Genomic DNA, 62,056 nt, shown 5'->3' with positions numbered 1-62,056 from the left:
GTGAAGACTGAATAACGCACTTCTGATGCCGCCTCTCAACAGGACTAATAAACAGGTCTTTTAGCTGTCGTAGTCTTTTAAAGCTCAAATCCCAGCCTGGCTGGCTCTGCACACATGCCACATGCACCCACACAGGACAGATGCAAACTCCATTTCTGCCTTCTTTTCCACTCTCCGTTCTCCTCTCGTACTGTTAGTGTGCTGCTCTCAGTTTCTCCTCCCAATCCAGTCGCACAGGCCTCGCATTGTCTGGACTTCCTGCTCAATCAGTGCACTCAATATGGAGAACAGTTCAGAAAAGAAAGGAAAGCTCTCCTTCCCCTTGCGTTTTCTTTTTGTTGTGCGTGCTGTCTTCCCTGGTTCTTTCTCTGTTCCGCTTCTTTGTCCTTGCCCAGTGCCACTGTAACGAGCCAGTGATGAATCTTCTCCTGTCTCTTTATTAACTTAAAACACATTCTGTTGCAGCTGATCCAACTCCCCCTCCTCCTCTCCTTCATCTGCTATGCTTTCCGTTCCCAGAGGAAGATGTTCATAATTGCACACAAAGGCTGACAGAAGAGTCAGTGTCGCTAAATCACTCTTGGGCTGATTCACTGACATCATTGCTGAAAGGCACATGTGCAAGCATTTGCCACTGGAACTGGAAATATCAACAGATGCTGTATATATTTTTTTTTGCTCTGGCTAGAATGATTGCAAAGAAAAAAAAAAAGTGGACCGCTGAATGCAGTAGTAAATATGAGGGATAAGACCTACCCGCTGTTTCTGTAGTGATACTGAAAGAGAACAGTGCTCTTACTGGTTATTGGTTCAATTCCCACAATAAACATCTAGATTCCCTATATTGTAGCTTACAAATATGTCATATATTCATATCCAGGGTTGGGAGGGTTACTTAAAAAAATTGCATATTTCATTACAGATTACTGATCTCCAAAAAAAAGGGAACTTTAGAGGGGAAAAAATCTTCTATTTTCTCAGTTAAATGTATATTCCAAGTAGTTATATTGCTGCATTGATCATGATATGTTCAATTATCCAGCTACCACATCCATTTTCCAGGAACACATCCATTTTCAACTAAAATAGTCTAGACGGAATTATGCTGGTCAAGAGCTGGCATATGCTGGTATTTCTAGAAGGGCAGCAATTTTCTTACCTTCACATATTTCATTAATATGAGAATATTTACTGCTGGAGGGTCTAATTTGGATTGGACAGTGATATTCTTTGGCTTTTTCGCTGCCCCAAAATATATTAAATATGATGATGCCCTACATTTGAATTTGTCATGCCAGAAAGGTGTCCTAAATATACCCAGTTAAATGTAACACACCCACACACACACACACACACACACACACACACACACATATATATATATATATATATATATATATATATATATATATATATATATATATATATATATATTAGATGAAGCTAATAGTGATTAATTTCAGAATTTTATATAGTTAATCACGATTAATTTTTAAAAATCTTAGTTTTTTGTAAGTCTATCTATGTATCTGTATATCTGTCTATCTTTACTAGGTAGGGGTCTCGTCGCTGCTATCACATACCTTGCTCTAAACATCTGTTTAGGGTTTAGGGTTCAGGGTGCTCGCTTTACTTTCGATGTCCCACTGCTTTGCCACATCCATAAAATGTTCGGCCCAGGTCGCAGCACGATGCCTCTCCTCTGTTTTCATGACCGTTAAAGCATGTGAATGAAGTCGCCACTTTATATAGTCGCCATCTATATAATGAGCTGTAACTCAGAGATAGCTGTCGTTACCCTACTGATTTCCAGTAATCACCCGTAAGAGCAACAGTGGCCATGTTCCAAATCCTGAGCTAGTTTTGCCCTCTCCGTTTCATATAGCTCGTGAATCCTGTTGACGATAGGTATTTCAGGCAGGACGCACTCCGGTGATAGCTAAACTCAGCCTGACAATAACTGCAGCATTTGTTTTGTCTAGTGAGCCGTCTGGCAAACAATTTAAATGAACCTTTCCATTTAACAGACCTTTCTCCATCACTCACTTACTCCTCAGTTTTCCACCTTCTTCTACCTTTTTTTTAAATAAGATTTATTTTTTTTTGGCCTTTAACCCATTACATTATTTCCACCAGGACAGAACGTCTAGGAGGAGTACACGGTTCACTGTATGAAATATGAATGCCATAGCTTGTAACACTCAAGATGGCAGCTGTAAGATGAAAAGTGTGGTCTCATTGCTAACGGGGTGAAAAATCAAATTGACTCAAAATCTTTCTATATTTTTTACTCATTCACTCAAAAACAATTTATTTTGGCTAGATAATGTAAAGACTGAAAAAAACTTAACATGGGATTAAAACATTTTCAAGCTTCTTCACATTCACATCTCCTTTTTAAATATGGCAGGGCAGTTTCTAAAGAATAGGAGAGGGCCTCAAAGTCAAAAACGGCCCTGTGCCTTTGTGCAAGTGTTGTTGTGGAGATATCCGTATGTGCTCTAGCTCCAACAACCTGAGAAGCCAGCTATGTTTCAGTATGTTTTCACCTCCAGAAGGCATGTTTTCTCTAACATTGCATAGCTTCTGTACCTGTGTTCTTCACAGGCTGCAGCTTCCAGCACACAGCGCATAGAACAGAACATTATATGTATTATACTACTAATACTAATATTATTTGGATCTCTATATACTAAATGTGGGTGTTTAAAGTGTTTTATATTACTCAGAAAGTACTGTCACTCAGTATCTACTGTTCATTAATTTGTTTTAGAGGCACCACCACTGTACATTTTATTACCTTTATATTCAGACTTGTCAGCAAATAGAGAGTAAAATTACTCTAGCTAACTAAAATAATCTACAGAACCCAGAGCGCTCTTACAGGACACTGTACTAGGCCAGTTCATTCATTATTCATTCAGTTCATTCAGTCTCTCTGGAGGCGTGGGTTCGAATCCCACCGCTGCCAGGTGTTTTTTGAGAATTTCCCCACTGCGGGACTAATAAAGGACTATCTTATCTTATAACCCAGTGTAAGGGCGCTACATGTCTAACAAGCAGCCATGTGGGGTCCTACTCTTGCATAATGATGTTTTGAATGCCTCTGTAGCTCTCACATGCTCCTATGCACCTCTCTCACGTATTCCCCCCATATTTTGGCCAGGCCTCATAGTACTTTGTTGCCAGTGTTCATAGTCAGTGCTTACAGCGCATGTATATTAAAGCCAAAGTTAATGGCAGGGCCTGTTTCGCTTTGCTGAGATGATGGCAGGTTTGTTGGTGTTGGTGATCTGGCAACTCAAGTATGTGTGATGTAAGTATGCGCGAGAGTGTGTAAGAGCGGTAGGGTAACAGATGTTGGCTCTCGTGTTGTGGTCCTGGTGTGAAATGGAGAGGATTCTCATGCTGTGTTTATGCAAGACAATGGCTGCCTGTGATGAAAGTGTGTGTGTGTGTGTGTGTGTTTTTTTCTTTGTCCATTTTCATTCTATCTCCAAAAATACCAGCTGTTCTCAGAACTCTGCGCCCGGACACGAGGAGCAGTGTGGCACCCATAGAGATTCCTGTGTTTAACGAGGACATGAAAGCCTTTCATCTGCCTGTGTTTTAGAGAGGGAGAGATAGATCACTCTGCACTGCCTGCTCTCCCTCCATCATTCCGGTTTAATTGTCCACTCTCTGGCACAGCGCTCACATGGGAGTGCACATGGGCATTTCGGTTCCCGCAGTATTTGGTGAAAATTATTTTCGTGATTTTTAGTGACATTTATTTGAAAAAATATATTATTAATATTGCAGTAACTGAAGTTACCCTGTTAATACACTAGTTAGCTCTTTAGTTCAGTTTTTTTTTCTTTCTAAAAGCCTCAAGGCGGTGGTTTGGGATTAGCAAGAAAATAGCCTCTAATCTAGCCTAGTTAGTTAGTTAGGCTTGGCTGAAGGCTGAAGCTTCAGTATTAGCTAGAAAACATTGACTAAGCTAGACTAGTTAGTTAACATTAGCTAGGCTCAAGGCTGAAGCTCTAGCAAAGGCCAGAAACAGTGGCTTGACTATTCTAGAGAGTTAGACTCGTAGCTAAAGGTTTAGCAATAACCAGAATACAATGGCACAGCTAGTCTAGTTGGTTAAGGGTCAAGGTTGAAGAAAAAGATTTCTAGTGAGAAGAACTGCCACTCTATGTTTCCAGTGTTAGTCAGATGGTAGAGGGAGTCCTGGAAGAGTCAGAAAACAGGTTGTAACCTGGGTACTTCTAAGGGTGTGTCCCAAATGCATACTAATGACTAATTCTCACTAATCTTTGAGTATGAAGTATGTAATATGGATAAAAGTGTCACCGTTGAGTATACTCAAATATCCAAGAGACACTCAGAACTGGTCGGTTTTTGAGTGTGGTTATGATGGACACTACAGCATCAGGAGAACTTTCAGTGCTTCATAACTTTCTGTTAGTACGAAGCTGTTAATATTATATTATTATTTATATTATTATAGTATGTTAATATTATTGTGTACTAACCTTATTACTATATCGCTGTCGTCCAATGAAAAACCATTTAGTCTTCGTTTCTGCTCTGTACACTGTGTAAATAATTCTGGATAAACTGGCCAATAGAAATGCTCTGAATTACTTGGAATAAACTCTTATTTTACACTGATTTCCCTTCAAAGTTAAAAATGTTTTTGCCCTCTCCTTTTTTTTTGGTATCTGACAAAATAATCAGTAAGGCTATCACTCCTAAACATGCTATGATAATAATGATCTCAGTAAGTGCCTTGGAAATACTTTTGGCAGACCATTATAAACTTTCCACATGTGATGTTAGCTATAAAATAAATGATAGACTAGTAAACCCATTATCATTTCATTATAAAAACTAGATGCTTTATTCACCAGACCAGGAGACGTCTGAGGTTGTGCCAGTTGTAAATATAGTGGTGCGAACCACTGGTTTAGACCAATGGTTTTGCTAAGGATCTTGCATGCTTACATAAGCAATTATCATGGCTTAGAAGGCCCTGACCTCAAAGCCTGACCTGAATGGTGTTACTTTGCAGTAAATGACATGGCCCTCAGGGACTACCCCTGGTGCTGCTAATGTGGGACCTTGTGTATGTGGAGGGACAAACCGGTGTCAGTTATGTTTGTTTGCACTGTGCTGTCCACATTAGAGGTGAGGTCAGTCAGAGGAAGTGACGACCTCTCCTAATGCTCTCACACCAGGAATGTCCGAGTCTCTTCTCTTCAAAAACGCAGCAGGATTTCAGCTCCTTATACAGTCATCCTGAAGAGGCCTGGGGCTTTGGTCTCTTCCACATGCAGAGAAGCACAGGACTGTGTGTAATTATTTGGCAAGGCGATTGAGGGGAGAAGGGGAAAAGGCTTTTAAGACAGACGGTGACAGGTCTATGCACTGCTGTCCAAGAGTGTGGAAACGTTGAATAGTTCGGAGTTTGGTTCTAGATAAATGAAATTATTCTAATATACTTGTCTTGTATTGCTTCATTAATGATTCTGTAATAACTGAGAAACCTGCACTGAGGAAATTGTATGTAAAAAGTGTCAGACTTACTGTAAACATACGTAAACATTACGGTTCTTTATTCATTAAAAAAAAGCTAAATAATAGCTAAAAAAAAAAAAAAATAGAACCTACATGGGTGGAACGTGAGCTAGGTGGGTTCCAGGTGGGCATGGGCTCTGAGTTGGTTTGTACATGCCTTGTTACTGCTGTTACAGCTCACCTACAGATCCATCTAGGCCCCATGTGCAATCTACAACCTAGGTGGGGTCCATGCTTAACCCCTGCTGTTCCCATCACTGATTGATGGGCACTGATGAGCATTCATATGTGGGGCCAACATGGAACCTAAGGACACAACTGTCTGATTCATAGTTGGGCTACTCATACAGACCCTACACGGACACGCTATCTGGGAAAGTAACTACATGTATAAACCCTTTAAACCGTGGCACGAAAAAAGTGCCAAAAAGTTGTTTTTTTTGTGTGTGTGTGTGTGTGTGTGTGATGCCTAATTATAATAAAAAGAATTTAAAAATATTTTTTTAATTTAAGGTACAACTATGGAGCTTTCCTCTGGGACAGTGAGTGTAATGTGCTTTTTTAGGGTCCCTGTCTTACAGTGTAAGATCTGTATAAACACTTAAAAGGTTCTTCACACACTTCACACAGCTCCTCTTTAAACATTTAAACAAAAAAAATCTCATCAGAAGACCCTCAAAGTCCCCTAGGTGGCACCTTTTCTGTCTTTTAGAGTGTAGTCTACAAAATTGCTCTGTCAGACCAGAGCCAAATCCAGCAGCCGACATCAGGCAGCCCCCTGTGTGCCGCAAACAGCTCATAAATACACTCGAATGTTTTCTAAGCCCTTGCAACAAGGACTAAGTTCACACGCCAAAATAAATTCAGAAAGAGGCAGAGGCATAGAGTGGAGACAGCTGCTGTAAAACCTCCACAGTCCGCTATGCTGTTCGTACCACACAGACAACAGCACTCATGACAGCTTTTCAGATGGAAGACTGATTCCACTGTGGCTCTAACTGTCAAACATGGAACAGGAAGCATTTCATTTGCCTTAAAGAGGCCCGTGTGTCAAACTGTGTTTACCATGGCATAGTTGAATAATGAGGGTTCAGTTGACATACTGTAAACCTCAAACAATCTTGTGGCTTTCTTCAAGAGGAAATCCAGCATAACCCAAACAGAGCTGTAAAACGGGCCAATTCCGAAACCCCCAAACACTATATTGTAACTGTCTTGCCTCATTTTATTTACGCCACCCAGAATTTACGTACACCCGGCCTACTAGCGGCAGCCTAGTCAAAGCTCATGAAGTGGTAAAATGCAACAGTGGTTTTAGGAGAATATGGTGTTTTTGATACTGGGGAGCGGCACATCACCATAACTAGGCTCTGCTAGTTATGGGGATCCAGGTTGTTGCAGGCCTGTGCCAGATTCCTTTCGAAAGGACACAACGAGAGGACAGCAAACCTTATCCACTAAGACTTCACAAAGTAATTACAGGGTTTGTGTTACAGTGTTGAAATGATGCTAAAAACATGCAGCTTCTGTGAGCCCCTGTAGAGCTCGCCAATAAAAAACACATACTTACAATTTATACAGCAAATAACTTCAATAAATGCACTTATTTCATAAATAAATGCATTCAAATATAAATAGATACATATTTTTAAAGATAAAGAAATTAAGACACCCTTGTAGGTATTTAGAAAAATAATAATTTATTACAACATCTAGTATAATGGCGATACCATACATTACATATATTAAAATCATTTGCGGAAAAATGGGGAAAAAAATCTGGCTCTGTGGTTATCTTGCAATCTGCTATATAGATGTTAAAAATATAATGAAAGCATTTGTATACTTACTGTATGTTTACAAAAGACATAGTGTCCCTATGAGTCACATAAAGATGTTAGGCACAACATTGACAGTGAAGTTAAAGCGAAAGTAGTTTTTCCTTAAAATCTATTGATGTCAAAGATGAATATATATATATATATTGATGAATCGTGAGGCACTTGAGAGGTACATTTCTGTCTGGTAAGATATAGCCTGTTGAATTACATCAGTATAATTGAAATCCTTCAACACAGTATTAAATTACATAATAATAACATTTAGAATATCCTTTGTACAAATAAGTTATAATATATCATCCAAGGTGAAATGGTCCCTGGTCTTCACTGGTAAAAACAGCTGAACTTTGTCATTGTGAGAACAGAATCACACAGGAGGTAGAGTTTAAACTGTGACATGGACTTTTACCTGTTTTAAAGCTGGTAATAGAATGTGTGTATATGTAGTACACACAGTGAAAACACGTGGGCATCATTTTCTTGGACACAGATGAAGCTTTCAGTGAAAAGGTAGATCCATCATTGCACAGAGTAAGACTAAACCAGAATTAAAGGAATAGTTAATAGTGAAAAATGAAATGAACATGAATTATCACTTACTCCATGTGCTCGTGGCGTGTTTGATATCTGAAGGTTTCTTCATTACTTCAGAACAGGAGATGTTAAGCTAACGTTGCTAACAAACACAGGACTTGGACGATCACCAATTTAATCTCAGTAAATACATGCCCAAAAAGTCTCTTTACCTGCTGAAAATACATGCAGAATACATCCAGATTTTCTTTTCAACACAACATATGGTTTCATTCCACATTTTGCTGTCCAGCTTGAAAGCAGAAGAACACTATAAACCTGGATGTTCCAGAGTTTTTCTCTTCTTGTATAGTTTTTAAAATACATTTGACATTTTTGGTCATATATTTACCAAGATGAGATTGGTGACAGTCTACGTCCAGTGTTTGTGCACAATGTTAGCTTAACATCTTCTCTTCTAAACAAACTTCAGATACCACATGTATTTGTATTCTTGGGTGGCTTTTCTCATCTTAAATATAAATATCTATTTGTAAAATATTACCCTTTGAAATTACACTAAAGAAATATATATATATATTCACATGGAATGTAGTTACCAGCACAAAGCACAAAGTTTATTTCTGCCCATTATTTGAATTGTAGCCAATTTTAGTGAGAACCGGGTGTTCACCTCTGCCTTGTGGCAATGCAGGTGCTTGACTGAGTGATGAGGACATAACTAATGAGGGCTGTGCCGCTCAAGGGCCTCTATCTACATTGCTAATTGCATTCTTGTATCGTGAATAGGTTTCCCAAAATGAAGATTGCTACCATTTCTGCAGTGTCTGCTTTTTTTAACCTGTAAATTCTCATTTTGACATACTGATGCCCAAATTGTGATTTTTACTAAAGGTTATATTTCTGTACCTTTAATCTTGTCAAATGTGTTCTTAAGCAGAAAAGGCACAGACAAAGGTTTGGACACCCCAGTTCAAACAATGTTTTGTTGATTTTGTATGTCAGAATAAGTTTTCAGCATATTTCAGAGACTAATTCCTATTGATCTATATAGGAAACATTTTTTGAACATGCCACATTTAATGCTATGTTCCTCTCAATATGCCAAATTCACCAAATGAACAGTAAGTGTGCATTATGTATTTTTAAAAAGTAGTTTTATTTAGAAAATCAACAAATTTATGTTTTTTGATCTGCAGTGCCCACATCTTTACATGTGACTGTAAGGCTTGTCTCCAGTGATCAGATCATGTGAAGAGTTACATTCCAAAATGCACTGGTTTAGTTTTTTACACATAAATGTACACATTTTCCTTTTTCTAGAAATAATGGATATGGCAAGTTAATTATCATATAGCATATATTTATTTGCTATATGATGAGAAATATAAATATAAATATGAGACCATTTGTGGTGGGTAAAGCCATCCTAACAACTTATTTCACTGGAAAACCAGCATAGATGAAAACAGATTTGAATGCGTTTTGGAAACAAAGCTCTTTAACTATTTGTAGAATATCAACTGGTGGGAGCATTTCTGGTGGAATTTTTGTGCCGTCAATGTCTTCTCCACTTTGACACAGTCTTCATCTCTGGCTCCAACAATGGCACAACAGTAGGGGAATATTTCAACCCAATGGTCTGTTTGTCCTTTCCCAGTTTTTCCAGCGCTTTTTTCAAAATAATACTCAAATAATCCAAAAAATGTGGATGAAACCATTTGGCCATTGCCCACATCTGGATTCTTAAGCATTCTCAATCTCTGTTTGATTGCAAACAGCGCCGTCTGCCTCCTGATGCGTGCCTTGTTCTCCCCCCTCAGTCTGGAGCTGTTCTTCTATTCAGCTGTTTGCCAGTATGTCACATTCTCACAGCTTACTCCTGAATGCCACCCAAAACACACACACATTCCTGTTTCCCCCATTTATGTTCACAGTACTTTGCTCCTGTCTTGTGATGGTTGCTATTTCCTGTACACCAGCCTAATGTATAGATATGTACAATCACATACACTCACCAAGGACCTTATTAGAAACGCTGCTAATACTAAGTAGAGGTTTAAAACAGCCTCAATTCTGAACTTTGGTGTTGCGAATCTCCCGTTCTACCACATCCCAAAAGTGTTTAACTGGATTTAGATCCAGTGACTGGGAAGGCCACTGAAGAACACTGTCAAAATGACTTTTGCTTTGCGACATTGTGTACTATCATGAATAGGCTGTTAGAAGATGGGTAAGTTGTGGTTATGAAGGGATACACATGGTCACCAACATCTCTCAAATAGGCTGGGGCACTCAATTGATGATAGACTGGTATTAAGGGGCACAAAGTAGGCCAAGTAAACATTCCTCACACCATTACACCACCTCCACCAGCCTAGACTGTTGACACAAGGCAGGTTGTGTCCATAGATTCATGCTGATGGCACCAAATTCCGACCCCAACGTCTGTGCGATTCATCAACGAGATTCATCAGACTAGGCAATGTTTTTCCAGACTAAAGCTGTCCAGTTTTGATGAGCCTGTGCCCACTGCAGCCTGAGCTTTCTGGCTTTTCTTGGATGACAGAAGTTCAACCCTTATCTTAGTTTCATTAGCCTTTCTGTCATCTCAAACCAGTCTGGCCATTCTCAGTTGACCTCTCTCATCAGCAAGGCATTTCTGCCCACAGAACTGACGCTCAGTGGACGTTTTTTCTTTATTGCACCATTATGAGTAAACTCTAGAGACCACTGTGCTAAAATTCCCAGAAGATCATCAGTTATCTAAACACTCAAATCAGCCCATCTGGCACCAACAGTCATGCCATGCTCAAAACCACATTTGTTCGCCATTCTGATGGTTGGTGAGAAGATTAGCTGAAGCTGCTGGTCCGTATCTGCATGACTTCATGCACTGCAGTGCTGCTGCACAGTTGTGTGATCAGGTAACTGCAGGAATGGGTGGGTGTGCAAGGGTTCCTAATAGTGCTTGGTGAGTGTATGTTCCTGTTTCACGCACACTGTTACATTCTCTAATGTCTCATTAGATAATGAAAGTATTGGCCTAATCCCCCACCACTACACTAAAAGATGAGAGGGAAAATAGTGAAATTCCTCTGGTTTCCTGGAGGGCTGGCTCATCAGCTCTCCTTGTTGTTGCCTTCAGTAGATTGTGCTTTAGTGGTTGTGGGCCTTCAGACGTCACTGTAAATTGTACTCATGTGAAGGACTTGGTCTCGATTGTGTCATGTCTGCAAACTGGAGGTCTGGAGTTTGGCACGCTGAGTGTGTACGTGTGTCCCCATGCTTTGATACCTGGTTACGTTCAAAAGTTTGAAATCACTGTTTTCAATATTATGAAACTATTTTTTTCTCAAAGATACTTGGATAACATGTTTGTAACATAATGCTAGTACACCTATAGAGCTTCTGAGCTACCAGAACGATGAACAGAGCTGTAAGCGGTTGCATGATAACTTAATAACACAAGAACGAAGGTATAATAAAAACATACAAAACGCCTAGTATTTGATCGTCGTGATTAAATCTTGAAGTGATAACCTGATAAGAAATGACATAAAATAGATGTTTACAGTATATTACTAATAATTTAATGAGATTATATACATTTAGAAAAATAAAAATCCAACCGTGTCTAGTTCAGACCCTTTAGTGCTGGTTGAAGTCCATGACTAGTAGGGTTGGGCAGCATTTACTGTTTTTCTTACCTTCATTCCTTCTCCAAATATCAAGTATTAGCGCAGTATACAATATTTCAAAAGAGAAAAACAGTTGCATGCTCAGTTTGCTTACAAGGTCACCAACTAAATGAGCAGCGTTCACAGTTTTAAATCATTGATTGAGTAAATGTTAAAACGTCAGTCTGAAAACAGCTGCTAAATATTAAACTGCTGCGAATCAGGAGAGAGAAGATTAGATCAGCTTAGCAGTAACTTAGTTAGGCCGATAACACTCTGCTCACCACTGGACATTTAGACATTGGTTAGGTTTTGGCTCACTAAAAATCTAGACAGACTCAATCCTGAAAGATGAAGTCAAGCAACTAATGCTGGCTGCACAGAAAGCTGAACTTTGAAAGTTTTTTGGTGGTGAATCGGCTACACAATTACTAAACTAACCTTTGCCTAGCTAGCCCTGCTACTGACCCACAGAATACACACAGCACAGTACAGCTACTTTTCTGACAAACTGACTTTGAGAGAGCAAAGTCAAACGACCGGTGTTGGAGTGCAGAAAAAAGTAAAAAAACAAATGGGTTATGTCATGTTTGGACTCGTTGGTTTATCTTACATAAATTAGCTAGCAGATTAAACACTTTAGGAGTTATCTGAGGCTCAGATTACACATGTTCAGAAGATACAGACTCAAAACCGAGAGCACCAAGTTGAATGAATGGTCCTAGGAGTAACTTAACAGCTGATGAAACGTGTTTTGGTCATTGCTAATCAATGGCACATAACTAGCATTAATTTAACTGGTACAGCGTGTCCATAGGAACCATGTGGGCAAAAAGGCCTAATAGAGGTCTAAAAAGTGCTCAATTGATGTTTCCATATCTGGATACAATTTAGTGAGTTCCCAAAGTGCCCTCTTAAATGCAAATGGGGAGGGGGGGCTTATTTAGCTGTGTACTAGATAGACAAAGAAAATTGGAACATCGGACACATCATCATTTTAAAATACTGTCCTAACATTTTTAAATACCACGGTCTACTTGCCATTACCATTATACTGCCCAACCCTAATGACAATGACTATGCATAATCCCTGTTCGTAAAACCATGTACAATGTTATTACTAAGAGTGTAACAACACAACGTATCATCATATCGCTCAACAGAAGCCTCTCAATTCCAATAGCAAATAGAAATACCTAAATAATGTGTCACAAATAATGTGTCTCTACTTCCACTTGTGTACTTTGTCCACCTCTGATAGGCTGTAGCAAATAAAACACTCATTATTGTTATTATACATAATTGCTCAAATAATAACAACTGAACAAGCTAGCCAACACTGAGTGTAGAGCCTTCTTAATTTTTGCACAGTAGGGATAAGCACATACCTTTAAAGCATGTGTCAGGCTATTGTATCATTATAAAATATTGTATTCTTTAATGCTGAATATTACAATAAGGCAGATTCCAGACTCTACTTATTGTTGCTGTTTTGGAAAAATTTAAGCGAAAGGCCTCTGTATTGTGTGATACATCCCACAAGCAAACTGAATAAAATAACAGTGATAATTAATATGACAAGTGATTCCAAACTTTTGAACATCAGTTGGAGACAATGCATTTTTTTGGACAGCTTCAGTTCCTGATTAAGTGTAATGGGAGGGTAAAAGGGTGGTGGATTTGAATCTGGTGGTCTACCTGTGTATGCTTGACGGTAGTTGTCTGTGTGTGTGTCGTGTGGCCTGTGCGCCGGTCAGTAGATGCTGTCCTTGGTGGTGGTGGAGGTGTGTGTGGCAGTGGAGTCGTCGGGCAGGGAACCCCTGCGTGGCGAAGGCACCGTGCAACGCAGCAGAGCCAGCAGCTCCCGTGACACACTGCTGGAGAATGCTGTGTAGATCCAGGGGTTCGTGCACGAGTTCAGACTGGCCAGCAGCATCAGGATGGTGAATGCTACTCCTGCAGCACAGAGAACACGGGACACCATGACAGGAAGAGGAACATGTCAGTATTTTTATATAACATGTAACTGTTGTAGAACACCTGTGTGGTTCTTCTCTGGAAGAACCATTTCAAGAGTGGAGGACTTTTGTGGGTGTGGTTTGGTGTACATGCCGAGCCAGAGTATGCTACACCAGCCGCCACGCTACAAGACTTTAAAAGATTGTCAGGTTGCTGTACTGGGCATCACAAATGACAAGATCTTTCATCAAGTGGAATCCCCAACGAGTTAATCTGGTCTCCAAACTACATTTTGTCAGAAATACAGATTTTTGTGTTTCTAAAATGGATATCTATTAGAAACAATGGTCCAAGCAGGCTGTAGAACTGCAGAAGCCATGCTTCCCTTTACTCTGTGTCTTATGCTGTCATTAGATGTAGGTCATTGCTCCACTCAATGCTAGTCACAACCAGCTCACAACATTTTTCACTCTACATAATCTGGACTGTTGACAGGTCCAGATATTTAGCCTGCCCGATATCTTTCTGCCATCTGTGAGACATTGGCAAGCTCTTGGTGATCCCTTTGAAGTCCACTAATAGCAATCAAGCTAACATCAATCTGCTTCTGATCTGTGTAACAGTGGAAACTTAGCATAAGCTAAGTTGGTGGAGTGGTTGTGATATGCAAAAAATAGTCAAATCAAAATGTGCTCCAGCTTATGACATCACACCCATGATTAATTTAAAACCATCAATTTAGTTTGACAATTTCTGCATATATCGGTTACATATACCACAAAGGGAACAATTTGATTTGATTCATAATGGACATATTTGCAAACTCTCTTCTGTTTCTTGATACGGCCTTTAAATACGTTTGTGGCACAGAAACTACACCCAAACACAGGTGGCCATGGCGCTGTTTCATAACCACCTTATACAGCCTTAATGAATAATTCAGATATGTTCTGGCACTAAGTGGGAACCGCATTACGTATATGAGCATTAAACACTGCGAGCCAGCCGACCGAATGGTTTTTTGAGTTCATCACTGATGTATTAGGAATATGAGAGCTTGGCCATAAGGTACCATTCATGCTGCCAGCTCAGAGGCCATTTGTTTAGTAATGTGCTGGTTACTTGGCGACTGGCAGGTCAAACTGTGCAAAGAGCCCACTTTAATTTAGAGGTGTAAATACTGCACACAGCCAATGAGATTACGATACACTGAGGTGAAGTTACAGCTGCCATTGTATGTATGTGTGTGTATGAATTTGTTGGTCTCTCTGAAGGGGCAGGTTTTTATTTATTTATATGTACACAAAATATATAAACTCAAATATTTAAGCACAGCAATACAGTATTACAGTAGGATGTACAGCTGGGTTAATGTCAAAGGTAGTTCCTATTGAAAAATGCCTCTATATTGAACTGTTTTCTAATTTAATTCGAAAAGGTTTCTTTATTGAAAGAATGAATGAAAAGTAGATTCTTTATTGAATAATAATAATAATAATAATAATAATAATACTGCTTTTATTAAACTCCCACTATTAATAATGCTTGATGTATTGAATTAAGTTATTATATAACTTCAATAAATTTCTCTGGTAACAGTTATAAAATCAACTGCACAGAATATATAGCCCACTTTTATGTTTAAGGTGGTAGTAACTTCAGGCTCCTGCAGACAGCTACACGAGGATGATCGGGCTATAAATACCTGCGGGGTGTATGACGACATTCATAGATTCAGAAGAGGTGGTACAGTGCAGTAAATGTGTTGTTTGAGGTGTTGAAATTGAGCAGAACAGAAGAACTGAGCAAATTCCTCTTGTGTGCCACTCTGCTCCATATGTTCATGGAATGCAGTTCCCTGCAGAGTTCTTTCAGAAACTGGTTGTGGACCTGCGTTGACCTCTAGAAGCATCTTTGCCTGGAAGCAAAGCGATTTTCATTCACAAGCCGTGAAACACGCCGACAGTCCCTGTCTGTCAGGTTGGGCTTTCGGCCACAATTCTACAGAGAATTTCCTGTAGACTGGGATTCCTGCCACTGCTGGTAGACCCCCATGACCGTACACTTCCATGCACCTGCAAATTCAGCTACTTCCTTCACACTATGACCTTTTGCATGCCCAAATGTAATCACTCAAGACTACTTCACTATACTGTACCACCCATTCCCAATCTAAGAATCCTGTCGCACACTCTGCAGGTATTTATAGCCCAGTCATCTTTGTGCAACGCCATTTGTAAGAGCCTGAAGTTACCACCACCTTAAACAGGTGATGTAAGGTGACTAAGTTTTTGTCTGGGGAGTTTCTATTTGATATATTTATGGACATGCCATGTGGTGTCAAGTTTGAGGTCACTTGACTCCACACGTCTGAGCAAAAAGCCCTTTATGAGTAGATCAAATCCATCTGAGAGTGACCTGAATATCAGACTTTTTGTACATAATTATGTAATACATTTAATATTAAAATACAGTTAATGTTAAAAATATAATATTAACCTAGAAATGTAGTACATTTTAATACATCTATTTTTTAATTTATTAGAATTCCAAAACATTTATTTTCTTTTTAGTATTTTTTTTTGTTTTTATACTTAAGTTTTAATGAACAAAAAAAAATCCCAGTATTTTTGGATCTTGTTGTATGTTAATAGAAAACTCAATTAGCATTAGCATTTCAGTCAAAGAAAGAGACGATGCATCTCTGCTTATTCATTTAATCTGTTTGTGTGTGAATGTGTGTGCTGAGATTTGTGCTGACTGTTTATAGAGCGCTTGGCAGAGATGAAAACAAACTGTGGGAATGCAGGCGGGCTATTTATTACATGCTGTTGCCTGCAATACGAGACTGCTACAAAGGGCAGATGAGTGCAACACCTATGCTTTTTTCTAACACTAGGAGAGTACAGACGGATTGTGGGGATGTCAAACATATGGCCTGTGGGCTGGGGCTGGCTGGATAACTGTCTAAACCAGCCCAATAATAAAGTATCCATATTCTCACGGCTGCCAGACCAATCAAAATCTCTACTTCAGCTAGGGGATAGGACTTTTAGCAAACAGTAGCTGCGTTCCAAAGCCTAGGCTGCATTTCTCTGCTGATATGTAAGAGAAAGACTGTTACAATGTGAAGGCACTTCGTATACAGTGCAGAAATGCAGCCTATGTTCGGAAAGATTTGGAGAACACAGCTGGCGCATCTTTCCCGGAACCTCGGTTACCAACAGCTTTCTGCGCACATACACAGGAGAAAGAAAAAGCACCACATAAATGGCTGAAATCAAGGCCTCCACACTAGATTATGTTTAAAAAATGTTCATTTTTACAATTATAATTCATTTCCGTAAAGAAAGATCACGAGTTTTACTTGGCAATTGCAAGAGGTGTCACCATGCAGATGACGTCACCATGCAGCCTGGTTAGACTGTTTCATTTGTGTGACCAGTAGGTTACTAAGAAAGAGTTTTCATAGGACAGTCCTACCAAGGACCTACCAAACCTCGGCTGCAGCCTAGGCTTTGTAACGCAACCAATGAGAGGGCGTCTCAGTTTACTAATGTGCTCAAAAAGTTGCACTGCGATTCATGCTCTAGGATTCATGCACTTGGTCACTGTTTGTGTTTCCACACTGCGTAAAACTGACTAATCTAAGTTTTGATTTCTTTAGACATCATCAATTAGCAGATCTCAGCGGATCCTCAGGGGTTAACCCCTAAAGAAGCCGATGGCCTGCTGGTGGGCCAAAAGTGTTTGAACAAACTTCTACTGCCAAAGAATAGCTCCACCAGTTTGTACAGAGGTCCCTGTAGTTACTGAGTAATACGCCTTAGTGTGTAATAAGCCTTGGTGTGTAAAGGGGTTAAAACACACAACACTGAGCGTGTTGAGTGTTTATTGGGACATATTATAATATTATAGGCTTGGCAGAGGCTGTATGTAGAGCTGTAAATTAGTTTTATTTATTGACCCAGTTGTCATGTGTCTGTCAATCAACTGCTGTGCCGCTAGCATGCGAGCCAAAATTCCCTAATAATTCTTCATTAGCAAGCAAATAATTAGCATCTCTTTAAAAATAAGTGGATACACAGCATTGGGTGTTCTAAAAAAAATTGGTGCAACCTAATTGACAGTGGACCATGTGCAATGTGACCCATTACCTAAAATGAGTTTGATGTCCCTGGGTAGAATTTTATATCTGGACACTGTAAAGCACAGCTGTAGTTCCAGATACTTCAATAATTCAATAGATAGATATATAGATATAATTGTATACTTTCATTCAGTGGCATTTTCACATCAGTGCATTTTTGTCATACCCCAGTTCATACCCCAAGCCCAGCAATGTAGATGTTCTGCATCCTGACCTTGATCTGGTGGGTTGGGGTCCCAGGCTGCCCACAGCTGGACAATGAAGAAAGGAGACCAGCAGACTGTGTAGACCAGCACTATGACCAGGGTCATCCGCACCGTCTTGGACATAGCCTTGGAGATGCCTGGGGGAGGCGGAAGGGGAGGATACTGAGCGGGCACGCCCAGAGCAGCTGTGTCTGGGAGCACGTCTGGCCACAAGTCAGGAGTACCCGTGAGCTGTCCGGCCAATGAGGAGGAGCCTCTGGACCGGGAACAGATGTTACTGGCTGGCTGGGCATGTGAGTGAGTGGGGTCATGAGGAGAGCCCGAGGCATGGTCAGGAGTGAAGTTCTGTAAATGGGGAGTGGTGGAGGCAGAGATTTCTGAAGAGGGGAGGGGCACAGCACAGGGGTCACAGGTAATGGAGAGACTGTCATATGAGCTCTGAGGGTCAGTTGGGGAGGGCGGGGGGCGAAAGGTGCTTTCTCGATGCCGGACGTGGTGGCTGCTGTCCGTCGGATGAGGATGGCTGCCACGCCCCTCTCTGTCTCTACCACCACAGGCCCTCCCGCGGTGCCCTTCTCTCTGGGGGAAATGGAAAAGTACTGAGTTCCGCTTAAACTCTGCCGTCACCACCCGCTCTGACTTCAGGTAGATGTTGTCATGGATCTCTCTGAAGATGCGTACCTGAGATGGAGGGATAAAACACAGTGTCTGAGCACTGTTATCCTGCGTCTGTACTCATAGTGACCTCAGGAACTCCTATGTTCTGAGATGTGAGGTCATTTGATGCCCTTGGATGCCCTGATCATGATGTTACTGTGATGTTTGAGCTACGCTTCTCCTTCTGCTTCGATCTGCAGCTCTGAAAGTAGATCTCACGGTTCTCATTCCCAGAGCAAACTGACTCAGTTTGTTTGACATAAAGTTGGCACCCTGTGGAGTGACCTCAAACACAGGGTCAGCTTCTTACTGCCCCACCAGTGCTACTGACCAAGTTAGTCCTTCAGATTAAAGCCCTCTGTCATATAGTATAAACAGGCTCCTTTCAAGGCAAGAGCACTCGGCAGCTAAACAACCTATATAGACACAGATGTTGACTCTGCTTTCTGCCAGTGCCCTTGATGTTTGTACTGGTTCTGACCATATTTCTGGAATATTTCCCCTGGGATATCTGGGATAGTTCATTAAATTCTGCATTTGCATCCCAGCTACATGCCCGAGTGTTACAGAATACCTCGCCACCATGGATGCAGCAGAGACAGCTGGTCTATCTGAGGCTGTAACTGAATGAGATGACTTAGCAAGCTCTCTTCAGGTATATTGCAACGGCTGCGGAACATGATTCCTGTGGCCCGTCCTGCTGCTATTCCCTAACCACAATCTGTGGCTCCATCTCCACCATTACTCCAGCCGGTTCAAGACACTCATTCATCTAGGCTTTCATGAATTTGGCAAAATGTAAAACTTTCACCTGTTTGGAATAAACTAATCAACTCATAGAACAAGAGCTTTCTCCACAAAATACCACTTTTAATGACTTCTGCAGTCTTTAGTACTTTACTACACACTTTCACTGTTATGACCCGCTGCAAACACTATGCGTAGCCAGACACCAATATCTGGCATCGTTCTTGAGGGATCACTCCTCACTCCTCATGGGCAGTGGCCTCCGGTTCACTGCTATTCTTGGGTTTGCATGCTGCAACTGCCTGCTTCCAATGCCACCAAAGATTTTCAATGGGGTTCAAGTCAGGCCACTGTGATGACTACTCCAGAATCTTCGAGGACATCTTCTTAAACCAAGCCTTAGTGGACTTTGAGGTATGCTTCAGATCATTTTCCTGTTGGAAGGTCCAATGACGCCCAAGCTTTAGCTTCCTCGCAGGCATGAGGTTTTCTGCTAGGATTTGCAGATACTGGATTGACTCTATTTTGGTCCAGTTTGGAAGTTCCAGTTTTGTTTCATCATTTCACAGAATCCCAAAACCTTTGTGGTTTATTTATCTGGTTTTGAGCAGATAAGAGCTGACTGTTCTTGTGCTTTTGGGTCAGTGGAGGTGTACGGGCATGGAGACCTTCAGTGTTTGTTATGCTCCTTGTTGTGCAAATTGAAACCTCAGTGCCTGCTGCCACCAAATCTTGCTGCAGTTATTTTGCTGTCACTCAAAGGTTTTTGACCACCTGTCTCCTTAGGAATCTGGTGGCAGCCAGTGATAGCTTCTTCTTTCTGCCATGTCCATGTAATGTAACCAGTGTTCCTTTAAATTTAAACTTGTGAACTATGCAGAATGCATTTCCTATGTTTTTGTACATTCTTTTCCTTGAGTACTAAAGTACTAAAAATGTTTGTCTTTAAAGGGGTTGAATCATTCTGGGACTACAGTAGTCATTAAAAGTAGCATTATGTGTTGTGTTGAGAAAACACTTGTTCTATTAGTTATGTTGAGCCATTTAAATTGTTTATTTAAATTTCCCTGGTAAGTCTCATTTGCAATGGTGCTGCATAATTTCAATTGCAACTGCATGACAGCAACCCTGAAGGCTGTGAAGGCTTTTTGCTTCAGTGTTATAATTTACAGTTTTATATTTTCGCAACATCTTGTCATCTTGCGCTATTTTTGGGAAGAATAACATCCAAGGATGATGCTTTCAACACCTACTTTTATCATAGCAGTGGAGAATAAATGAGGAAATCAGACAGACCACAAAGTTAACCCTGCTCCCTCAGCACACCCTGATGGCCTTATACATTTGACCCAGACGTGCCAAGACTGCCACTGGTCATTGTAGTACCACACATACACACTACAGCCTATCTAAACATTATTAGTGATGTGCTTTATACACTTACTTACAATCCTGTTCGTACCACATCTCCTTAAGCCTTACCTTGGGAAAACGTAAACCTCTCCCTTAGTTACTTAGTTAGAAGTTACAAAACTAGCCCTTACCCTTTCTTCCTATAGTTTTTCATAGGCGCTAGGAAGCCCCTCCTAAAAGCACTCCCTGGAGTAGGCCTTCTGATCGCCTGTCCCACCCCTCTTTGCTCACCTGTTTCTATTTATTATGTTTACCTACTAAGGCTGTGTTCAGACTGCCGGCAAATCAGATGTGTTTCTCAGATCAGATCAGGTGAGATGTCCGCACTATAATTGGCAGGTGATCAGATTGGATTTGCGTGTCTGGAGGTCACAAACCTATCTGCATGGGTTGCTGTGGTAACAATATAGATGTTAACAAGCTGTTTTTATATGCAGAAGCAGGAAAGATGGACCTTTGGATTTGATGTGGTCGTTGTCTTCCGTGAGAAACTTGGAAATCCAATTTGAGCGTCTAGATTGAGGCGCATCTGTATGAATCCAATTGTAATAGCATTTCAAACCACCTCCGAATGTGGTTTGGCTCCAGCAAAAATCAGATTTCATGTGTTTTTTGGCTGTCTAGACTGAATACAATCTAGATATGTCAAAATCGGATATGGGCTGGCAGTCTGAACATAGCCTTAAAGCCTGGACTATTTCCATGTTCGTCACAAGGTATTGTCACTGTATCTGCGTTCTGAGCCTTAGGCTGTTTACTCCAGTTTGTTCTGTGGTTTTTGGAACCCTGCCTGGTTTTAGACATAGGCATTTTCCTATATCCTTGATGTTTCCTGCCTGTGTGGTTTCATGTATGTTTGAACTGGCTCTGACCCTATTTCTGGACAAAAGACTCCACTTCATATGTGAACTTATTAAACTCAACTCTGCATCTGCATTCCAGATACATGTCCAAGTGTAATAACTCAAGATCAAATTACACTTAACTTCATAACTAAGCCATCATGGTCCTTTAGGTTTTCGGTTGGAATCAGACATTCAAACTATTTAATAAAATCAGAAAACCCAAAATGGTTACAAATATTTGATGCAGAATGCCCGAGACATTTAATGCCTGTTTTGACATATGAATTTGGCCTAAAACTCATGCAGGTCAGCGAGGAAGAGCATTATGCAGTAATTTGGCCAAATCTGTGGAATTTTTCTAGTAGCTCTGTGTCTGTGTTTTGTAATTGGCTGTTTAGCAGCCCCATTTATGTAAACCTCTAACCCTGTGTTTCCACTAATCTAATTACATCACTCTGGTGCTGTGGTTGTAATGTAATTTAATCCTGTCTGTCATCAGAGGCATTGTGGACGCTCATATGAAGATAATGCTAAAAAATGTCATTTATCATGCGGCCCTACAAACTAGTCAGCTAATCTCTGTGACCCAAGCAACAGGCAAGCGAGATAACTCAGTCATATCATGTCAAAGTCAATGGGGGAGAGTATGATTCCACTGAAAACAGCATGCCATTGCGCCCCCTTGTGGTGTCCAGTGCCAGTGGGTGCAAGTAATGCAACCGTGGGCAACTCTCTGCTGTTTCCTCACTTTACAAAGGTTACAAACATTTTTGGAGAAATTTGTCTGCTACAAATGTGGCTGCTCAGTGCCTTGAAATCCATAAGTGTAAGAGAACTCATGGAGTACTAGCGTGTTTTTTGATCACAGAAAGCAACTCAGAATGAATCAATGAACTCCTTGGAAAGCCTTTTACTGTCTAAGCAGTTCATACGAGGTGATGAGGCTTTTGATCAGCTCCTCTGGCACAGTTGGAAACCAAAAGCGCTGAACCCTTGGGAATGAACTCCAACTGCAGTGAGTAAATGCTGACATAGCGGGCAATCTGATAATCACCAGCAGTCTAGGTAGATTAATCTGGATTTGTGCATAATGTCACATGTGGTTTCCTGTCCAATTTGACTCTCACTGCCTCATGGGCTTTTGGGTCCATCATTATCCACATGGATTGTGAGCGGAAAGCCCTACGTTATTCCAACTGGCCTGAGAGAGAGTGGGGAAAAGTCATAATTGCGGGCTGGACACAGCAAAGAACACAGATTTGCAACGCAACGTAAACCATGATGGAAAAAATATGACGCTCTCTGAAGTGTGTATGATAGAGGGAGATGGAGAGGACTACCTGGCAGACGGTAATGATGAGGGCTGGCAGAATGAAGACGGCCACGGTCATCCAGGTGACGTAGGCCTTGAGGCCCCATGGCTTAGCAAAGTGTCCCCAGCACTCAAACACCCCTGGGGCCACCTCAGAACGTGAGAAGATGAAGACCTATGGGTCAGATAGGGTGGAATGAGACAAATCACACAAAATAATCACAACATACACTGCATATAAACTGAAGTTCCAGTTTATTAGGTACACCTACATGTTAATCAGATACACCTACCAAATACAGTAAGTGCACTTTGTAGTTATACAATCACTGACCATAACTGAATGCATTTAGGTACTTTAAGTTGCATCCATTGCTGACAAAGATGTGCAAATGCATACACACACAGCTTGTCTAGTCCCTGGAGAAAGAACTCACTGGAGCAGATAAACATGAACCTAATGGCACAATACCTAATGCCAGGCGTAGGCTATTGAGCTGTGGAGCAGTGGAACTGTGTTCACTAAAATGATGAATGGTGCTCCATCCAATACTTTTAGGATGAGTTGGGAAGTTGAGGGTGAGGTGCGGTTGTGGTCATCCAACATCCTGTCCTGACTAATGCTCTTGTCACTGAATGCAATCAAATCCTGACAGCAATGTATCAAAATCTAGTGGAAAGCCTTCCACAGACAGTATAACAGAAGCTGGATAATACCCTTGATTTTGGAAGAAACAATGAATGAGCAGGTGTCCCAATACTTTTGTCCATATAGTGTACTATATCACTGTCCACTTATATCTAGAATGGTCCACCACCACTCAAATATCCAAGATCATTCTCTTTGCATGATGAAAGGGGCAGAGGTTCAACGACATATTCTGTAGCAACCAGTGGCTTTTATAAGATGTGTGGGTCTCTGATAAAATGGCCTTGCATGTAAGCAAAATTACACATTATTGATAATAAACTCCAAACCCTCCATACCAAGTCCTTTTCTTTAGCTCTCACCTGTGGTAAACTGAGTACCAGGGCCAGGCCCCAGGCCACCATAATGGGGGCATTCCAGCGAGAGGTTTCTCCCCCTCTGTATGCCTGCAAAGGGCAGCAGATAGCGTAGTGGCGGTCCACTGTCATGGCGACGATCATGTATGAGGAGGCGAACATGCCCACGATCTGCAGGTATTTGACGGAGCGGCACAGCGCATCAGGGCCCTGGAAACGCTCTGTGATGTCCCACAGCAGCTGCGGCAGAACCTGTGGGAGGAGCGTAGAGGGATTTGACAAGTTGAAGGCCATGCTCTGTAAAATACTGCCAACATCCTCTCCACATCTTTCACCTGTCAATCTAAGAGGGAGGGGAAACGAGGGCAGGAAATCCAATATGTTTAGGACAAGGTCATTGTAAATGGGATGCTTGGGCCACACTCAAGCGTACACCTCAAACTGTAATCTCACTCCCAAGAGTGAGCGATTCCTAAGTAGAACCACTTTTGGTCCCTGAAAGAACTTTTCAGCTGATGTTTTTTTAAAGAATACATTTTTAGGTGGAACTATCCCAGGATATGAGAGGTAGGAGTGCTATGAAAGAACATCACAGCTGCTTTTCTGCAAGGACATTTACTCAAAATTTTGGTATTTCTTTCATGTCTTTGGTGTGCAAGGTATCAGTTATGCAATCTAGGTGGGAAAAGTTGTTTAGATCAATCTTCAATCTCCACCAAAATTTAGAGTTAATTAGGACCAGTGATTTTTAACATTTGCATGACCATATCGGTGCTTTTTTACAATTCACAAGGAGCTCCCATCTGATATTTTGTACATCAAATCAAATCAAATTCATTTGTGTTGTCACAAAGAAGCTTTACAGAATCAGTAATTAGTAAGAGGACAAGAGATCAACAAGACATACACACCTAAGACCCCCAGTGAGCAAGCCAAAGACGACAGTGGCAAGGAAAAATTCCCTCAGAGATGGAAGAAACTTTGGGAGGAACCAAAACTTACAAGGGGGACCCACCCTCCTCTGATCAAAACTACTTATAAATTATTGATAGTCATTGTTCATCATATCTTAATATAATATGATCATGGTAGAAATGGTAAGAGTAATCAAAGTAATGATGGTAATAATAACAGTGGCAGTGCATGTAAATCTTAACATAGTCCTTAGGCAGGTAGCAGTGGCAGGAGGGTGGGCAGGGGAGCCTGGTGGTCAGACTGGTGGGTGGCAGCTGAAGCAAGTACCAGCGGTCAGTCTTCTAACAGGTCGGACCATACATATTTATGATTGACAAGGAGCTCCCGTCCACTGGTGACGCTGTTTTGCCAAATACACAAATTCCGACCAGTGTACTCAAAGAATAATGGGGCTTAAAAAAAGGATGAATGGACAGAAACTTCTGTAGAAACATATGATTTTACTATGGTGATGTTTAGTGTAAGGGTTTAGGTTATTTAACATTTGGGTTACGGTTAGGTTAAGTTTAAGTTATGGTTTAGGTTATGGTTTAGGTTAAGTTTAGGTTCAGGTTAAGTTTAGATTTAAACAGAAACGTTGTAAATGAGGAGACGGCCACTGGTTGAAATATGAATGGGTTTTCGGGTAAATCTGTGCAAGTGCAGTAACCAGGCCAAGCCAAACAATCAAGTTCTTTGACCAATACGCTACAAACCTCTGATTTTATCAGTGACTGTTGATGTTTTTGAAACTGTAATTTGACCTTCAGTTTCTAATATTTTGGTCTCTCCCCATTCATAGAGATAGAAGCCTGGTCTTGTATGACTGTAAATAACTGCCCGGCAGCATTGCAGAGATGGCCACCGAGTGAACAGACTTGACTATAAGAGCTTTGGTTCAGGGAATACATTTTCGCTGGTTGATTTTTAACATTCTCTGTTCTCTGTTCTCTGTTCGTTTGGTTTCTGTGTGAACTACAGGTCTCTTTTGCCTCAGCTAAGGTCAGTGTTCATGACTCAACCCTCAGATATACACTGGGCAAAAATGGGATCCACTGCAGAACAGAATCCTTTGCTAACGAAAAAGAGTATAAATCCTTTTAGGTTCTGGAGTTCTGGAACAAGGTTGGACAGATGAATCCAATGTGAATCTTTTTGACTGACCCTGTTGGTCCTTGTTATGTCTGACGACCACCGAACACTGCTTTATGTAGGTTCTGTGGGTTCCAAATATATATTTTACATTTTAACAACATCATCTAACCTTTTGCAAGCATTCTTATCCACAGTGACTCACAACTGTGCTTTGTGTGTTCAGACAGAGAATGTGTCCATGGTGAGTACGAATGGGTAAGAGCCTAAAATACCCTGAAGTTAAGATACTGCCAAACAAGAGCAGTGCTGATGCCCAGATAAAAAGATATACACAATAAAACACTAATTGGTGCAATAAAAGAAATAAATTCTTGCACACATTTAAGTACATGCTAGGTTTAACTGCTTCTTAAAGAGATGGGTCTTCAGTTGGAGTTTGAAGATAGCAAGAGACTCTGCTGTTTGGACGTTTGTTCTGTGATCTGGGTGCCAGTCTTGAAGCTTGTCTTGAATAATAGTGGGTCAAACTGAGTCATACTTGAAGCTTGAAGAGCTCTAGAGACTGATAGATTGAGCTTTGACCATTGCTATCAGTTAAGAGAGGTGCAGGTACAATTTTGGCTTTGTAGGCCACAGTCCCATCTCCAACATGCTACCCTGGAAGACCACCCAGTAATGACCCATGTTTTAAATTCCATGTTTATATCTCCTGATGGCTGTGTGTTCGTGTCTTGACCCTGTATTTTCACCCTGCGCAACAAAATCGGTTGTCCTGCCACATATCAACAATCTGATTGGTCAGCACTCATCTCATTTGCATAAAATGAATCCAGAATGACAAGCGGTAGACTGAGCAGGGTGTACAACAGTGAATTTGATTTGTCAGTTATACACTGATCAGCCAAAACAATAGCACCATGTAACGATAACCATATTCGCCATATTCCACTTTTAACTCATATGTGCAGTGAACACACACATACACACTACTGAGCAAACAAGTCAAGTGGGTGTGTGAAAAGCAGGACAAATGGCTATAAGCATAAGAATCTGAGCCACTTTGGCAAAGGCCAAATTGTGGTGACTAGACGACTGGGTCAGAAAACATCTCCAAAACATCAGGCAGGTCTTGTGGGGTTTTCTGTACCTACCAAAAGTGAGGACAAACTGGTGAACCAGCAACAGGATCATGGGCACCACAGGCTCATTGATGATCATGGAGGCCCCGCCTTAAAATTTAGAAGACTTAAAGATCTGCTGCTGACCTCTTGTTGTCAGATACCACAGGACACCTTCAGAGGTCTTGTGGAGTCCATGCCTCAAATGGTCAAATCTGTTGTGGAGGGCTAATGTTATAGCTGATCGGTGTATGTGTATATTGTAGTCTCTCTGAAAGGTCACCTGGAAAAAGGCCACCACCAGATCGGCCAAGCACAGGTTAATCATGAAGAGGTGCATGGGTGCATGGTGTTTTCTCCTGCGCAGCAGCACCCACAGCACAAAGCTGTTGCCCAGCGTGGTAAGTGCCAGCACCAGCCCCAGCACTGTTATTTCGGCTTTGGCCAGCGCCTGGTCCCGTATCCACCCCGTCTCCACCGTCGCCAACGAGGGGCCCCGGGTGGGCCAGGAGCCGTTTTCTGAAGACAGCAGCCACAGGAAGGCCCCAGTACCCCCAAAGCTGCTGCTCAGGTTGAACAATGAGCCGGCTAGGTCCGTCCTGAGACTGGAGCCGTTGGAACAAGTCAAATCCACTTCCCACGAAGCCGTCGTCATGCCTGAGGCCTGGACAAAAAGTCACACAGTCACACTCATTAAGCACAGACAGGTATTGTGGAAACAAACAGGCCTAAAACTTTCTGAGCCAATCGGATTAAATGGTTTTCACGTTTCGTCTCGCTATTTTCACGGCCCTTATTTTGAGAGAGCCGCGGAGAAAGAACAGCAGAAAAAAACAGATTGCAAATCAAATGAGCTCATTAAAAGTGTGTCTCCCGCATGCTCCCCAGATTAACTGTGCAGCCCCAGCTACTGTTTTGGGGACATTAGAGGGGAAAAAAACGCTCCGGCTTTCTCTAAATCCAATCTGTCTTTTCAACCAAAACATAAAGCAATTAAGTTTCCATCTAGTCTCATGTTTCAGTTTTCAGGGCTTTTGCCTCACAAATCTACATGTCAACATAAGAGAGAGAGAGAGAGAGAAAGAAAGAGAGAGAGCGAGAAAGAGAGAGAGAGAGAGAGAGAGAGAGAGAGAGAGAGAGAGAGAGAATGTACATAATTAAATCGACTTTGCTGCTGCACTGGCCTACAGCCTGTCTGTCCAGTTATTGTCTGCGTGCAGAAGTCTGATTTGTGTTTTCTTTGATCTACATTTCTTCCTTTCTACTTCTTTTTTCTCTTTTTCTTCCTTACTTGTTTCTTTGGTGCACTCTTAGAACTCGTTTTGTCTTCCTTTCCTCTTCCTTTTTCTTCCTTCCTTCTTTTCTTTATTTATTAATTCCGATCCTCCATCCTTCCTTCCTCCCTCCCTTCTTTTGTTTTCCCCTCTTTCCTAATTTTCCTTCCTATCTGCTTTTTTCTTTGGTGCACAGAATTCTTTCTTTCTTGTCCTCCTTTCTATTCTCTCTGTTCTTTTTTGCATCTTACTTCTTTTCTTTTTTCAGTCCTTTCCTCCTTTCTTCCTTTTCCCCCTTCTTTCCTTCCTCACTTGCGTTCTTTCTTCTATTCTTTCCTCTTTCCTTTCTTCCTTCTGCCCTTCTTTCACCCCCCCATTCCTTCCTTTCTTTTTCTTTGATAAGTCTGCTGCCTTGTTTTTCTTCTGTCCTTCCCTTTTTGTCTTTTCTCTCTCCCTTCCTTCCTACCTTTCTTTCTTCTTTAATGTACAAAAAAGAGTTCATTCTTTTCTTCCTTCTTTTCTTTTTTCATTCCTCCCTTTCTTCTTTTTCTTTGGTGATCAGAGCTCTTTCTTCCGTCCTTCTTCTTTTCTCTTCCTTTTTTTCCTTCCTTCCTCCCTTTCTTTCTTTTTAATTTAGTGCACATAACTCTTTCTTCCTGTCTGTCTTTTTGGACAACAACAATATGCTAACATATTAATTGTTTTTACACTAGTTTTGCACAGTACACTATCCATTAGAGCTTTTCTAGAGTCTTTACCTCAGCTGCTCTCCCAGTCTCTAGAAAATTCTCCAGAATCTCATAAAGCCCATCTTGATCCTCAGATCATTTTGCTCATCAATATAGTCCATGTTGTATTTGATATTCTTGTAAAAATACGCACTGAAGTGCTCTGCTGTAGAAATAATTACACAGCACATTAGAGAGCTGGACTTCTGGGAATGGTATAGGATTTGCTTTCTAAATCAGAGCACTCATATGAGGATTATGAGAACGGGTAGTGAGGAAAAGTCCTGTTAAAGCCATAGTGGACATGGTGGGGGAAAGCCCTGCTGGTGGACAAGAGTGGACTGGTCACAGGGATGATTAGCGGGTCAAGTGGGTAATTTAGGGCAACGATCAGGATGTTCTGAGCCAGCATCTCTGATGGTGGTGTTTAATGTCTAATAGAGACATCCACAGTTTGACAGATGGAAGCACACGCTGCAGTGCAGTCCTGCTGATGTTGTTGTTGTTGTTGTCCAAAAGCCTGTACTTGCAGTACTGGAGTCACTAAAGCATCAGAAGACTTATTCAATACTTATTCATTACTTTAATTTGGCAAACAATTCAATACTCAGACTGCTGATACTTCCAATCCTGTATTGAAGCAAGTTTATCTTTCTGTGTTCAATCCATTTATTTGCTGTGTTCTGAGCCAGTTTGCCAGACCCAAACTAAGGCTAAATCTAGGTTAAATATATCTGTATCTGTGCTGGAAACCCCATGGCCTAACCCTAACCCTTTGTCCAGTGAACACAGTGGTCGTTCTTCTGGGAATCCTATTTTAATCAGTATGTTTATGAATAAAAGCACATTTCTGTTCATTCATCTGTGTAATCAACTTCACTTTGTAAAGATAATTGGTTTTACTGTGGAGCAAAGAAGGGCAGTGTTTAGGTCAGTTGACTGGAGCAAACTGCTGATGGTCGCCTGTGTCCAAATACTTTACTGAAACACCCATTCGTAGATCTTTAGGTCTAAGCTCATGTCTGGCGTGAATTAGATTTAAAAAACAAGTACACTTAAAAAAAACTAAGATGCTTAAGATGATTCTTTGAGAAGAACCACTGTTGTTTGTGATAGAGATGTATTTGTGTGTTTGGACAACCGTATTCATCAAGTCATCAAGTCTTCACGCTCAACACATCTCTATTACAAACATGGTTTCTTATGGAACCAGCAGACTGGCCGTGTAGACGTTCTGGTTTTGTCCTCAGGTTTCATGTTATCCACATATGGATGCCCTCCAGGGTCAGGGACCAGGAGGGGTTATACACTGCACATAAAATCTAGATGGGACCCATGTGAGTTTGGGCTGGTGGGCTGTAACAATGGGGCCCATTGGGGAACCTCAACTGGGTTTCTGTAAAAATTTATGTACAACATATTAGAACTTATTATCTATTAAATAATTAGTGTTCTTATAAATGTTATTTATTAACATATAATATTATCTAATAAATAATAAATGCATGATTCAGGGGGCAGTGGGCATTTAGTGGTTAGAGCACCAGGCTATGACTGGGCTGTGGGTTTGATTCCCAGGCTCTGCAAGCTGCTACTGTTGGGCCTTAAAGAAAGGCTCTTGACCCTCTTCCCTTCAGGCTGCTGTGGGGATGGCTGCCCACCGCTCTGGGCATGTTTACTCATGTGTGTGTATGTGTGTGAGTCTAACACAAATGGTGAATATGGCGAAATACAATTTCCATTGGTGATTCATCACTGACACTGAAGTTTAGCCGTAGACGAAACATCCATAAATCCTGCCCTTGATGTTGAAGTGTTTGAATCTCAAGCATTGTGAGACTACACTCAGGATTGCTTTTGCAATCAAAACACATGGCACTGAGACTAACTTTATGCAGTACCAATATCTGGTCAGAAAGCTGCAAACATCTGATTGGTGCATTCAGGCAGTTGAGAAATGTTCATGGCAGCATTACAGTACATCTGCTGCAAATCTACACAGCAGACTTTTGAAATATCTTCTACAGAAAGACATGATGTGTTCGAACGGTGAAAACAAGCCTAGACCCACGATTTCATTTGTCACTTTCAGTGGCAATAGTCAGATCACCACGCCGTGTTTTTGTGCTTTTCTCCATTTCTGTGTGACCGTCCTTCTTGTTTGTATTCTTCTGCCCCTGTTTGTTGCTGTGTTTATGAGCTTGTGTGTGAGTGTTTATCCTGCTCTAAGTTTGCGTGTGGACTCGTATGTGTGTTCTTGTCTTCAGTACTTTCTAAGGACCAAATGTTCTCGTAATGACAGAAAAACAGGACATTTTGTACAGGTGAGAACATGTTAGCTGGACACAATGTTTTTGTTTACAACAAATGCAGCTTTATTCTTTGAAGCAACCAAAAAGAGGATGGTGCACTATTACGGTGACATAGAAGTCAATGGAAGCCCTTGCAAATCAAGCAATCACACCAGCCTGTGTGCATGTATCTGTTGCCGAGTTATGCAAGAAAAGGACTACTACGTAAGAAAAGTCGTAACTGATGAAACTCGGCCAGCTGACACACACATAGCCAAGCTGTGTGCTCCTAATGTACAACACCGGGCCGTCCCTCGCTAGGCTTAGAGTGGACGCAGACTACTGATCAGAAGTTTCTAATCAATGTGCCAAAGTTTTGAGTCAATGGTACGGCCAGTCTGTTTGCAGAAACAATATTCTGATATCCTGCCCTTATATGACACTGTATCCACACTGGGAACATTCAAACAAGCCGTATTACTCAGTCAGTACAGGGACTTCTGTACAAGCTGGTGTGGCTATTCTTTGGTAATAGAAGTTTGAATTAGAGCTGGGCAATATGACAATATTTTATCATATTGTGATAAATGTTGTTATCGTGGTACATAATATGCTTTCATGAGCTTAAAGAGCACTGATTATCTGCACATTTCATTACAAAGAGTTTAATTCAATGGAGTGCAGCATATTTTGAGTTAAAATCACTCAGTATGAGAATTTGGACAGCATTTTTAAGAAAATTATGCTGTGGTTGCATTTTGTCTACATGGTGAAATATTGTGATAAATATCGTACATTGCAAAAAATGTCTTTAAATATTGTGATACAATTTTTTTTCCATATCACCCAGCTGTAGTTTGTAATATCACTATTATGGAGCTAAACTCTTTAGCGACACCATTTAGTGTATGTTTTTGAAAATGATTTTGAAGCTATTTTTAGGTGAAATTACTACATAATGTTGCTGTTAGTGTGGTGTGGAGTAAGGCCTACGTATGCAGTTAAAATGAACCCTTTCACAAGTATGGTCCCACCTGTGAGATATGAACATTCAGCTTCAAAAATGATTCAACAATCTGCTTTAATTCCACAGATCTATCCACTAATTAGTCACCCCACAACATACAGCGCATCCCTACAACGTGGGACTTTTCCATGGCCCCGTAAAAATGGTTCAGGTATTACATAGCATAACAGTACTGCAGCAGTACTTGTGCTAAAAGAGGTCTGGGCAGACCCTTACAGGTAGCCAGAACTAACTTGCACAACTTTGCCTGACGTTGCTCTTCATTAATCCTCATGCTGCTTTTCTTCTTAATTTTTTGGTGGGGGCTGTTCGAACTGACGACTTCTTGTTATATGTTACAATAAATGTTCTACATACTCCCTGTCACCTACTTTACTGGCAGGGGATGTAGTAAACACATTGAATAGGCCTGCTGATTACACCTACCGTAAACTTTATTATTATTATTATTTTTTTACATTTTCCTAAGTAAGGTCTGTGTAAAAGAAGGGTAAAATATGAAATAAAATAATAAAAAAAACAGGTATGGACTAATTCCTGTTTACCAACCCTGGAATTAAACCATTCATCAGGTATGAAGGACGTGGAGCATCCCAGCCCACTCTGTTCCCCTTCACAGCTGACCTGTGATATCCACTAAATACTACAGAAATGTGACTGTAGGACCTATTTACACAAAAGTTGAATATATAAAAAACAATACAGCAAGACAAACAAAATTAATTTCATTTTGGAAAATAAAAATTTAAATAAATTCTAATCAATTCTAACTTTCCAAATGAAAGCCTGCAGATGAATCCTGAATCCTCTCTTTCAGACAGCCACAGTTCCCTCTTTCATGTGTCCAAGAGGGCCTTTAAAAGTATCAGGATGTTATCCTTTGTTTGATTCGGAATGGTATGGTGAGAAACATCAGCGCTATCACCCATCCCTACATCTCTGCTCTGCACCATTACTGGGCCAAATGCCTCCTGGGAAAGATCAGAGAGCTGCCTCGATTAGATCCATTTTTAATGGTGAGCTTTGCGAGTGCTGGCACTGGGCGCCCACAGGGAACCTGGTGAGGGGTCTGCAGCGGCCATCTCGGCGAGGAGAGTGTGCCAGCAGCCCGAGCAGACGCTCTTTTCCTGTGACAGCGCCTGTGATAAATGGGGGAGGCAGGAAAGCTCCCGGGAGTGAGTGTGCTTACAGAAAATCGCCGGACTAAAGCTGGACCATCACTGAGCTGAGAGAAAGCAATCTAACAGTGTATCACAAGTCCCATCTTAAACACGCCTCTGCACTGCATGAAGCTCTCTCTATAAATATCCACGTACTCTCTCACTCCCTTTCTCTCTCTCTCTCTCTTCTGCTCTCCCACTCACTCTTCTCTCTTCTGTCTTTTGCTCTCTGCTTTTTTGTCACTTATTCTTTTGTCTGTTGTCTTTCTCTATCTTTTTTCTTTCTCTCTCTCTCATTGCATTTTACTCTCTCTCAAACTTTTTTGTATTCTTTCTTTTTTTCATTTCTTCCAAATTCCCTTTTCTCCCTCTATCCATTTCTCTTTTCTCTATCCCTCTTTTTCTACGTTGGTGTGCCAAGCTCACTTTCAGGAGTTTGTTTTTTGTGTGTTAGAATTTCCAGTCATGAATCTCATATCAAATGGTTTATGGTTGTATCGTATTCAAGTGAGGACACTGATCATACAGCATGCCAACCCAGCATTCCTACTAAACATTGTTTAGAGTATAGCTAACTAACCGACTAGCTTTGTGGGGCACTGTATGACTCACATCCATGGCCTTCCCAAAAAGAGGACCTGCACCTATAGTTGAAGGGGCTAAATTTAAAACATATATTTCTGCTCATGGCTTGGTTCTGGAGCTTGCCCAGGCTCTTAGGTTAGCGATAGGCTAACATCTTACCTAAGAGCCTCACAAGCACCCGACGCGTCCACTCCACCGGAGCTTCATAACCGAGCCCTTCCTCTGGGTAAGGATGATCTGGTGTTGGTTTCCCCTCCACACAATGGTAACAGCAGATGTGCGGCTGTTTGGGTGGATTTTTTAAACGTAGTGCTATCAACCACTGACGCAGGTCCTCTTCTTTGGAAGGTGGTGGACTGTTATATGGTGCCCCCAAAACTCTGATTTCTCTGTGCTGAGTTCAAGCGAAATTCCCTTCTTCCTTCGATTATTGTGACACCCTCTAACTGAGCATATTACACCACTCACTGTATAATTGTCAATGTGGTTGTACTCTATGAATGGATCTGCTGTCGCACCGGAGGGTCTAATGCAAAGTAAACCAAGATGGCCTCTCTATTTTTGGTCTCTCTTTCCTCTTTTTTTCTTTTTTCTTTCTAAATTTCTATTTTTTCTCTTTTTTTTTTTACCTTTTGCTTCGTCTTCTTTATGTTCTCCCCCTATTTTTCCCCTTTTTCTTTATTTCTTTGTCTCTCTCTTTCTACCTTTCTTATTCTCAGGTTCTCATCTCATCTTCTTTTTAGGCCATCTCTTCCCTCTATTCCCCCCCTCTTGTCTATGACCGCTGATAGTTGACCCCAAGACTATAAATATATGTCTAGACCCCTGTTGAGCTCCTCCTAGAGGTTAAAAGGAGCAGATGGGGGAAAAAAAAGGAGGAGATGAAGAGGTAGGAGGAGGTGTGGGCTGACTGTGGAGAGCAGTAGCGCAATCACCTGCTGTTCATCTGTTCCACTGTCTCTCGCTTTCTCTTTCCATTGCCTTTTTTTTTTCGCTTTCCCATCAGCAGACCCCATTATTATACCATGCTCTCTTAAAAATGCTATTAAAATAATCTGTGTTTGTTTGAAGTGATTCGTATCTTTACTTCATGAAGTCAGACTGCATGTAATTACTTTCTTTTGTTCAGTTCCTGCGTTTATCTTGTCGGACAAGTGCTTTCGTTGGCTCCTAATTCGAATCTTGGGCTCGGATCACTTCTGCAGTGCAGCTGTGTACAGGCATATAGGCTGTGCGTGTTGAATGTCATGGAGAAAAGGCTGTGTCTCTCAGCACTCATCTGCTGGATGACCCCATCGGTTACAGTTAGTCACCTTCACAACCAGAGCTCTTTCTCTTGAGAGGTAAAGACAACAGTTTGAAAGGAAGTCCTTCTCCGGCACAGCCCATCACCCAGCTCTCAGAGAACATTGTGTCCCACACTGGCTCAAGGTCACAGACCTGGACACGCAGAGAGGAGAGGTTGGGACAGGACACGATCAGGGCAGGAAAGGGACAAAACTGAATGATGTTACTAAGTAAGAATTTCAATTCCTATTCAGATACATTATGTTTGTATATGGTCAGTTTTCCAGACAGAGATTAAGCCTAGTCCTAAACTTAATCCTTGTTTGGGAAGGTGTTTTTGACAGATGACAAAAAGCAGCTCCTCAGCAGTTCTGATCCAAGTCCCATAATAAGAATGTCTTCAGCATCAGCAGCAAGTAAAACTTCCTAAGAGCATGAGGAAGAAACCCTGAGAGAATTCATGCACCGAAAGCTCTTGGCTGAACAGCACAATGGTTGAAAGTAAGATCAATTAGGCATATGATTAATGCCTTCAGAAACAGGTCCAGCAAATCACCAGCAATAGTGATAAATATACATTAGCTTTGGATACATATGCTAGGATTAGATATGAGAACATAGAAGTAAATTTAGCGTGAAAGGTGGTGTTCTTCACTGTAAAGCCCTCGAGCCTGTGAGGGACATCCCTGACACACATGCACAGCTCTGGAGTAATGAAGATATTATTCCAGATAATAGTCCAAGTATATTCTAATGAAGTAACACATTTCCGGCTCCCGAATGGTGCAACTATCTAAGCATTGGCCCTAATCATTGGGAGATTGCAAGTTACCTGATACGTGGTGATGGCTGCCCCCCCCCCCCCCCCCCCCATTATTGATGTAAGATTGTTCTCCTCTAAGCGTTTGGAGTTTGAAAGGATTCACTGTCCCAGGGCTGGTAGAACTGTGGGATAGTGTGGGACCTAGAAGGTAGGACTATATTGTGGTTTAAAATCTGGAAAAGTATAAGAAAATATATAATTATTCATAAAAGACTTTCATCACTAGGTGGAACCATTTCCTCTGTAGCCTGGAGTGCATAGTGATGTATTGAAAATACTATAAAACAATGAGATTCCAACAAAAAAAAAATCCAATCAAAATGAAGCACTGGCCTAATTGTGAGTTTCAGAAAGGAGCACTTCATGTGTCTTCATGTACTATCCTTCACGCTCCCAGTATTAATAGTGCTGTGTGGTACAGAGACACCTAACTAGGCAATGAGAAAATGTGGGGACAAAAGCTGAAATTTGAATGGTCCATTAAAATTCACGACAGGTGCATCTCTAATAAGTGGAATTTGGGGAGGAGGAACATGCCTGAAGCCCCACCTCCCTAATCTAACATCCTATACATTCCACCTCTACCTTGTTCACGTGTCTGTGCTACCCTCCACCCCCCTGTCACCTCTACCACCTTTTATCCCTGTCATCTATCATTCCTGGCTCCACATATCAGAGGTGGGACTGGCTTCCTACCACAAAGCAGAGGCCATGCAAACTCCAGCCCAAAACTCTTACAGTGTTCACCCAAATTATCATACTCATACCCTGAATTTCAGAACACCTTTCAGGAATGCAGCATAGTCCCCACTGCCCGTCATTCAGGTTGAAGAGAGGAAGAGTGGGAAGAATGGAGGGGGGAGGGGGGGGTGAGAAGAACAGAGGAAGAGACATGGGCAATGGAGAGAGAAGGGAAAGCGGTATGAAGCAGCACGCGTAGCGGGAGCCTGAGAAACGATGAAATCTCACATATTCAGTGTGTGAAAAGGTAAAGACGTGCTGTTTCTGCACCTCCTACCGAGAAGATTTCATTTATAACCAAATTAAATTTACCTGCTCTGAGTACTTCTACTTCTCAGATAATGCAGCTCCTGGACTGTAATGCTGTGCCCCAGGCAGGCACTAAACACTAATACTAGAGGGCACAGTATGTACTGTATGGCAACAAAACAATTATGGCCCAAAATATTATGATACAATAATATTATTAACTATCACTGAGTGTATACAAATGTAATGATATGATATATATGATGTATATATATATATATATATATATATATCCTTTATTTACTGTCTTTCCTAATGATCTCTTCTGATGTATGCAATTTGTTGGATGTCAACATGCCCAAATAAGAACTTCTGTCACACTCAAGTGGTAAACTAATGACTAGTTAATAGTCTTGTAATTCAAATCCCACAGAGATATTAGGGGGAAGAACACATGGATAAACGCAGTGGTGAACCATGACTATTAGAGCTGGGCCTTCAGTTCAGGCCAAAAATAGCAGAACATGGTCAAAATTGCCCAAAATGTCACTTCCTATTTATGTTGGTAGCAATGCTGCATTCAAGTGGTGTCAGAAACTGGGATATGGCAATTTGTCACTGGTAAATTGCACTCAAAGAGCTGACAGCCTAGTCCAACCTACAAGAGAGAAACTCATGATTTTAGATTAACATGAGTTTACTGGACACATCATGACGCACAGTCTTTTCCTTTTTTCAAAATGCTAAACCTGGTAGTGAAAGTGGAAAGAATGAATATCTTATGGAGTTCTATTTAAATAAAAAAGCAGGACACATATTCTCTGGACCTCCATCCTTTCAGGCACAAGCACTTGAATGGAGTAAAATTGTATGGAGTAGCCGGGCTTGACCCGGGGATTGCAAGTTCAAATCTACAGCCATGCTGCTTTGCCATCGCCTCCGGAGTCTGAGAGAGCACAATTGGCCGGGCTCTCTACAGGTGGGTAGATGGTTCTCTTTCCTCTTGTCACTCTTAAGCGATGTTGGTCACCACAGGGGTCTGTTAGCAGGTGCAGTGGAGCTGGGGACCCAGAGCTTTCCTCAAAGCATATCGGCTGCCCAGAAAGAGATGGTGGCTGGGTTTGCATGTATCGTAAGAAAGTCAGGTAAAGTCATATATAGTTGTATTTACATCTTGCATGTACAACCTTTAGGGAACACCTGAGTGCAGCATTAATATAAGATGTAAGGTCTTCAGTTCAGCTCCTGTAGGTCTAGGTGAGCTCACTTGTCTATAGATGCTGCGGGAAAACAAATGTATAGTACTGCTAAATTATGATCAATTAATTAGTATGGTAATCAGTGTAAGACCATTGGTAAAAGGCTTAAACTCAGGACTCATCTGGATGATAATGGTGAAATGCAAAATGTCCACATATTGCCAATAGTCTTCAAGCTCTAGCCTGCTCTGTTAGCTAGCTAGCATCTGCATCATGTCATCAAAAATATCTAGTAGCTCCTTCCTTTTAGTTTCACATATCCCAACTGAAGCCAACTGAAGAAAATAATAACAAGAATTGGTGTTTAGTGTTTAACTGGAGCACAGCACATGTCCCATTACACCTGACACCTTCACCGCTCCTCTCGTTCCACCCTTCCCGTTTCGTGTGTCTTTTTTTGTCAGTCATGGAAAAAAACAGCTCATGTGCGTGATCCAGTTCTCTGTTTGGTTAACCCACTTCCACACTTTTCCCCCTTTAATGTTCAATCCCTGCGCCAGATTCAGGTCAGCGACCCCAGCCTCTCTTCCCCTGCCGTTCCCTCGCTGTTCCTATAGGCAAACACACCCTCATTCTTCTGAGAGGCTCTCACTGTACACAATGTCCAGCCCTATGTGGACTCTTTCCTGTTTAGTAGCAGGGATGTTTGACTTTTGGTAACTTTTGACAGTTATATTAGCTCATCTTTATCCACTGCTTTAATGGAATCATAAGGAAGTGAAAGGCAATATTAAGCTCTGTTTTGACTGAAGACTGAAGAACTGACGTTTTGACTAGACTGGACATATTTTACATAGTATTGTACATTTTAACTGGACAGAACAATTACTAATGCCATCATCTAAAATATAAACATTTCTAGGCAAATTCAGACATTAACTAAACATAACAAAATAAAGAATCAGTTCCTTCCGCCAAAAAAGTAGTTCCACAACCAACAAGTTTTTGCCAGTTATTCATTAAGGTACCTGTTAAGACCCTTTATGCAGTCCAAGATAACTGCTGATACTATACGTTTGTACAGATATCAGAGTCATAGAACTGTCAAAAAGATGCTATAAATGAGGAGACTGACTACTGGTTAAAATGTGGATGGTAGTGCTTGTAATGCTCAACACTGGCGTACTTTTACGGATGAAGTCCCGCCCTCCAACAAAAAGAGCCAATCAGCTTGCTGGTTATGCCACAAGCAGATGAGGGTCGATGTGCAATACGGGGGGAAACCCCATTTGAAGCCAGAGGACATTGAAAAATCATGTTTTCTGCATCACTGAGCCAAAAGCAGAACTATTCATTATGTTTTTGTTAGATTTTATCAGTGATTTCAAATATGTGTTTAAAATGGTAATTTGAACTTCAGTTTCCAGTATTCTGGTCTCTCCCCATTCATAGAGATAGACGCCCGGTCTTGTCTGGGCATAACTTTGCTTCAGCTCAGCCTTGTGAAATGTTGTCAGCGGGGTGGTACAGTTTTAGTGTGATCACAACATCACAAATATCTGCCCAGTTAAAATGCTTCTCAACTAAGCAGAGTGCGAAAAAATAGATTTAATATTAATTTTGTTAGGGTTACAAAAGGACAACCTCAAGAGGTGCAAGGGGTAGGTTTTGCCATGACCCCCACAGTTCCCTGACTTCAGCAAAAATCTGTGGATAGATCTCAAAAGACCAGTGCAGCAAAACATGATACCTGCCAAAGGGGGTTTTACTCAGTACTGATCATGCAGGGTTTCCCAAACTTTAGTTTCAGGCCCTTTTCATTTTTTTGTTGTTTTATTTATTTATTTTGTTATTTAGGATGCCTTTTGGAAATCATCTTTTACGCGTTTAACTATTCACAGTAGAATTCATTTTGACCTGGGATGCCCAAAAATGCCGCCATATAACGGAGCATGATAATGGATTCGCGATTCAGAAAATTACAATTTTAGCATTGCATTCACGCACAGTTCTTTTTCACAGGAAATGAGTTCCATAAACAGTGAATTGATTTTCTTGAAGCATAAGTTGGACCTGACTGGCCTTTTAAAGAAAGGCGAGCAGACACTGCTGTAAAGCGCTTAAGATGACATTTTCCACTGGACGTACAATACAAGCTGAACCCATTATCACGCCGCATTTTGTCACGTTGTCATATCAATAAATCGCATTTAGGACTTGTGTGTGGGAGGGCAGTGCATAAGTGCTATATATATATATATATATATATATATATATATATATATATATATATATATATGTCTGTGTGTGTGTGTGTGTGTGTATGTGACAGATAGAGGGAGACCTTGGGTGACTGTAGTACAAAAATACCATGTTTATGTCCTGGAAATGGGCCCATATGCACTAATGACCGGGACACACACACACTCATTAACTCCACATAAGCTGCCTTGTTCAAACACATGCTGGAGAGAGAGCTGCCACATGACGCTTTGCACCACAGGAAAAAAAACACACCTTCTTCTTTACACTCCGTCCCATGTGGTTTAAAAGACACGTTACTCTTTCCCTGCAAATGTTAGCAAAACAAATCCGAGACCCCGATCACTCTTAGCAGACGGCGGTCCACTCTCCACTCCAGTACAGGACCCATATACATGGACCCAGGGCTCTCACACAGCACTTTAAAACCACTTCCAGTTTGAGAAAGCCATTTGACCCTTTTATGTTCCGGGCATTCTTTGAAGTAAGACATACACCACCGTTCAAAGGTTTGGGAACGCTTGTCATATTCATAGCTGCTTTTACTTTATTCAATAATAATTACTAAGTATATATGCAGATTAAATAGATGTACATAGTGAGAAGGTCTTTTATAGGGGGATTTATAGGTTCTCCATAATTCAGAGGATTTCTTTACAGTGGTGGTGATAGGAACCGGGGATCACTTCATCCACAATGCAAATGTATTTATTTATTTATAACCATTTTATTTACTACACTGGGCTTACATTAATATTACTAGTTAAAATCATTATTATTATTATTATTATTGTTATTATTAATAATATAATAATAATGTTTGTAATATTACTAGTTATTATTATATTCTGAATATTACTGTCACACACAGTAACAAGCTTGTGTTATCAATGCCCTACTAGCTAGCATAAATAAAGCCTATGCTAACGTAGCTGCTGCATTTGCTGGTTAAATTGAATGGAATATGTATTTTTAGTAGATTATACAGTTATAAGAAGCTTCAACCAAAACATTGTGATTAGCTAACGTTAACTGGTCTGTTGGATGTCTGGCTTTCTTTTAAATATTTTTATCTTGTAAATATTTACGGACGTCCATTACTCTTCTAAAAAAAAAAACAAACAAAATAAACTGGCTCTGACTGACAGCATTAGCTGCTCAAGCTTTTGGAAAGCTGCTGGGCCATTATAGGAAATGTAGTGCCTGTAGTGAATTTGTGTGGCGTGTCCATTTTGTTCTGCTCAGCAATGCAGGATAAAATTTACTTTTTTGCTGCGAACATGTGCCCCAGTAAATTGGGTGTATTGACACCTCTGCTTGATGATGGTAAAAATATATATATCTTTTGGATGATAATTTCCTATTAACATCCTTTATGTATCCTCCCACCATGAATGGATTTAACCTCTTAAACAGCGTATGGACCACCGGCGGGCTGAAAGTATTAGTGCAAACTTCTATTATCAGACAATAGTCCCACAAGTTTGTACACAAGTCCCTGTAGTTACTGAATAATGCACCGTAGTGAGTAATGAGCGTTTCTGTGTTAAGGGCTTAAAACTGCTTAAAACAAAATGTGTGTTTTATCACACTTTCATCAAATTAAATGATCATAAAACAGTATTTCAGGCACCAGCAATAGCTGTTGCATGCAATAGCTTTCTGTGAGATAGCTTTTAATTCCATTAAACTCTTTGGATGTCACCACTACTGAGAACAATTCTATTAAACAAATGAATATAAAGTTATTAAATTATAAATACTATACTGTTATTTAATATTTCTGAATGTTTTGTGTATTAAGAAGTGCAACAAGTCAAAGCTCTTTGAACTGTACCAACGTCTGCTCTTCTTTCCATTCCCATTTTACCACATTTGGGACATTTGTACTTATTCAAAGCGACTAGGCCAGGGCTTGTGAGTACCTTAGTATGCCACTCAACGGGCAACAGTGTTCCCTGCTATGTTACACAGAGCCTTACATAACAGCCAAGCCAAAAACAAAATACACCACTGGGTCATTTAATTCTAGATATGTAAATTACACTCTATGTGCTCAGAGCACATGACGCTGAGATGATAAAAGCAGGCCAGACGTTTGATGTTTGAACATTATGGAGTGTTGAACTTTCCATGTTGGAAAAATAACATCCTAGATGTTCACGAAAAGGCTGAGAGTTAAATATATTTATTATGACTAGCACAGTACGTCTGCAGGGAATTTCCAGTTGGTGTTCTAAAAAAGATGAACTGAATCTATATAATCTAATTTGCTAAAATGACGTTATCACTAAAATTCCATACAGTTACATGAACTCAGGATGGATAACTTGGCAGGGGCTGTTGAATGAACCCATTATACAGTGTTCATCAAACTCTCATCTTTATATGAAAAAAGACACTGCTGCAGTTAGGGAGTTAGAATCTATCAGCATTGACTTGGATGTTTTGCAATGTGCAAATGACTTGAAATCTGTTCTCCAGGGGTTCTTTAGGGAAGCTAAGGGTTCTATATCCAGCCATTACAACTCAAAGAACCACCTGAATTCTTAAATGCTTCTTGGCCTCATAAATTAGTTCTTTCCTCTTCTAGAAAACTTGTTGTATATGGTTCTATATAGAATGGTTCCACAATTGTTATGCAGATCACTCCTTTGGGGTACTACATAAACCAATAATGCTTAGAATTAAAAACTACTATTGAGTCAAGGAACCCCTTTTTAGTCCAACGTTGAACTCTTTTCGCTTAGAGTGTACAAGTACACCATTAAAATTGGTTCTTAAGCAATATTTCTTTATAGCACACGTAGATCATAATAGGAACCTTTAAAAATGGTTCTACTTAGAATTAAAAATGGTTCTACTATTGTCACTATTAAGGAACCCCTTTTCAGTACTACGTTGAACTCTTTTTGCTTAGAGTGTACATGCACACCCTTAAAATGGGTTTTTAAGTATAAGCAATAGTTCAATATAGCACAAGTAGATCATAAATAGAACATTTTCCATATGTGTTTTCAACTGGGATGGTGATTTCAAGCTTTGGAACGCTGGTGTGTGGATACTCCTCGGCTATCATCTTCCAGTAGCTGATAGCAGTGGTGGGCATAATGCTGGTAATGAGGTAGAGTCTTGTCGCTGGTTAATGTTACATGAGAGGTTAAGTTAGACAGTCTGCCCTATAGGACTTTGTAGCTGCCCACTGCACATTAATTCAGTTTCTAAACAAACTTGAAACCAATTGACTTCATTCAATTGAATTGCAACAGAATTGTCACTTATTATATGCACCTTTAAAAAGGTGAAGGGAGGTTAAATAATAGCAGTGGTTATAGAACCATGACAATTCAAAGAACCGTTAGAATGCATAAATAGATTTTTGTTTTCCTGGTTATATTGTTCTTCATAGACAAGAACAACCTCATATTTATGGTTCATATCGAGGCATTTGAACAAAACTGCTTCTATTTAGCAACTGGTTCTCCTATTGTCGAAGAACCCCTTTTCAATACCTAACAGAACTCTTAGCTTCGAACTCTTTGCTTAGAGTAAACATGTACACCCTTAACACTGAAAGAGCCGGGCTGAGCTGGCCTACTTCTGCCAAGGGGGTCTTTAAGGGTTCTTAAGTAAAAGCTCTAAAATAGTTCTATATAAAATGATAGCAAAGGTTCTTTAGTTGCTGGGAAAAATGTGCATATCCTTTAAATAACTTTTAAAAATTGGTTCTATATAGCACCAAAAAAGGTTATGCTATTGTTACAATCTAATGAATCAGTACTATGTTGCTATGTTGAACCCTTTTTGCTTTGAGTGTACATGTACACACTTAAACAGGGTTCTGCAAGGGTTATTAAGCAAAAGCAATAGTTTTAAACAGAATCATGGAAACTGAAAGAACTATCTAGATGTGTAAATTGTTTTTTGTGCCGACAAAAGCGTGTATATGGTTCTTTAAATAACTGCTTAAAATGGTTAGAACCTTTAGAAAAATCAATTTCGCACCAAAAAAGTTCTACTACTGTTACAAGCCAAATAACCTTTTTTTTAGTACTACGTTGAATTATCTTTTTGCCTTTGAGTGTACATGCAGACACTTAAACGTGCTTCTTCAGTGGTTCTTAGGCAAAATCAATAGTTCCACACAGAGCCATGAAACTGAAAGGAATACCTGAATGTGTAAATGTTTTTTTGCCTTTCTAAATAGTATATTTCTAAGTATATGTATCTCTATGTATCTCTATGTTAAATAACCCCCTTTCAGTACTTTGTTAATCTCTTTTTGCTTGGAGTGTATATGTACACCCTTAAAATGGGTTCTTAAGTACAAGCAGTAGTTCTATATAGAACCATGGGAACTGAAATAACTCAAATCTGACTCAAATAACTGAAATCTGAATCTTTAAATGGTTCTTTACCAGGCTAAATAGTTATATGTTGTTCTTTAAAGAACTTCTTAAAGAAAAGTAGTTATATATAGCACAAAAAAACACTTTTTCAGTTCTATATAGAGCCATTTTTTTTAGACTACAGATGACTTTAACCATAATAAAAACCTTTTCTACATGTACTTACAAAAAATGTTCTGTACAGCACCAATAAGGTTCCACTATTTAGTGAACCTTTGGAGTTCACTGAGTTTGAGGATGGTACGTTTACAGGAAAAAGAAAACCATTGATAACATGTATATTAATGGAACAGGATTAGATTGCCAGGCAGTTTGGTCTACTCATCATGAATTGATGAAAAAAAAGTGAGTTACAAGGTCTCTAACATCTTGGAGAGATCTCACTTCCCAAATCCAAATCGAAATCCACTGTACAGCTCCTCACCAGCGACTTAAGAGGATTTTCTTGCCTTTAAGCATCAGTGCAACTTCACCCACTGAGAAATGAGCTGCAGAATCAGGCCTTTTGTTTAATTTCCGTTTCTTTTGTTTGACTATGCTGGAATAAGGCTTAACTCCAGCTCACACCTGCCCTCGTACATAATGATGACAGATTTACAGTGCAGATTCACCGCAGCTACCCGCTCTGCGCCTGCTTTACTCCCGTTCGGCAGCCTCGCCTCACGCCTCACTGAAGGCTTTGAAATATGTTTCAGTTGTTTCCATATACATTTCTGCCCCTATACAAGCTGTCCAGCAGGTTCAGCTCGGGCAAGCTCAGCCCTCACACCAACCAGACACGGGGCAGAAAATAATAGACCAATGAAAGCAGAACCCAAACAAAGATCTTCTGTGATTCATGAATTGTGACTTCAGAGAGGCCTCCTAATAATCATACATGACATAACCAACGCACTGACCAGCAATGCGTGAGTTTATTGTGGAGGATTATGGAGCAGCTTAAAGCCCCAATTAAAAGAAGTGTGCAAAGTGCACACAGCAATCAGTGGCACCCTGGCCCCTGCGGACCCTGTGCATCCCTGCCCCCACGGCCCCACATCATTTTATGAACACTCAATAGATGGTATTGTGTGCATTAATTATTCCAGCAGAAATGAGCTGCTGAACTGGTGTGTAATGTTACATAGAGGTGAGTGTGTCCTATATTCTCTGCAGTCGGGGTCCAGTCTGTCCCCTCCACTGCGTGCGATCTAAAATAATGATCCCAGTATTGCTGCTGGTGTATGGCCACTTTGTGACTAGTTCACTTCTGAGATGCAGATAAAGCAGATAAACCAACACTCATACAATTAAAGTCTGTAAAAGGACTCTTTAAAATTATGAGAACAGGAAAATGGGTCTGTAAAGAAGGCTTCTGTAAACGAGGTGTGTAAAGAACCTTTTCCACACCAGATGAAAGTGTTTCCTAGAACTGTACATCCAAGACACTACAGTACCAACAACAATCATCATCATCTATTCATTTTGCAAATCTGAACAATGATAACAATTATTATTGCATATGTTATTATTTTCATATAACATTTCAACCTGTCAGTATTATTATTATTAGTAGTAGTATTACTGATGATGTTTAAAGGTATAATAAAAATAGGTATAACAACAACAACAACAACAACATCAACAACAACAATAATAATAATTAATAATAGTGGCAACAGCAATTAAAAATAATTATAGTTATTATTATTATTATTATTATTATTAATAATAGTTTAACAACAGTTTAATAACAGTCATAATTATTACTAGTAATTACTACAATTATTACTACAATTATTTCTCATGAATAATACCAATAACAATTAGAATAATAATGCTGGTCATGATCACAAACAGCAGCAATAAAAAATAACAATAATACTACTAATAATAATCATACTACTCTCAGCATAACGGGTTCCACATAGCACCCAAAAGGTTCTTTGTGACAATAGTGGAACCTTTTTTTTCTGGTGCTGTATAGAACCATAAGACCACATACAGAACTAGAGTCCTGGTTCTATTAATTATATTAGAGAACCCTTAAAGAACCCTCTTTTTTATGCTCCCTCTGAAGTCTGAAACGGGCAGCGTGCGTATGTGCATGGAGTGTGTGTGTATGGAGTGTGTGCATAGTGGGTGTATGGAGTGTGTGTGTATGGAGTGTGTGTGTATGGAGTGTGCGTATGGAGTGTGTGTATGGAGTGTGTGCATAGTGTGTGTGTATGGAGTATGTGTGTATGGAGTGTGTGTGTATGGAGTGTGTGTGTATGGAGTGTGTGTATGGAGTGTGTGTGTATGAAGTGTGTGTATGAAGTGTGTGTATGGAGTGTGTGTATGGAGTATGTGTGTATGGAGTATGTGTGTATGAAGTGTGTGTATGAAGTGTGTGTATGGAGTATGTGTGTATGGAGTGTGTGTATGGAGTATGTGTGTATGAAGTGTGTGTATGAAGTGTGTGTATGGAGTATGTGTGTATGAAGTGTGTGTATGGAGTTATTTTAGTGGTCATTCTACTCCGTATTAAACAGCAGCAGCAGCAGCAGCAGCTCTGAACAGCAGCTCGCGGGGCTCCTCTACACACCGCGGCTCGGTTCGGCTGCAGTGTTACACATAGCGCTACACACAGACATGACACCAGGTACCGCGCTACTCACTCAGCTCTCTCTGATGCCCACTAGTCCACTTTCTCCTCTTCTCCACTAACGGCTCCTGCCGCTCTCTCCATAAGCCTGCCTCCTCCCCGGTCTGCTGCTGAATCAGTCCCCCGCCGAAGTTTCTCTCAGTGTTTGGCGGAGGGATATTGAAGGTGAGTGTTGCCTGCTCATTATATTAGTTACCACTGTGTTGTGCAGTGTGTGTGTGTGTGTGTGTGTGTGTGTGTGTGTGTGTGTGTGTGTAAAAGCAGATGCACAGTCAGAATAACCTGGGTCTGCTCTCTAAAGTCTACAGCTGTGATCTGATCCCCTTTCACTCATACAGAGGTGGATGAGGAAGGTAATCAGTCCGCGTGGGTTCACTTATCGACCAGTCTGCTCTTCTACAGCCTCCTCTACCCTCACACTCCCCAACCTTACTCTCTCTCTCTCTCTCTCTCTCTCTCTCTCTCTCTCACACACACACACACACACACACACACACACACACACACACACACACACTCTATTACCTCCCTCTCTCTCCCTTTCTCTCCACCCCTTCTCTCTCTGTTACACACACATTTCTCTCTCTCTCTCTCTCTCTCTCTCTCTCTCTCCCTCCCTCCCTCCCTCTCTCTCTCTCTCTCTCTCTCTCTCTCTCTCTCCCTCCCTCCCTCTCTCTCTCTCTCTCACCCTCCCTCCCTCTCTCTCTCTCTCTCTCTCTCTCTCTGTCTCTCTCTCTCTCTCTCTCTCTCTCTCTCTGTCTCTCTCTCTCTCTCTTTCTCTCTCTTTAACCCTTTTCTATCTCTCTCTATTTCACTCGTCTATTTCTCTTATCTTTTTTAAACGATTCTCTCTCTCTCTCTCTCTCTCTCTCTCTCTCTCTCTCAGTCTACCCCCCCCTCTCAATTTCTCTCTTTCTCTCATTCTTTCTTTTTCCCCATTATTTAGTCCTCCCTTCGCCCCTCTCTCTTTTTCTGTTTCCTCATTCTTTGCCCCTCTTTTCTCCTTCTTTTTCTCTTTTACCTTCTTCTCCCTTTCTTTTCCGCCTCCTCACTCTGTCTACACCCCCCCCCCCCTTCTCACTCGTTTTTGAGTGAATGTTGAATGTTGCTGCAGGACTGTTGTTTTGTGGTCACTGGTTAAATACAGGTTAAAGCCTGTATGATAGAACAGGGTGAGTGGGGGCTTTAATGAATGTATGATTATGAAAACACTAATAGTGAATCATTCACGTATGTGGGTTAGTGGTGCAGAATTTCTAAGTTTTAGGAAGATTTCAGTGACTATATGCCCCAGAATGAGGAGATACACTTAGAACCATGAGGTGCCTCAGAGGGTTCTTTGAGCGATGCCACAGAGGAAGAAGAGATTTATGAGAATACAGACTTATACAATAAATAGGTCCAACTTAAGGGTTCTTTAAACTGTAAAAAGGTTCCTCCCATCCTCCACTCACAATGCAAAGTTACACACACCTCCACACCAAACCAACCCCACTCACAAAGTGACATATCCACAGCCCTATCCTCTGAGAACCTCCTGCATGCACTATTTCTGTCGTTGCATGTATTTGTTTTAGTTGCCCTTTCGTGCGCTGACAGCTTCGTCTCATGACAAATCCAGCTCCTCTGACTTTTCCACTCCTCCACTCCCAAGTTGCATTATTTATTATTATTTCTTATTTAATCTTCTATTTTGGTGAAATTAGGCTCTGAGAAGAAAGTTCATACCGCTTGAGAAACATCATACTTTGTTTTAGCAATCAGCCCACAAAACTCCTGAGGCCTGTGCCTGTGTGCAGTGATGAGACGTCTTGCGTCTCAGTGTGAAAGACGCAAGAAAGCTGCTACAACTAGGATTACCTCAGAGCTGCTACTTCCTCTTCTGTTTCGTAACAGACAGGAGAGAGTGGAGCATGAACTTTATGTAAATTGTAAAAGATTTATTTGTATAGTTGAACAGCTCAGATTGCAACATGTTTCCCCCCCTCATCTCATAATCCCACAGTAACGTCATCTGTGATTTTTGACCATACTGAACAGACATTTAACCTGTTTCTTTTAACCATGAATTTGTATTTGAACATACATGAACAATGTATTTTTTGAATAACGTGTGAGTCGTGTGGAAAGAGTTACAGAATTCACAATGATATCAGTGAGGCTAAAAAAACAGAGGTACATTTGAGCCACATCAAAGAAACAACAGTAGCCATAATACAAGTCCATATCTTCCCCCCACTATACACTCAAAAGTACATGCAGATCTGCGTCGACACACTTCACATTTGGTTGGGAAGCTCATTTGACTCATGGGATGTTCACTGTTAAAAGTTTGAGGAACTTTTGAGGGGTTCTTCAATTTAAAACTGTGGAAGAACCTCTTAAGATGCTTTTACGAAGCTTCAAGGAACCTTTTTCTTCTAAAACATATTTTTTTGAAAGCACCTTAAGAGATTCCTCCACAGTTTTAAATTGAAGAACAGTACTGAGTTACTGAAATTGGAGATATATTGATAACAGGGTTATGGGTTTGATTCCCGGGCTGAGCAAACTGCCACTGTTGGGCCCTTGAGCAAGGCCCTTTACCCTCTCTAGTTCCAACTAGACCCTCCATGCGCTTCAATAAACTCTGCCTTTGGTAGATGATCTCCAGTTTTTATTTTGAAAACCAGCTTGGCCTCGCTGGTCGACCAGTACGATCATGGTCATACTGGTTAAGCTTGATCTGGTTTCTCATACTTGCAGACCAGCTAAACCATTAAACTCAAGCAAAAACATACTCCATGCCCTACCAGAGCTAAGCTGATCAACCTTAACCTTAACCAGCTGGCCCTAGCCATGTTGTTTTTTTCAGCAGGGTGGAGTCCCAGAGGCACAAGGACACCCCCCCAACCCCCCCCCCCCCCCCAGTATTTAAGCTTTTCATTTGTGTCAGTCATGAAATTGGTAGAAAAAGGTGATCATTAATAATGATTAATTTTTGATTGTTAACACACATTTATACAGACGTCGTTTCTTTGCCATGAAGGTAATCAATTACTGTTTCATCGTATTCACCTTTGCATGTGTTACAAAGATAATGACTGATTTATTCATTCCTGGGCTTAAAGTGCAGGGCCCCCAGATATGTTCATAAACAGCCCCGGATTGTCCTTATGATATATGAGTGTGTTAGTCTGCAATCTATCATTTTCTATGATGTAACATCAATTCTGACAGCTTCATTAGGCAACCGAGTGAATCATGCTTTATTTCAGTCCTCTAAAGGTTCCACTTCGACGTGGAACGTGAATACACAAACACACACCGTGCTCTGTTTGCGAACATGTTGTAAACACCTGCTCTTCTGACAAGAGCGGCACATAAAAAAAAATAAAAAAAAACTGCACAAATACACTGAGCAGCTGTATTTTCCCAGAGCTTCAGATGGGCCGAGAACTCCTTCTTTGGACCTCCCTGAGCTCATGGCGGCCAAGACAAACACAGGCATTTTCACCCAGCACCTCTCTGCCCTCACCAGCTCCTCGTAACGTAGCTGCCTGAAGACGAGAGCGACAGCGAAAGGAGGTGAGCAGGAAAGATTGTTTTGGGCGGTGCAGTTACATTCAATTAAGCTGTAGTGGAGTGGAGTAAGAGCTGGTAAGAGCTGTAAACAGTGTGTCCACTCCCCCTGACCGCAGCGGGCTCTGGTGTGGTTTGGCTGCTTTCTGTCAGAGGAAAATAGACTTTTCGTTCACACTGCAGCGCTGAGTGGGTGTCAATTCACACATTAGAAGGGCTGGTAGGAGGCCTGCTGCCCATTGCTTCCAGATTCATTCATGCCCTGCTGACTGGAATAAGAGCGAGTGGGCCAGTGAGAGGGAGAAAAAGGGCGAGACTAAATTATTGTTAGTCTAAAGGGTCCCATAAAATGCATTTATTCACTAGTTTAACACTCGTTGATGTATTAATAGTATATGTGTGGCTTCAGATGCCGTAAACAAGCTGATCTTTCTTTTATGGTGGGCTTGAATTGGCTGGTTGACGTCACCGTGATGGATCCCAGAAGCCACATAGTGTAGCATAGCTTGGAATAGCTTAGCCTATCTATGGCTTGTAGGTGCAGGTGACTAGCCGAAGAGATCATAGCTTGTTTTCTTCCAGTCAACCCTTCTCCTTTCTTCAATGAACCTAGATTTAGCGTCTGTGCGCTAGCCTTCCTAAGCCACTTCCCAGGCTTCTGTGTTGAGATCATTGCGTTAAGCTTTGACACTTGGCTGGGTGTAAGTAAATTGTGGAGGCATTTTCCATTGTAAGGTACCTTTAAAGGAATACTCTTGTGTCCTTAGAGTTATCTACTGCAGCTGAAGCGTAGGGCTGATGGCCATGGGCGATACGTTTGATTGGATTGAATTACCCTTCACTTAGAAAAGAACAAAAAACACTCTGATGAACTGTATGATAGAGTAATCAGATATTATTTTGGTTTGACCTACAGCACCAAGTTTTGAAGTTTGCCCAAACCTGACCTGAACCACTATCATCATGTGACTGCACAGAATATTGCCATTTAGATCATGAATAAATAATAATAGTTTAAATTGAATTTATAGAGTTCATTAAGAAAAACTTCACAATATGGATTAACCAAATTGCAAGTTCAGGTCTACTTAAATATGAAACAGCTAAATAAACAATACACTACCCATGTGTATGAGAGAGAGGGAGAGAGAGAGAGAGTATGAAAGACAGACAGCTAAAAAGGCTAGTGTTAGCAGTTATTCCCAGAGCTTTCTACCACAAGCTTCCAACAAGTGCAAGACAATAGCAGAAGCTTGATAGCTTGTGTGTATTGTGGCATTTGTGGCAATGTGTATTGTGGCATTTTTCAGAAAAGCCATGAGTAAAGGAGTTTCTGTGAGGCTGCAAGAAAATGTTCAGGGGCCTACAGAGAGGAAGGATCTCAGTGAGGTCTACAGGGGCTAGGCCATGTACGTCTGTACTTAATCAGAAAGGACACTGGTAACATGTGAAGCTGACATAGGATATGGGTTGCTTGCAGGTTTGTTATTTTTCATCCCCTGGTTGCCACCATGATATCACTATCAACCTTGTTCTAATCAGTAATTCCTCCATCCTCTCCACCCTGTGGCCCAAACATTGTTCCTCATTTAACAGCAGCGCACACATGGGCCTTTCTTCTTCAGACACACATTTGGCGAACACATGGCAGGATCTTATATAAATTGGTTGACAAATGAGTGATTCTCCCGAGCTTGCTCATGGTGTTGGCAGTGTTAAGAGTCTTCTCCTGGAGGAGGTCGTGTCTGTCTTCTGCGTGAACCCGGCCCAAAAATCTGCTCTCACTACGGGCCCGTTCCCAAACTCTGCTCTGACCTTCGGAGCGTCATGCGGCGGCATGCTCTGGAGACGGGCTTTGGCTTTCCGCTCACATTTCCGTTCCTCCACAGCTATTACGACATTTGATACGAGGAGCAATTGAACAAGCAATACAGCAATATAAGATACAACCATAGCGTATCTGATGTTCTATGAGATAATACTTTCCTTTGTGTGCTGGTGTTGTGGCTTTGTGTGCCCGGAGCATTTCAGGATGAAGATGAAGAACAACTGTGCCATCTGAGCTATTTACAACTATGCAGTGGAAGTCGTTGTGTTGAAGAACCACAACAATAAAAAACACTGTTGGGCTCTTGGCCCCCTTTTCCCTCAGAGTTTAAACGCCTCATAGGGAAATGATTAGGGATGTGCCAATCCTGATTCTCGTTAATCCTATTAAACCAATTTTGAACACTTGGAGCAGAATAAAACTTCCATTTGCTCAGAATATTCCTTTTGGCTACCACCATTTCAAACATCAAGTATACTATATCTGCAATGCCAGGGTTTCGACTGGCTTCGAGCCACTGGTCTTTCATCAAAATATGGTTAAACTAGCTCTGCATAAATTAAGGGCACATCTATTAGGTTTAGATTCCATGGAATGCAGATTTTCTACCAAAAGCTTTTACCAGGGTGCTTTACCAGGTAGCATGGCTTAAAAAACCTACCGAAACCTGTTAACTATTGCAGTATGATGGAGAATATATTCAGTGTGATCGTAATCTGTATCTTTGGCCTAAGATAGAAGAGAGGGGCCCATTCAACACATTTTGTCGGGGACGTAGCCATGTCTCTGAGCAGTCCTGGCCGGTACAATGGGCAGCTGTCCTGGTCTGTAAGTGCTGTTATTGTGAAGTGGAAACGTCTAGCAGCAACAGCAGATCAGCTGAAAAGCGGTAGACCACACAAGCTTACACAAGCAGAATAGGACCACTTTAGTGCTTTAGTGTGTAGCATGTAGAAATCGTCTTCGGTTGCAGCACTCACTGCCGAGTCTCCAAACTGCCTCTGGAAGCAACTGCTGCACATGAACTTTATAGATGGCAGAGCAGTCTAACACAAGTCTAAGACCCCCATTCCCCCAGCAATCCAACCGACCGGCGTCAGCTGGAGAAGTTGGACTCAGGTGCAGAGAAAATGTGTTCTGTGAACCGATGAATCTTGCTTCTCCATCTGGCAGTCTGACGTACAAATCTGGGTTTGGCGGATGCTAGGAGCAAGCTTAGTGACAACGGTGTCTGGGGCTGTTTTTTTATGGTTTGGGCATCTTGTTTCCAGTTAATGAAGATATTAGTGCTACATCTTTGTGGTGAAAGTTTGGGAAAGGCTCTTTAGCAGGACAGTGTCTATGTGCACAATATAAAGTCCACATAAAAGTTTTGCAGAGTTTGGAGTGGAAGAACATGCCTAGCTTGCATTGAGCTCTGATCCCTCAACCCTGTTCAACACCTTTGGGATGTATTGGAACGCAGACTGCAAGGCAAGGATTATTGCCCAACATCAAGTCCTACCTCACAATTGCTTGTGTGGCTAAATAGAAGTGAATCCCCACAGGCGAGTTTCAAAATCTAGAAGAAAGTCTTCCTAGAAGAGTGGAGGCGGTTAAAGGAGCAAAACGGGGTTCAACTTCATAAGCATGGGTTTGGAATGAGATATTCAACAAGAACGAATCCACATGATGTTCAAGTGTCCACATTCTTTTAGCCAATTATTGTACATTATGGTATTATGAAAATAACTTTTTTTTATTTTGGGAGGGGAAACATGCCTGAAGGCCCTTCTCCCAATCTAATGTCTGATAAATTCCATCATATCATTCTTGGCTCCATATATCAAAAGGGTTACTGGCTTCCTACCACAAAGCAGAAGCCACCCAAACCCCAGCCCAAAGTCCTCCTCTCTTTCAGTCTTCTCCCATATCATCATAAGCTGAAGGCATGGTGGGAACTAGCAAAACACTATTTAACATTGGATGCTTGAGAATAACATGTGAACAGTCACCTGAACACAGTCTATATGGAGCGTTACAATGCAGTTAAACCAGTGCACCTGCTGCTGGCCTAACTCCATGAACCCTAGGTTTATTATTCAGTTATTAATTCTAATGCAGAAACTACTATTATGTTTGCCAACTACTTGGTCAAGCATATCTTGTGAGTCCCACTGGGTTCGAATTTAGAGCCTATGAGATGATGTTAAGTATGACAGTAATGTAGTTGTGAAAGTGAAGAGGCGTGGGCTCACACACAGCTTCTAAGGAGTTAATTACCTGACTGGGCCACATGGTCTTTACTGACATTCGAAACAATGCTGCTTTCTGGATTTGTCAGTGATTTTTTTGGTTCGTGCTTGCTTTCTAAACTTACACTGTTGCTTTTGACACCTGCTTTCATATGTTCATAAATATTGAACAGAACCATACTAAGGTATGGTGACATGGACTTACGTTAGACGTTGGACACTGTCTAAAACAAACCTCTATCACTGAAAGCATGCTTTACCTATTTCTCCTTTTGCAGTCGGCCCCCCTGGTGGCTGGACTCAGGTGCTCATTGGGTTTATATTAATATCAAATTAGAAAATCAGTTCAACAGTCCATGACCCCATTTACACCTCGGCACTTCATCCGTCTTTACTATCAGGACTAAGCCACAATAGAATGCAAGTGTAAACGCGCCCAAGATACATTTAAACCAGATACAAATCTGATTGCTTGAACCACTTCAGAGACGCATTTGAGCTTCGTGGTATAGCAGTGTAAACACAACAGTCTCTACGAGATACATTCAACAACCAAAACCCCTTCCAGTACATTTAAAACACCAGTAATAATTATCATACAACAGGCGAATTTGCATATTCCGTTCCTCACAGAAATCACATGCCAGTCTGACTAACCGAAGACGCATTTGACTACCCTTATCTAAGTCTTAGCAGGATACAATCCAGATACTAGTAAGTAGTAGGTGTAAACATGGTCTATGGTACAGCTACACTGATTTACAAACGTAGATCAGGATAGAATCTAAAAAATGGTTCTATATAACTAAACGAACCCATCGGATGCTTAAATGAATTCTTGCCTGATTAAAGAGTTCTTCTGGGATTGTAGGAAAATCATTTGTAGATGGTTCTACTCTTAAAAAATGGTTCTATATAGCACTAAAAGGGTTTTGTTATTATTATAAGTCAAACATGCCTTTTTCAGTGCTATATACAGCCCTTAGAGTGTGCTTAAAGTGTAGCTAATATTGCCTTGTACAGTGTTGTACATTACAATAACACATTACAGTACATTACAATAAAATAGTCTTAATGCCCAATAATAAATGTAGGTTAGTAAATGTGCAGGCCAGGAAAGAGCAGTGTGAGCGATTAGTACAATTTAAAAGTGCCCGCAGTGCCCATGTGAAGGACACGCTGTCCTATAACGGGACAGGGCACATAGTCCTTAGCCCAAAGCCCCTCTAAGTTTTCTACTTTTCCAGTCACACCTGCAGACACAAGCAGAACAACAAAACTGGAGTAACCTGAAGTGAGAGGACTGGAGACATATAGCATGGAAAAAGAATAGTCAGTCTTCACATTTTTCCGGGCTCTTTTTCGCCCATTCTTCTTCGCTGTGCCATCAAAGAATGCCTCTCAGCGCTCATATTTTGTCATCCATTTTTTATCAATCTGAGATTTTCATTCTTCATTCGTAGAAGGGAGAAGAAACAGTACTGATCCTGCCAAATATTGCAAACCATACATTTAAAACCATTTATTCAGCCATTTCTTATATAATATAAAGCCATCAGACAGCTTTAAGGCAGTGATTAGGCATTTAGGTAATAGGTACTGTATGTAGTTATCATTACAGAAATCAACCTAATGACAGAGTACACTCCCACAATCCACAATTATCAAAATGTACTAAGAGGGACTTCAGAGGAGCTACTTATCATCGGTTCTTCAAGGTCTTTGATAACATTATCTAATACCAGAATCCATGAATGAGACAATTTCTTTAATGGGAGTAATGATTGTTATGTAGGATGACACTGTTATGTACAGCAGCTGAACATCAGAGTCAAAGGTTCAGGTTTGTAAGAGCATATGTAGGCAAGGCCTCAGCACAGGGACTGCATTGTCTTTGCTAGATGTTTAAACGCAATTGACCCGTAGAGACCTTTAGAGTATGGGACGTTCTGGAAGAGGGATGTTCTGAGCCTAAGCGGGTTAGAGTAAATGATGACTCACGGTTACATTACAGTAAAGTCTTAAGGATAAGAGAGGAGTTCTGGAAGCAGAGCTAGCTGCTTCTAGCTGAGTGCCAAGTGAAATGTCCATCCAAAACTCAGCCTCAGGCAATACAGTCCTGCTAGCATTTTATTAGAAATCTCATTTAACCCCTTAAAAAGCCTTTGGCCTTCTGGGCCGAAAGTGTTATTACAAACTGTTATTACCAAAGAATAGCCCCACCAGTTTGTACAAATCCTTGTAGTTACTGAGTAATACATCTTGGAGTGTTAAGGGGTTGAGCAAACAATAGTACCTGTAAATATTAATATCTTCATGATGAGGGTTTAACAGCTAGACTAGGAAAACCCTGCTGATATTTAAGTGGGGTTAATTCAATGTCAACGAAAATCTAAAGGATCTTTCTAATAAAAAAAGCAAACAAAATATATTTGATGTTATTTGATTTATTTGATTTTATTATTATGAATATTATTATTATTATTTATTCATTTATTTTTGGACTTAAATTTTCTGTTTTGGTGTTTGTACACAACATGTACATAGTCTTATGTTCTTTTTCTTTCTTTTCATTTTTTCACATTCGTTTGATGTGTAGTTATGATGTTTGACTGTTATTTGTTTAATATGCTGCTATCATGATAGCAGCGAATAGGGATCCAAATAAACAATAAAACAATAAAAAAAATGAATGTGGTCCCCTCACTAACTGGCGATTGCAGAAAACATTTCTGATACTGTTAGCAAGCTCTTCACACTTTCCTCCCTCCTTCAGGTCTGGATTACTCCTTTTACATTTTCCTGTAAATGGATTCCTGCACAAGATTGTAATGTTTATGAATGGGTACATATATACAGCACTGTGCAAAAAGCTTTTAGGGCATCTCAGCAAACAATGTAAAGGTGCCTAAGAATGCAGTTATGCAGAGTATGTATTGTTCTTGGATGAATAGTAAGCATGTGTGTATATGGGGGGGGGGGGGGCTCAGATGCAATTAGGCCTATTTATAAACCCGTTATTTTGCCTCAGAATGGAAGAGAATGTGTCTTTTTCTATTTACGGTGGGCTTGAGAAATAAATGATGTGGTTTCTGGCTATACAGGTAATATATCCTAGACTAGTCTAACCTAGCCTCGTTTTTAGAATTGTAACAAGAATTTTAATTATTTTTTAGAATTATTCCTAAGTCTTACTTAGTAACTGTAGAAAGCACGGACACTACAGTGTCTCTCGAAATTTTCCATTTCTGTCAAATAAGTAGGCAAGTCCGGCCTCTGGTCGGCCTCTGGTCTCTATTATGTCTACTTTGGTTGCAGATTTGCCAACATGGCAGAATATTTTGGCTTCATTTCCATAGAGTGGAAGTGAATGTTGAAGAGAGTATCCATGTTTTCTAGCCACTGATCATACTGGATAATATTGCTGTCTGCTCTGGGTCCTTCGGTATCCAGTCTGCATGGTTTGTGTTTATCTAGGTGAAAAGATTGCAGTAGGGTCTGGTAGGGTTTGCTTTCAGCCTAGCAGCTAGCCAGCACCAACTTGCCTCACTGGGCCTTCCCAAACCCTCATAACTCCCATGCGTGGCTTACATCGCCATCATCACATTTTTCGCATCACACATGGATACCTGCACCATTTCTGAGCGGTGCTTCATCTTGTCCATTAGCGTTAGTGTTTTACCTTTTTTGTCTCGATTCAATATTCTTCTGAAGGAGCTGTTGTGTTTACCCTCAAAAACTGTCACCAGTGAATTGGGTGTACATAAATTTTGTAGTCAAGACTATAATGTAACAGTTATTTATGTTAGTTTTGCTTTTGCAGGAGGAACAAGAGTGTTAGAGGTTTACAATATGCCACTTCCATGAACCAAACTCATTAAGAGCTAAAGACTGATAAATACCGGTCAGAGATACTATATGTCCTGGCAATCTTCCAAAGTGCCTCTCGATGAACCCTGTTAAACGCCTTTGTAAAGTCTCCAAAGTTGATTGACAGCCGTTGTTGGTGTTCTAGGCTCTGTTCTATGATGGTTTTTAAGATGAAAATCTGCTTATTGCATGATCTGCCCCGTCGAAAACTGTGGACAAAGCCTTTTGTCCATCGCATTTTGCAGCCGCGGCAGGAGAACCTTGTCTGGGACTGAGAGAAGTGTAATGCCTGTCCAGTTTGTACAGTCCTCGAGGTTGCCTTTCTTTGGGGGTTCCTTTGTGCTGTGAAGCAGCAGAGGTTCAGGAGATCTGTCCGTTCTCCAACAAGGAGCTGTCCACCATGTTTGAGCATTTCTGCTGACACTATGTCTAGGACTGGTGCCTTGTTACTCTTTTAAAAGAGTATTTATTTATCTTTTTGCAGTTTATTGTAATTGCATCAAGATTCCACATTACTATACATACAGTACTTGGAAATGTCTCCCTCCTAATGTCAAACTCACCTCCCACGCCCTCCGTTCATTGATGCCACCAGATTTCATAGATTTACATCACAGATTTATGTCACATTAAATTAAATTTTAGGATTTATGAAACACAGAAAATAAACTAGCTACTGTACAACAATTTCAAATAATATTTTAATATTAGTGCTCTTCAGAGTGTTATTTGCGCAGGGCTTTTGCACAGTACTGTAGGTGTCGCCTAGTTTAGTCTTATAAAATGCTATGGAGAGGTAAACGGCCGGATAAGGCTGGAATACAGATAATCTAATCGAATACAGTTTCCCCACAATCAGCCAGTTAACACTGAGAGTTGTGTTCCACCCAGATTTCAGTCACACTTTCTGTTTAATTACGCTCACTACACTAATTGATTTGTGCAGACATCGGGAGGGTGGAGAACAGGCTTACTGATTTATGTGACATTTTGTTGCCACACACGCTACACACACACACACACAGACTAGAAATCCGTGACCACACACACCAATGCAGACAGGCCCATTGGTCAAGCACACACACTCCTCATTCATGACAGACGCAGTAGGAACAGTACACTTCATATCTCATATCTTTGTTCTCTGTGTCCTCTATTACACCCCCACCCCCTTCACACACCCAAACACACACTCTAAAGACTGAAGCATCCTGAAGGTATGGTTCTCCGTGGGCTCCATTAGTGCAGCTTTGATTAATATATTGTGGATTAATTAAAAGGGGCAGTGGGAAAGTGAGCTATAATGGATATCCTTCTGCCCTCAGCATCTCCATCATCATCTCCCCATGCACTGTAGCTTCATTATGCTGATGTCATGTTTACCCATTTTTCATCACCGCCTCGGTAACTGAAACCCTGCTTTCCTGACAGTGCTGCAGGAATTGCAATGTTCAGCTTGGCTTCTCTGAGTGAAAGGGACGGTGTATTACAGTGAATTTCTGTGTGATAATAATAATATTACTGATGATGATGGGGAGGCGTAGCATGGTAGCATAATGGCCTGGGGTTGTGGGTTTAATCCTCACTGTGGTCTGTAAAGTGTTTTCCTGTGTCCAGGTGGCCACAGAATTGGCTATGCTAAACCACCTCTAGGTGTGAGTGAATGGGGGTGTGTGGAACCCCAACTTCATGATAAATGGGCCAATGGAAATCCTCAAAAAAGACTTTTTAGCTCATCATTTGTTTTTACACTGAGCCCCACTGAATGTTAAGAAAGCTTTTCCCTCTCCTGTATAGTATTTAAGATTAGGAGACGCACAGTTTCATGTGATAACATGCAACAATTTGTAACACTGTAAATACATTGGAACTTCAGGACAGCGGTTCACCATTAAAGGACCGCTAAACTGTAACAGTAAATTTCATGCATAAATAGAAAATAATGTCATCTTGCTAATACTGAAATAAGCTGTTGATAGTATTCATGCAAATTAATTCAATCAATGCAAAAGAATCCCACAAATTTCTTACTATTTAAAAATCATCAATCTATTGATTTTATATTATATCTGATTTTTTATTTGTTTTCAAAAGATAGACATATTATATGTACTTTTATTAATAAATTGTTTCAACTATAGTAAATATTTTGTTCAACCAAATAAAAAAAAAGTTAAGGATTGATGTATGATAACGAACAAATGAAATAAAATGAAAAATACAAATAAAACGAAGTGAAGAAGAACAAGAAAAATAATTGTGAAATGCCATAATATTCTCTGACAGAGTTATCATCCCTTTAAAACCTTATACCATTCTATATATACCAGTTTATACTATTATTTGCAAATTAGCAGTAATGAATCACATTTTCTTATTTGCTCAGAGTGCACCCATTTTTCATTAAAACTAAGTTGCTTGATTATGTAAAACTTGATTATTTATTCATTGTTTATTTTATTTCTTATTTGTTAATGCTTTAAAAATTCTCATTTATTTGTTTTCAAAAGAGAGACAGTTTATATCTACTTTCATTAATAAATTGTTTTAACTATAGTAAATATTTTGTTCAACAAAAATGTGAAAAACAGAAATGTGTTTTAATTTCCTAAGGGTTGACATATCATAACAAATAAAAAATAAAAATAATACAATGAAGAACAACAACAAGAAAAAGAATTGTGAAATACCATAATATTTTCTGAGACCCTAGTTTATACTATTATTTGCAAATTTGCAGTAATGAATCACATTTTCTTATTTGCTCAGATTGCACCACAAAGATTAAATATTTATTTTATTTATTATTTGTAATTCTTTA

General features: G+C 40.6%; 1 protein-coding gene across 1 annotated transcript; it reads right to left on the bottom strand.

The window, feature by feature from the left end:
- Positions 1 to 7,281: 7,281 nt before the first annotated feature.
- Positions 7,282 to 48,145, bottom strand: avpr2ab (arginine vasopressin receptor 2a, duplicate b). The gene is made up of 6 exons (XM_072696056.1): positions 47,756 to 48,145; positions 27,365 to 27,745; positions 23,921 to 24,166; positions 22,938 to 23,084; positions 17,944 to 18,616; positions 7,282 to 13,576 (listed from the first exon to the last, which is right to left on the bottom strand). The coding sequence occupies exons 2-6, from the start codon at positions 27,734 to 27,736 to the stop codon at positions 13,374 to 13,376; spliced, it is 1,641 nt and encodes a 546-aa protein (XP_072552157.1). The 5' UTR covers positions 27,737 to 27,745; positions 47,756 to 48,145; the 3' UTR covers positions 7,282 to 13,373.
- Positions 48,146 to 62,056: the final 13,911 nt, after the last annotated feature.

The sequence above is a fragment of the Salminus brasiliensis genome, chromosome 14 (genome assembly GCF_030463535.1).
Source record: "Salminus brasiliensis chromosome 14, fSalBra1.hap2, whole genome shotgun sequence".
Taxonomy (NCBI): Eukaryota; Metazoa; Chordata; class Actinopteri; order Characiformes; family Bryconidae; genus Salminus; species Salminus brasiliensis.
This window is presented reverse-complemented; position numbering and strand designations above follow the sequence as displayed.

Bases quoted from the DNA above. Each gene is read 5' to 3' on its own strand.
- avpr2ab (XM_072696056.1), bottom strand. From the start codon at position 27,736: ATGACGACGGCTTCGTGGGAAGTGGATTTGACTTGTTCCAACGGCTCC. The intron at 24,167-27,364 runs GTGACCTTTCAG...CTCCTCCCACAG, and splicing joins TGGTGGTGGCCTTTTTCCAG to GTTCTGCCGCAGCTGCTGTG. The intron at 18,617-22,937 runs GTAGTCCTCTCC...CCTCCATCTCAG, and splicing joins TCATCATTACCGTCTGCCAG to GTACGCATCTTCAGAGAGAT.